This window comes from Aquila chrysaetos, chromosome 24, assembly GCF_900496995.4.
Source record: "Aquila chrysaetos chrysaetos chromosome 24, bAquChr1.4, whole genome shotgun sequence".
NCBI lineage: Eukaryota > Metazoa > Chordata > Aves > Accipitriformes > Accipitridae > Aquila > Aquila chrysaetos.
This window is the reverse complement of record NC_044027.1, coordinates 7778996-7848234: the sequence shown is the minus strand read 5'-3', so window position 1 is coordinate 7848234 and position 69239 is coordinate 7778996. Positions and strand designations below refer to the sequence as shown.

Below are 69239 nucleotides of genomic sequence, written 5' to 3'. Positions count from 1 at the left end.
AAGACCACCAGAGGACTCCTGAAGACCACCAGAGACCTTCAATATGCCTGCGTACAGGACATTTGCATATGCTAATAGTTTCCCGGAAAACTAATGAATATGTATAACATTTCTCCAATCTAGTGAATATGTGTGTAGAACATGTACTTAACCTGCACAATTAGGCCTGACTGTGTGCACAATAGGTGGAGCGATCCCCCATGCACCCAGTGCTGCAATAAAGAATGCCTGCTTTCTAAAACTCCAAAATTGAGTCTTAGAGAGTTTCTTTGGCTTTTTCGGTATCAATACCCCAAATGGCATATGGCCCTGAAGGGAAATGGAAATGGAGAAAGTTGCATTGCAAACTGGGCAGGGCTGAACATGCTAATATGGCTGTAAGTAAACTCAGCAGTACCTATGATCTAGCTTGATCTGTTATGCCAAGTGCTGTATAAACATGCAAAAAAAGGCCAGGTTTTACCCCAAAGGGTCAGTACGTTGTCAGCTTATTCAAAATGTTGCAGACACTTTACAAGATGTCTGTGAATGTCATAGAAGTTTATATTTTATAAAGGAAGAGTTTTAGCTTATTAAAGACCAAAGGAGCTGTTACAGGAAGAAGATTTCAAGGATGTGGTCATGGGTGGGAAGCTGCAGAAGCAGCATTTTCACGTCTACTATTACCATCTGCAACCACACAGTGGCAACCACAGCATGGGAGATCGGTCTGCTTCAGGCTGTGTCCTGGTTTAAGGCCAACGGGCAACAAAGCACCACAAGGCTGCTCGCTCACCACTCCCAGTGGAATGGGTAGGAGAAAATACAAAAGAAAACATCGTGGAGACAAGGACAGGGAGTGATCACTCACCACTTATGGTCACGGGCAAAAAACAGGCTCAACTTGGGGAAGAAATAAAATCAATTTAATTGACTACCAATCAAATCAAAATAAGGATAATGAGAAGTAAAACCAAACCTTAGAACACCTTTCCCCCACCCCTCCCTCCTTCCCAGCTCAACTCCACTCCCTATTTCCCCATCTCCTCTCTCCAGTGGTGCAGAGGGATGGGGAATGGGGGTTGGGGTCAGTTCACCCCACCTTGTCTCTGCCGCTCCTTCCTCCTCAGGGGCAGGGCTCCTCACTCTTCCCCTGCTCCAGCGTTGGGGTCCCTCCCGCAGGAGACAGTTCTTCATGAACTGCTCCAGCGTGGGTCCCTTCTGGGGGCCGCAGTCCTTCAGTCACAGACTGCTCCAGCATGGGCTTTCCCATGGAGTCCCGGCCATCATGGGGGGCACCCACCTGCTCCGGTGTGGGCTCCTCCATGTGCTGCCAGGGCATCTCCTCCTCCTACCACCGTCACTGATTGGGTTGGCCTGGGCCAGAGGCAGGTCCGACTTGGAGCCAGGGGAGCTTCTAGCAGCTTCTCACAGGAGCCACCCCTGCAGCCCCTCCCCCGCCACCAAAAACCCTGCCACACAAATCCAAAATGGGGTCACAAGATAACAAAACCAGGTGGAAGTAAGATCTAGCCTGTCTTGGGGTGATGAAAGAACAGCACCAGGCTTGGAGGATGTGTGAGTTGCTCTGGCCAGGGCTTCTCTAGGGCTGATTTTGTACTCAGGTTCCCACCGGAGGAGGTACAGAGATCCTGCCTCCTTCTTGTCTGAAACTTGCGTGAGATTTATCCCTGATAGGCTGGTCACTTGATTGAAAAAATGTTTTTTAGTGCATTAGGACTTAAACAGTATTATGCTTTCTTTATGAATTTAATAGAATGAAAATATAAGGGGACTTCTGAGCAGTATTTCCATTATGTTATTTTTTAATTAATTTCCTGCACTCTCACGTTTGTGCTTTCAGTAAAGTGTCATTATAATTAAGACTTTGAAATCCCTGATTTTTGGGGGCCTCTTCTTTTTAAGACTGTTTTGGCTCGATGCTCCTGAGAAGGTTTATTTCTGCAAAGGATGAGGCTTAAGCAACTTTCTTCCCACCTCCCCAGAGAGGAGAAGGCTGTGACATAGGAAGCCCTTCAGCTTCATAAACCACTGGATGGTCTTCAGATGTGTTAGTTTAAAATATGAACTGATACAAAGAAAAATAAACACATTAGCAGGAAATTGTTTCCTTTTGCAGTGGAGAGGAAAGGCTGGAACTGGTCCTTGGAGCGGGTCCTATGTAGGCTCAGGGTGAAGGCTGTGCTGCATGCAGCAGGATTAAGATCTTATTTTTAGACTACTTCTTATTTAAATTCTGTCCCAAAGAGCTTTGCAGAGTTAGGGTACAAGTAGTGGCTGTGAGGTGTGAAATCCAGGGCTTCAAGGGAAGAAGAAAGGATTTGTACTCATTGCCAAGTTTTATGAAGAGGTTAGGGAAATCTATGAGGTGACATGGGCAAAGACATTCCTCCTGGGTGGAGGAAAAGGTTTTTCACCAAAGTCTTTTGTGTAAACCAATCCTAATAAAATAATACCTTTAAAAAGGCTCTTAATATCTTCAGAAATGAAAATACTTGCTGGTGGATGGGACAAAGAACCAAAGGTTTTCCAAGATCTGAAAAGACAAAGAAATAGTCTGGGTTTGTCCCTCCCCTGTCAATAATATTAAACTTATCCAAAGATACTAAACTGAGAAGGCAAGTCCCTCTCTGGTGGTACTTTCAGGGTGTCAGCCCTGGGCAGCTCCAGGACAAGCTCCTTCCAATCTCCCTTGGTCAGATCCTTGGCCTCAGTGGGATAAAAGAGCAGGGGGTGCTAGGAGTGACCTCTGGACCCAAACAGTTCAGTCCTGTAGTTCAAGACAGCTGTATTTGTATTTTGTCTATTAATTTAAAATTACATATATCCTCCTTCCATCTGCCCCAGGTTAACTGTTTCTAAGTTCCTGTTCTGTGAAAGTGGAGAGATCGGACACTTGTCCTGTCTGAACTGAGCAGCATGTCTTGCTCTAATAACCTGTGGCAGCTGCGCTACATTTCCATGGGTTGGTTTCTGTTGCCTGTGTCAGCTAAAGAACTGCTGGTGTAAAGGTCCCTTGGTCCTAGCTGGCAGGATGGAAATAGAACATTCAAACATATTGAAAATAGGAAGAGGGGTTAAGCATATAGTCAATTATAATCAGCCTTGCAAGTAGTATTGTGTAACTTCAGTTTCCCTCTTTGGAGGAAGTAAGATCTATGTATCTTTGTTTACAAAAATTCCCAGAGTGCCTTTGAGATCAAGCAATACCTATTACATGCTCAAAGGCGTCCCCAGCAGGCTTCACTGCTGCTCAGCTCGGGGGCTCTGCGGGGCAGCAATGGAGGTGTTGGGGCAGCAGTGGAGTTTGGCTCTGTGGGTGGAAAGTCAGCTCCCTGGTGAGCCATGGAGACCGAGGGCTGTCAGTGTTCACCCATGTAACTCCTGAGCGGTGGCCAAATGAGAGTGAAGCCTTCCTGACTCCTCTGCCTGCTGCGGTGGTTCTGGGCAGAGCAGCCTGGCTTCCCTTCCCCATGCTCCTCTGGCTGCTTACTGTGACAGCGTGGAACTGCATCAAGACTTGGAGCAGTCTTGCTGAGAGTAAGGATATGGTGCGTCCTCTCCCTTGCTTTCAGCTGGCAGCCTGGGAGCATGCCCTGGGACAAACAAATGCAGCTTTACTTTGGAAGAGGTCCCTGTGCTTCAGCCTGTGGAGCAAGTGGAGAAAACTACAGGAAAAGGTGGTCAGGGATTCAAAAAGGGGAGCACTGGACATTGGCCTGTCTACTACAGGGGCCAAAAAGGCAGCAGAGGTGGGAAGCTGGCCCTGTAATTGTAGCGAGGTCAAGGTTATCTGGCCACTCGGTCTTGTGTATGCCCAGGTCGGAGCTAGGAGAAGGGGGCACCCCCTCCCCGATGAGGTGTTTGTTGTGGTCCCTCCCAGGCATGGGTTTGTGCTGTTGGGTAAAGAGCAAAACCAGGGAGCTAAGCCAGCTCAAAAACAGTTTCTCTTTCCTCCTGTTGAATTAATTTTCAGAGGGATCCGCCTTCAGGTCTGGCTCATGAGACAGTTGGTGCAGAGGCTGGTGCCAGCAGAGGGCAGGGGCAGCTGAAGCAGGGAGAAGGTGGCAGCTGGATTTCTTCTGGATTGCAGAAATGGTGTAGCCCAGGAAAATGCTGTGGGTCAGGTCTCTTAGCTTGTAGAGGATGTGATGTGGGAGGCTGCGGTGCCTGGTTGGGAGAAGGCCTCCCTGCAGAGGCTGTGCTTACCCTAATCTTTTTTTGGCCTGGTGGTCATCAGAGGAAAGGTTTGACCTTGTCTTTTGCTGCTCCTATCCATGTAAAGCACTGGGTAGAGGTTCCCAGGGCAGTCCTAGCTTCTGCTTTGAGCCAGAGCTTGCAGAGCAGCACTGCAAGTACAAAGAAACCATGTCCCTGAGGAGCGCAGCAAGCTGGGAGTGGTCCGGTGCAGGGCTGAGCCTTGGGTGCAGGAGGCATCGTGCAGTTTGTACCAGCTGGGTGACCAAGTGCTAATGTCAATCCACGTGCAGGTTTGCCAAAGCAGAACATGTGTGCACTGTGGAAAGTGGTGTTACAGCACCAGCCTCCAGATAAAATTCTTTGGGAGGTCAGGTTTAGTGGCACCGTGACCTTCATGAGGCAGTTGGCCTGAGGAGTGATGTGTCTGTGCTGCTGCAGTGGTGCAAGCTGCTGTGGGAGAGCTGGGGGCTGGGCCTTGCCGAGCCTGGCCAGGCATGAGGCTGGCTCCATCGGCCACCTCTGCTTTCTGGACCAGCACCGTGCAGGGGTGGCAGGCCGTGGCTCTGGACACCACAGCCTCAGGAGATGCTGTGATCGGTGCTCTGGGGTGCACCAAATCTGTCAGTGGCACTTGGTGGCAGGCTGCTGCTGGGACCTGCAGCTCCACACTGCAGGCAGGAGAGGACATGAACTAGAGGGACCACCCAGCTGCTGTGCAGTGTGGGGAAGGTGTTGGTAAGAGTGTTGGTGAGGGGCTCTGCCCCAAGAAATTGCACTTTCACCATTGGCTTTTCTTAACTTGAGTAGTCCATGCACTTCTGGCAGGTGTTCATTGCTCCAAATTTACTCTGCAAGCGATGCCTCCAAATCCAGTTGGGAGTGGGGCATGGTTGAGCCCTGTGTGACAGATTCAGTGCCACTTGGCTGTTGTGTTTTGCAGGAGGGCACAGTCCATCCCTAAGTAAGGTTCAGGGATGCCAAAAGCTAAGAGTGATTTTTGTAAGCCAGAAAATGGGAACTTGCCTGTGGGCAGGAGTCAGTGGGCTGGTGGTGACTGAGGGGCTGTCCCTGCCATGAGCAGCTCATCATGCAGAGCAGTCAGTGAGCATCATGTTTTGCAGGCAGGAGAGGTGAGGCTGGGAGCCTAGTCGCACATGCCGTTCCTGCTGGAGTCCAGGCCTCTTCTGTTTCTGCACAGGGTGCAGCAGATCTCTTGGCTTGGGAGTGTGCCAAGGGACAACATATCTGCCCCTGCTCAGACTAGCAGGCAGGGATGTTATCAGTCCTCAAGGATGTTCAAGGACAAGGTCCTGGAGGCAGCTGCTAACAGGTGCACATGGCCAGCAAAGCTGTGAAGCAAGCTGGTGGGAGGGATAGGCATCGGTGTGGGATGGGGCTCAGCGGCAACCTCAGGCTTGTTTAAAGGACCAAAGTAAGCCACAGTGCCTGCGGGGTGACACATCAACCAGTTTCTTCCTCCTCTGAGGTATGAGGAGAGTTCATGCACAGAATTTCTCAAGCTATAAACTTCCCCCTTCTGGCAGGACCCAATTCTGTGTTACTACTATTCAGTGTTGACAACCTCCTGGTTTTCCCATGTTGGCAAGAGGAGCAGCAGCAGATACTTCAGCAGATGTGGGCAGTCCCTGTGCTGACTAGGGGCTCTCTTCAAGAGTTTCTTCCAGTTGGGTATGCTACTATGCTTTCTTGGTGTCTAAGAAGGTGCAAGCTCCCACCAGAGCCTCTCCTGCTGCTGGACCTTGAGGCAGTTGCTCTGGGGTGTGGGTTCTCAAATGTCTGCCAAAGGCTGCAGCACCTCCTGCACTGGGAGGACAAACAGGGTCTCACTTCCCCATGTGCTGCCTGTTTTCACAAAACCAAGCACCTCTGAGGTCTTGACCCTTCTGTCAAATGTGGCTGAAATGACAATTGAGCCCCAAAATTGACCAAGGCAGGACAAACAGGTGGAGGCAGTGTGATTGTACAAGTCTTTTCTAGAAGATACCTCCCAAGGAGCACAAAGGAAACAAATGTCTTGCACTGCATTGAATGACCTACAGAGTGACGTCAGGCTGTGCTTTGGAGGACATGGTGTTTCCATGAGTTTGGGTCTGAAAAAGGCAGGTGCTTAGACCCATCTCAAGTCTCTCTTTGTTACTCTCTTTGTTGCCCTGGTCTGCAGGCCCAGCCAGGGCTCCCAGAGGTCCCTTACCCAGGGACAAAGTGGGTCTCCCAAGATCAGGGCATTCACTGAAATGTACCTGGGCCGCCATCCCTCCTCAGCAGAGGGATTTTCCATATGCTGGACCTTTACTGCTAGGCTCTTTTGCACCTGCCAGAGGCTCCTCTTCAGGCTGATACTTTGGAATCAAATCCTGGCTGTGGCTGTCACACCTGTGGTTCTGCCAATGATCTTTCAACATCCACCTGCAGAGACCTCCAGCATTTGGGAAAGGCAGCCATCAACCCACAAGTTCCTGATGGAGCAGTATGACTGCTGGCTGGCTTGGAAATGCCCAGAACCACTTGGCATCCTGGGCTGGTCTTCAGATGAGAGGCTTAACTAGCTGCTCAGCTCCTCCAGGGACACACTTTGACCTTCGTTTAATTACTTTAGTGACAGCAAGCACATAGAAAAGAACATCCTTGACAACCTCCCAGGATCCTTGATAATCCTAAAGTGATTGAAAGCAGGGGTGGAGGAAGGTGTTGCAAGTGTCCATCAGAGCAGAGTTGCTGCCTGATCGTGCTGCCGCAGACATGCCCGAGCCCCTGCTCCTGCCAGCTGTGCCTGGAGGCCATGGACATGCTGGCCTGAGGGGGGGGGGACAGGACTGGGGGCACCAAGGAGGCTGGGAGAGATGGTGGCATCATTTAAGGTCTTCCCAGGGCAGAAAAGCACCTGGACAAGAGAAGGAAATTCTTGCAAGATGAAATGTAAGTGGCACTTAACCTGGGTCTTCTTATGGTTTTCTGCAGAGTAATGCAGGTGCTTCTCAGCCACCAGCACTGTGAAGTTTGTTGCTGGCACTGTGTCCGCTTGAAAGCGGTCTTCCTGGTGGGTTGCCTGTCTGGTGTTCATTCACCTTAATGATGTGAACACTGGGGCCACTGAGCCATTCAGCTGGTGTTGATGGGGCTGCTTGTGTGTTGTTCAGCTGGATTGGGCCTGAGCACAGGGATAGCATCTCTCCGCTTTGACACCTGCTGATGATCGCTCAATAGCTCACAGATTCCCTGCTAGCTGTAAGAGCAGACAGCTGCTGCTAGGGCTGCTCTGTGTGCTGCCTGTTGCAGGGAAAATGATCTGTGCTCACAGGTAGGCAGGACAACGTAGCAGGGTGCTCTGTTGGAGCACAGCTTGTCACAACCTTGGCCGGGTGCATCACACAGGTATGCAGCCTATGAAGGGGTGTCTGTGTACTGAGAAAAGCAAAAGGGGAGAAAGGAGCTGGGATTCTCCTCTTACCTTAGCACTGAATATGTTGCTCTTGATGGACATTGTAGAAGGAGCAGGCAGGAGGGAGGGCAGGGAAAGCAGGATAGCTGGCTGGGCCGCAAGCTGGGCCAGCCATACCTGAAGTGGAGACTGTACTGCAGCAAGGAGAGTTGTGCTGACCACCAAAGTAACTGGGGATGCATCTGCTTCCTAACGTGAGCTTTTGGTCAAGGGAGCTTCACCCTGCAAACAGACTTGCCTGGCCAACCCGTTGGATTTGCTGAGATTGCTGACACATCTGCTCTGGGAATGGAGTTGATTTTAGTCCCTGTTAATCCCTTTCCCAGTTTCCCCGAGAGGAAACAGAGCCACAGACCTGTGGGTACCTGACTGACAGCCCTGGGGTGCCAGTCTGCTGACGAACTCCTGATGCCACATGTGCAAATCTGCTTGTTCCCACTGCATTTGTGCTGTTGGTTGTAAGGAAGATGTGCCTGAAATGGTCATGAATTTGAGTTTGTAGCCCAAAGTTGTAGCCTGACTTGTGAGTACACCTGGGCAGGGCAGCTTTGCAGGTCACTGCTGCCCTGAATCTCAGTGCAGTAACTGCCCAGCCAGCTGCTCTCAGATCCTGTGCTGCAGTGGAAGGACACTTCTGAAGATGGTTTCTCATTGTACAGCTGCATCTTAGCAACCGTGTTTACAAGATAGCAGTAAATATTCTTAAAGTCAGGTATCTAGAAGCCATTAAGAGCCTTAACAGCTAGTTATGTCTAGGTGCTGTCTTTCTGTACAAGAAAGAGGTTTTGAAACTGCATCTTGTGTTGTGATCTGTGGAACCTACCTTTCACATGGTGAATTTAACCCCTGGACATCCCAGAGAGAAGTCACTTCTATTGCTTCTCATGTTGGTAGTTGTCATGTAGAAGTGTAAGAGGCTTCAAGACATCGTGTCTGGAGCCTTGGGGAGGTGTGGGCAAAACCTGTAGTCTGTAGCAGATAGATGTTGCTCTCCACATGTCAGTGCCCTGTGCCAGCTCTGATGGGGGACGTCTACGGTCCTTCAGGGGAAGAGGGTCTGTGACACCCTGAAAATGAAGTTTCCTGCTGTATCCAACCAGCTATCTTTGCTCCGCCTGATTTTGTTCCTGTTGGGGGAAACTACCCTGGCTAGTTAATCCCTCTGCAAAGGGATTCAAGGACCCTCACCCAGGAGAGCCTGTGTGGCTGCTCCAAGCGTATCCCCTGCAGCCTGCGTTACTGCCTGGGATAAAAGCTGCTCCTGGCTCTGTGTGCCTCCAGCTGCAGCAGTGTGGGGTGTCCCTGGGAAGCCAGCAGGGCCAGAGAGGAGGGCAGGGGGATAACTGCCCCTTCTTGCCTGCACCTCTCCCTGGCCCTTGCTGTTCAGTGAGGACAGGAGTGCTGTGGAGGGGACAGAGGGCCAAGCATGTGCCTCAGTCACACATTGCTGTCCTGGGAGATCTGTCTTGCTCTGGAGCACACCAGAGTCACTGGTGCAGCACAGATGTTTCCGGCTGTGGCTGCCCAGCCTCCCTTGTCACCAGCTGTGTTCCTCAAGTCCCAGCTGCCGCCAGCTCCTGCATGACCCAGATATTTGTTTGTCATGTCCTCATCAAATAACCTAAACAAGTCCTGGGTGTTCTCCTAGTGGGGTTGCTGTAACCTGCAGGGCACCCTCACCCTGTGTTGCAGCAGTGTTTGTATTGATGGAGAGACGTGCTGCCTGTCACACAAGTGAGGGGGTCGCCTTGCTCCTGCCCTGTGGGTCCATGGAGAGCTGGAGTGCATGGTGATGGGTACTGCGTGGCTGCCCTCTGTTAGCACCCTTATCCCGACGGTGAAGGGATGGGATAGCAGCTGGGAGAGGAGGCAGAGCTGGAGGAGAGGTGAGAAGACTCAGCCCACCATCAGAGACAGGAATAGAAAGTGCTTTCTTTCCTCAGGCTGGGGTTGCACAAGCTCCTCTGGCTTTGCGCAAGTACTGGGAAGTCTCGGCGCCAGGATCTGTTGCCATTTAATAGTCCGGGATCTGACAGTGGTGTTCTTCCATGTGCACGTGTGGCACATCTGGAATTTGAACTGCCTTTGCTCTGAGCGGCCCTCAGCCATCGTCCGGAGCCAACGTGCTCCCGGGTGCTGCGTGGGGCAGGGCGGAGGGATCTGACTGGGCCAGCCACGGTCCCACCGTGGGGTGGGGGAAATTCCTGACCTCGAGCGGGGCACGGGAGGGGCGACAGTTGGGGGTCGCCTTTGCTGTGCTTCACGGAGGAGGTTGGGCCTGGGGAGCACCGTGGGGCAGCTGATGCAGAGCCCCAGGCTGGACATGAGCGATGCCAATGCCGTGTGCTGGGCGGGGGCAGCTGCCCCGGGAGCCGCGGCCCTTTGTACCGGGGCGGGGCTGCGGCACTGGGGGAAGCCCTGCGGGGGTTTGGGAAAGGGGCGTCCTGGGGCGATGATGCCTGCCTTTGGAGGGGGGCCGGTGCACGGCACGGGGGGTGGCGCGTCGCTGCCGGGGCGGGCGGGGCCGAGCCGAGCCCAGCCGTGCGGGCTCACGCCGGGGGAGCGGCGCTTGTGCCGAGCCGAGCCGACGGCAAGGCGTCCTGCGGGACCCGGGCCCGGCGGGGCCGAGCCGGAGCAGGTGAGTCGGCGCTCGGGCCGGGCGGGGGGCCGCCGAGCCGGAGCCTGGGCTGCCCCGCGCCGTGTCCCGCCGCGTCCCCGCCGCGTCCCCGCCGCCTGGGCCGGCGCCCGCCGCCAGGAAGCTCTGGAGCGGGCGGGCCGCGCCCCGCTCCCCAAGCGCCCTCGGACTCCCCTTTCTCTCGCCGGGAGCGGAGCCCTGGGCGTGGGAAGCCGGCCTGGGGCAGCGGCGCCGGCCGCAGCCGCCACCCGCCCCGAGCCGCCGCCCGCGGTCTCTGCTGTCCCCGGGCAAGCTGCGGGGGAGCCCCGGCGTGGCGGATACCCCGGCACTGTGGCCCTGCCGCTCGTAGAGTACTTGAGCGAGCTGCAAGGCGACAGTGTTTTATTAATTAAGCCCTGCTGGCTGCCCCGTGTCCTCTTTGGAGGGACGGAGGGCGAGCCGATTGTATTCCCAAGAGTCCGCTTTGTCCTAAAGCCTCCTGACGGGAGGGGCTGAGCAGGCAGGGTGCGGGTGAGAGCTGTTCCTGAGAGTGACGGCGAGGAGCAGCAGCTTTGGGACGGAGCGGTTTGGCAGTTCTCCTGGCCTGGGCTGGTCCTGAGTGGAGCCAGAGGTGGTTTCCCAGCTGCTGCCCCCAGGACCTGCTTGGTGGCCCATGGACACCAATGTCTCTAGCACTGTCCCTAGCCTTAATTCAGAGAGGGGCTCTGGGCTTTTTGGAAGACTGCAAGAAAAAAGTAGATCCCAAGGGGGGACATGGAGTTGCTAGGCAGTTGCTCTGTGTCACCTTTCCCTATGTCCAAGCAAGTAGTTTGCCTCTGATGCTGCTCACACATGCGGTGCACATGCTGGCTCTGATTTGCTGAAGGAGAGATGTGTTTTCAGCCGTCTCTGCAGAAAAGGTTCCTCTTCTCCTGCCCTTTCTTGGTGCGCCTGGCTTGGAGACATGGATCTGCCCCAGAGCAGCCCTAGAAGCAGGGCCCTGCCGCAACAAGGAATGGCTCAGGGCAGCTCAGGCAGGATTCTCCCACATCTGTGGCCCAGTAGATCCAGGGTCTCTTTCTTCCATTTCCCTGCCAAGTTCAGCCATTCCAGTGCAGAAACAGTACCCAGGAGAGAGCATACTTGAGCTGCAGGGTCCTGCCTTCAGCCTCAATTGCAAATGTATCTTGTTGTTCTTTTTTAAAAAACAACAACACTCAGACAACAGGGAAGACTGAGTTGGAGGTATGTAAAACCTGCGTGCAAAGTGCAGGTAAAGCTGTGGGATAAACAATGGTAAAAAGCCAGCACTGACTAGTGAGAGGATTGCTGTTATCATGCAAGGTCAATCACAGCATGGCATGAACCTGCAAGGGGCCAAACAGATGCCAGCTGGAGCTGAAGTGTTCAAAGCAGAGCTACCTGTATGTGGATGGTTATAAATCACAAGGCAAGAGTTACAGTGCTCCTGTCCCTGAACAGAAAAAGAATATAAAACCAAGCTGGACCCGAGCAGTGAAGCTGAGGGATGCACCAGGCTGCAAAGGTGGGCTGTCAGCTCATCATGGGATGGGCCTGTCAGCGTGGGGAAGACTGGGCAGCACTGAGAGCCCTGCAGGGACCTCGCTGGAGGGTCCTTGCCTGGCCCACAGTCCTTCCACAGGCAGGAGTCTGTGCTGAGTCACTCAGGGTACCTGTCATGTATTTGCTTGTCCTTTTCCCATTGAGCCTTACTCTTCTGGGAAGGGGCACTGTTGCAGGAATGTTGCTACTTGCACCTGGCATGGAAGCTGTGTGGGGTGAGATGCAGCTGTGTTTCCAGCATCTCTGTTGTGCTGGTCCACCAGGCAAGGTCCTCCTCACACAGTAAATCCCTCCGCAGTCCCCGCTGCTGATGCTTGCTGTTGATACACTGTTGTTATTTTCCCTTTAAATTATTAGCCCGTGATCATCAGGTTTGGTGCTTTCTAGGGACGTTTCAGAGGATCCCAAAGCAGAGGATCCCAAAGCAATGTGTAAGCCTATGGACTGAAACTGGAGGTCCTCTCATAACCAAAGCACCTTTACACCAGTTGGCAAAGCTTTTGGGAGTATGTTTGGTATCTTCAGGCTGCACCCAAAAGTACCTGCACCTGGGGAGTGGCACAGGAGTTCTCTGGAGAGCATGGAGCATAAGTGGAGAAGCACACTTACGGCAGAAGTTGTGATTTTTCTGCCACTTCCCTGCTCCTTGCTGTATGGAGAAGCTGCTGCTTGTCTGCTTTGTGAGCAGAGAAGCTGGTTTTCTTCTGCTGGGGACTGGAAGCTTTGCGGCTTCCTGCAGTCAGAGTTTAAAACATTAGGGCCTTTAAAGAAAACACTTCAGGGTCATTCCTACTGTTCAAATTAAGTCTTGCATAATCTCCCCTAAGGGCAGATTTTGCAATGAAAACTGTGTAAAGCAGCAGACTGGCTTTATATAAAGTGAGGCCATGGGGTTTTGACTTGGAGCACAGTTTCTGAGGCAAATTTCAACTTTGAGCATTGATGGCAAATGCTTTGGCTCCTGCCCCATCTGATCTTCAACACTAGTGCTTAAGGCTAGAGGTGTACATCTCTTGCCACTGAACATGAAGTGTCGTGTTGCTGCTATTTAGCAAGTGGTTGGCCGGTGCTGTGCTCCTCCTGTGTCCTCAGTGACAGCTGTAATTAGATAAAGTGCATGTACTGTGGGTCCGCTCCATACTGCTGCAAGTTTGTTGAAGCTGCTGGAGTTACAGTGGGGTGGGAATGGGCCTTGATGTCCTGAGCGAGGTAAGCTGCATAAACTGTATCTTTACAAGCCTCCTGCTCCTCAACTGCTTGGTTGCTGCGGGGGTTCTTCTCTGCTGCCCTCCCTCCTCGGTGTGGAAGTGGGCAGCAAGCAAATTGCGGTGTACAAACCCATTGTGGGCATGAGCCTGCCAGCTGTGGAGTCTGCTCACCACACTGCTGTTCTGCCACAGCTGAGTTAAGGGCTCTGCAGCGACGTTAGGGGATATGAAGAGCCTGCTGCAGCGGGCAGTGCTGACAGAGGCTAGACTGGGCTGGCATTCAGTCTCTGGAGATCTGAGTCCTGCTCCCTGTGCCGCGGGCCATGCTACCAAGCTGCGCAACTTCTGGCCAAAGTATGTTCTGGGGCTAGAAATTTATGTAGTTTCAAAAGCTTTATTGGGGCAGATTCATAGAAGAAAAAACATGCATTGAGAGCTATTCAATGCAAATCACTGTATCCCTTCTGTGCTGAGCTGCAAGTGGGAGCCCGAAAGGCAAATGAAGAGAGCTGTGCTTTTCTTATGTTTTAGCTTAAGTTTTTCCATCTGTTAGCTATAGCCAAGTCTTCCTGCTTTGCATAGTGGACTGGTATGATTTAACATCTATACAGATCTGGGATTGCTTTAGGGGCTCAGTCTGCTTGCTACATTGATAAGAAAATGCTCATCTCAGGTGCAAATCTATTTCTCTTTCTTTGGCTCTTTGGGAGGTGCTCAGTGATACCTTGTTTCCTGGAGAGAGACTACTGTATTCAGTGTCCCTGGCACTAGCTGGCTGTGGTGTTGTGTGTGGAGCTCTTGGAAAGAGCTTGCTTGCCTTGAGAAGCTTCTTTTGACATGTGTTGTCATGCAAATACTGCTTGTTTATATGGCATTACACGGAGAAATGGATTTAATGGGGGTAAATGATTGATTGATTTCCCTAGCAGGGGTAACCTGACTTTCTGAGGCATGCAGGAGAGCTGGGCAGCTTGTCAACCAGCTAAAGTTCAACTTCCCACAAGTCATATGATTTTTAATAAGCCCGTGGTGGATTTGATACAGCAGGAGATAGCAAGAGGAAGGTTTGTAGTGGAGAGAGGGGAGAACAGTCCTGGATGCTTGAGGCAAACTCAGCTTGGGCTACTGCTCCCAAGGCAGAGAGACAAACCCTGCCTGACACAGCAGGATTTGACCTCACTCTCCTTCACTCCCCTGGGAAGGACTCATGTCTTGCAGGATGTATCCTGGAGGCTGTTGGAGCAGGGACCATCTCCCCTGCATCCGCACAGCCTGGCTGCGGGGGGCTGGGGCAAGGGTCAAGTGCAGGGCAGGGACATGGTGCCCAAAAGTGCTGCAGAGATGCTGAACTTCTGAGAAAGCACTTGCATGCCATGCTGAGATGGGTCTGGTTACCTCCATCTCAAAGCATGGGCTTTTAAATTTTTTCTTACCTACTTATCTCATGCAGCCTCTGGCAGGTAGATTACTGTGGTTTTAGTGCCTGTGTACAGATGGGATGGAGAGGCCCAGCACCCATGGGGTGCTACTTGGCTGGCGTCCCACCATCAGCAGCTGTTTGTTGAAGTAGCTTTTTTTTCAGAGCATTAATTAATCTGTTGCAGGGGGGGGGGGGGGAAGTGAATTAATATATCTGGTTTTGCAGTTCAAAAACCTCTGCCACAGCTGAGACTTGGAGCCTCAGTCACGTTTCTTATAACACAGAGTCTTGGAGCCATCTTGTTTTCCTTGCATGTCTGTTGGTGCACCAGGGGTAGCAGAGGTGCGCAGCTAGCCATCACACCATCATTGGCTGTCACACCAGCTCTTGGGAAGACTTGGGTGGCAGAGACTGAGAAGTGGGCTGGCTGAATCAAGCCCTCTTCAATACTGGTGAATCTAAGAGGATTCATCACCTCCTGACTTTGTATAGTGTGAGAGGGGGTGGTTTGTTTCTGTGCATGAGCTGCATAATGCAATGAAAGCAGGTCTGAAACTGTGTTTTTCCAGTGTTGAGAAAGCTTCAAAGCATGGCAGTCTCTGCCAAACCTGTTGAAACAATTTTGCTCTAGCATTTTGCAGGAAGAGTGCTAAGAAGCAGAAGAGGGGTTTTCTGCCCCTTATCTATGAAAGGTTGAGAAAAATTGCTCCAAATTATTTGTCTTTCATTAATTTGTTTTAAGCCACCTGGAAAGATCAATCCTTTAGCTGCTGAAGACCATAGCTCCAGCATTGGGGATAAGCCAGCTGGAGTCAATGGGGCTGTAGTGATTACTTTTCCACTGCTGGGAAAAATAATGTCTGAGATGTTCTAACTGGATTTCAGCTTTATCTGCTGGATATGTACTACAGTCCTGCTTTGGCTGGAGAGTGGAAACTGTGCAAAGGGAAACATGTGCTGGGGGCTTCTTAAGCTTACAAGGGGAAGAATTTCTCCCAGGACGACCCCTCTGAACCAGCAAGGTCCCACACGAGGTTTACCAGCCTGTTTGTGTACTCTGCTGGATTCAGGTCTGCTGCCGAGATGCGTCTTGGTTGGGGACCCACCATCACCTCATCCCCGTTGCCCTGCCCTGCCCTGCCCAACATGGGGTTGGCTTGGTCTGAGGTGGCACATCTGCAAAGGCGCTGGAGTGAATGTGGCGGTGTGAGGGCTTGAGCTCTTCTCCTTGTGCAGACTGGGAAATAAGGCACAGAGAGGTTATGGAGAATGCAGTATTAGGCTGTGAATTATCTGGATAGTGCCCTGGAGGCTCCTGTAAATGATGGAGGGAGAGAAGCGCATCCAGAGGTCAATCTGGGGCATGTAAATCCCCTCTTCTGAGTGACTGCCTCTTCAGTCCGGAGGCAGCAGAGCTGAAAGGGCTGGGGAATATGGATATTTTGGCATGCCTCAGCCCAGGGGAAGCTTTGCCCTTCCTTTCGTGGTGGATCAAGAGTTAATTAAAGTTACACTGGAGCCATCCCCTCAGGGAGGTACTTTCATCTTGCCTGGAGGCAGGATTAGGAAGCATGAGTCAAATTCACTGCTGAATTATGCAGGCTTTAAAATTCAGCCGGCTGGGGGGCTGCCTGCTTGCCCACTGCTGTGCTGCTCCCTGGCTTGCTGCCTCCTACAGACGAGGAGGCTGGGGACAGCTTTTCTTCATCCTCTCAGCAGCTCTTTGGCTTATCTTTTACCTTGAACCATGACCTGCAAATGTGGAGAGGGGAAAAGCGGTCTCTTTAGGAAGGGAGTAGGATGAATGATTTCTGCTTAAGAGAAGGATGATGCTTTGTTTTTGCCTTAGATCTTGCAGAGCTCGGAAAACGAAGCAGAGCCTAAGCATCGCTTAACAGGAAGGGCATTGGGGCAAGGGTGGGAAGCCATGATGGTGGAGCAAGGGAGGGAACACACAGCGAGGCTGTTCAATATACCTCTGTTGTGACCAGATCCAGTGGGTTGTTCACCAGTGTGAGCCTGAGTTAAAAAAACATTGCCACCACTCTCTGGCTTTCCCTGCATGCTGATGCTTCTTGCATATGGCTGGTGCATCTGCCGAGCCTGAGGGCAGGAACAGCCTCCCTCGGCTGGCCCAGGGATTGTCCTGTGCCAGAATGGGGGTGGCCCTTAAATTTAAGACTCTGTTTGCTTTGTTTTCTCAAGTTGTTTATCTCAGGTGTCTCTCTCAGCTGATGTTCCTCTCTGCCCAAATGGCTGCTGTCAGCAGAAGGACAAACTAAGGCTCAGAGCCTTGAGGGTATTTGGGGGTCAGGGTTGCCTTTTGTCAGGTTTAGTTCTCTGAAAGTGGGGTGCCTGGTCCAAGCGGGTGTCCCTGGTGTTTTTAATAGTTGCTGGAGAAAGACCAGCACTTCCCAAGGAAGACTGATCCCACCTCCTGGGGTATCCTTCTGCGGTGTCCTCAGCACTGCTGGCAGGGCATGGGGTGCATCCCAGCTTGCCCAGGTCCTTTTGGGTGCTGGGGACAGCTGGGCACCGTCCCCACAGCTGAGTGTCGGAGCACAGCCCACAGCTCTATTCCTCGGCCCTGAAGACCTGGCTGCACCCATGGCTGCGTTCCCACCGTCATGCTCCCACCATCACAGCCCCTTGTGAGCATCGCCTGAGCCCTGCAGGGCAAAGCAGCATCTCCCTTCTGCAATTAGTGTCATGATCAGACCTCTAAGGCTGGACACACGCAGCCCTCACTCTTCTGTTGGTAGATTCAAGCCCTCTGGCAGCCCCAAGGCACAGGATCCTGAATGGACCATGGCTTATTTCATGGCTTGTGCTTTGTTTCAAGACAGCTGCTGCAGTTGTTTCTTGTATGCTAGTTTCAACTGAACCCTCTGCTCTGTCTATGCACCTGCCGAAGAACGGCATGGAGCAGTTTGAAGAGCTTATTCTGGTTCCCATTTATGCCCCTTTTAAATGTGGAGCAGTGCCTCGTGCTGCTGCTTGGTGCCACGGTGTGAGAGGTGGGCCCATGGTGATAGTGGTGCTCTTTGGGCAGCCCTGGACATAAAATAAGAAACTTTGCTCACCTGAGAGTGGTGAATGGGACATGCAGGTGATGAATGAGTGCTTTTCATGCCTGATGAGCTAGGGGTTTACTTGCTCTCCCTTAAATTGATCAAGTCCCTGAGATGTCTGGAAAATGTACCACCTTCCATCCTGCATTGCCGCATCCCAGAGGTGGTGGGAAGTGATGATTTGTAAGTGGATGTGGGGCCAAAAGGCCTTTTGGGGTCAGAGAAGGGGCACAGCAGATGCTCCTTCCCTGGCTGGCTGCAACTGGTGCAAAAGCCTGTGCTCCATCCCCAAAGACACAGATGCCCTGCACCATGTCCGTGGCTTTCCACCTCCCATCTTGGCTGCAGGATTCTGCAGAGTGTGGCTTTCCTGTGGAAACAGAGCAGCAACATATCCCACAGGGCTGTCCCTTCCTTCCTCCCCAGCTTGATGCAAGTGTGGCTTTGGGTGAATGTCAGCAAAGAGACGTTTGTCAGGAGCTGGGGAGGGTGCAGTACCATGGCTCAGGGTGCTTTCACATTGATCAGGAGGAGATGAAGCTCTGGAAAGACCCAGCAGCCAGGCTGTGCTGGCTCTGCACTGATCCAGCCTCTGAGGGGCTCTGTTGGAGGCTGCTCTGCCCTGCCTGAGCATGAGCCAGGCCAGGAAACATGCCTGTCCTCAGCTTCAGAGCTGTGGCCTCCTTTGCTGCAGACTAACTCTGCAGTAGATGAGAATGCTTGCCCAGCAGAAGTCCAGGGTCTAAAGGTCCACCCTGCCTGCCCCCTCGCCTGTAAGCCAGCACTGGAGGTCCTGGTGCTGGCGGTGAGGCATGTCAGGGACTCAATCATCTGAGAACAAACCCTGAAAAAATGGTTTTCAGCTGAATTGATGCCTAGTTAAAGCAGTTGGACTCTATCAAAGCAGGCATGTGATGGTGGCTAGCACACCCCCCTGCGTGGCAGGGCAGAGGGGGCAGTTGAGCAGGATGCTTTTAGCTGAGGCAGTACTGTGGCCTTCATCCCCAGCCCAGGTACAGTGTCCTTGTGCTCAGGGGGTCCCAGGCCAGACTTTCCACTGTGCTTGGGGTCACGACGAGAGGGAGAAACAGCGGGAAATGGTTGTTTCTGGAGTAGCTGTTCCTCGTGAGCCTCTAGCTCTGGTAGCACTTGCCCCATTTTGCAGGCTCTGTGCGGGTTAAGAGACAATCCCTGTGCTGAAGGGCTGAGAAAAGCCAAGAAGAGGAAGGAGGAGGAAAGGTGATGCCAAGGAGATGCTGGCTGGGGCTGCAGCCCAGGTGCCCTGAGTCAGCTCCTTACTCACTGGGCTGTGCCAATTCTGCAGGATTTTTCTGTGCCATACATGAATAATCTCGTGGAGCAGCATGGTCACAGTGGTGACTCTGGTGTCTGCCCACCTGCAGATTTCAAAGACCTTAAAATGTTTAATTCAGTTTATCATGGTTAGTGTTTTCCTAGGAACAGCCTCAGAAGACCAGGGTTTCATGGTCCCTCCAGGCTGTCCCTGTACCTGATGGCAGCCAGCACCACAGTGTTGGAGGATGCCACAAGGACCCATTGGGCTTTTCTTTCTATGATTCACTGGGAATCTGTAGATACAGCAATCAACAGGAGGTGGGTCCCCATTAGCTGTCTTCTTCACCCAACTCATCCCCTTGTCTCTGAGGGATGGAGATATGGCTGGAGCATGGGCCTCAGGTTGGCTGAGTCCCAGGTCCACTGGGTCCTCTCTGAAATGATGCTGTGGCAGTTCTGTGACTTCGAGCCATTTCCTGATGGTTTTCCTTGTGTAAAATCAAGTTTCTCCTCACCTGGCTCCCAAAGTGCAAAGCCCAGTTAATGCCCTCTAAGCACCCCCAAAATGAAGCACTTTCAGGGGATTTGGTGCTGTTTCTATTCAGTGTTTTTTGTGGGTGTTATAAGAGCTGGTAGGAACTGTGTGATGTCCAGTGGTTTGAAAAGAGATAGACCAGGTTTAGGAGGAAAACTACTCACCAGGTGTGGTGAGAGCTTGTGTGGGAAGCTCAGCGGGGGAGCTTTTGCATTGCTCAGAAACAGCTGGCAAAGACCATTTACTGCTCCAGCAGCTTATTGAACATATAAAACACTCTTAGTGCCAGGTATTACTGCTGTGGTGAGCTGCCAAGTGTGCCCGCAGCACAGCGCATGGCTGTCTCCAGCCTGGAGCGTTCTTATGGGCAGGAGGTAGCAAACACTTTGGGAGACCAAGCAAGACATGCAAGAGAGGACCCAAGGGGGAGGAAACCATGTTCTCCCTGACGAGAAGCAATGTTCGTTGCAGATGGGGTTTTCCATGCTGAGATATCAGAATGTCTTGTGAAACCAGTGAAGTGCTGTTACTGACTTTTGGCATTTGAGGAGAGATGGACAGAGAGGCCTATTCACCATGGGGTGATCCACCAGCAGTGCATGGCAGACAGCCCGAGCCTTTATTCTATCTTAGGACTCTGGCCATGTGCACCAAGAACAATCCTTGAGCTAAAAATAATCTTTTGGCTTCTGGGAACAACACAGAGTGTTTGAGATTTGAGATTTATCTTTGGGGTTTTAGTTAGAAACCCCAAAGATAAAGGGCATGGCTTTCACCTGCTGTAGAGCACATTTAGGTTTGCAAGGAGCCCAGCCCTTCATGGGCTGCTTGATGGTATGGCTCCCCGGTCCCTCCCCAGTCCCTCCACAGCCTCCAGCCCATGTCTCTGGGCTGTAACAAGCAGCAAGTTACGGTAATTACTATCAGATGATGCCTCAAACATTTCAGGAGTAAGGTCATGGTATCTTCTCATCCTAATGCGTTTTTCTTGATGGAGAGGCTAGGCTGGGGATGTTCTATTCAGCTCAAATGTTTGACAGTTCCCACACGCTGAGCTTCCTTTTAAACACCCACATGCCCTGCTCTGGTTTTTCATTTGTATAGCGTCAATTAAATATCAGGGGAAAATGAGGTTTATATATGCTGGTGAAATAAGTACCATATGACATCAATTACGGGTCTTGTACCATGAGTCTTCAGAATTAAAATAAAAATCACAGAAAATGCGTGAAGAGTGTAGCAAAGGGAGCAGAGATAGACAGTAAATGTGTGGGATTACGCTTGTGACTGCCGAGTTCTTATGACTATTTTTTGTCCTACTCTTTTCTGCACCTTTCCACCTCAAAGGAATCCACGTGCCTTGTCGATCATCATCCATTTTGCAGGGCAAGCCAACTCAAAGCCTTCTCTGCTGACTGCCCTGGAGAGTGTGTTTTCACTTGTTCTTGTCTTCCTTCAAAACACCCACTAATTTCCCATCAGGCAGGCAGTGCTGTGGCACTTTCTGTGCATGGGGAGTGTTACTGGGGAGGACTCCACACAGAGACCTTCGCAGATAGTTGGGTTAAACTTGCCCAAGACAAGTTTAGTGCCAAACAGCCAAGTTCTTCTTGGAAGACAGGTGCCTGACTGTCCTTAACTCTGCTAGAGGCCAAACTGCATCTTAGCTGCCTAAATGTCTTTATGCATCCTTGCCTGATGAGTCTATCAGTTTTGTGAAAGCCGTTTCAAGTGGGACTCGGTTCACTGGGTGTGGGCACAAGTGAGCTGGAGATCAGGGCTCCTTGGATGAAGAGGGGACCGGCTATGTCTTCATTCCCCTGTAGACTTGTCTTGCTGGAGGAGCCAGTCCCTCTCCACTTATCTTCAAAAATGTTCACTGCTAAAGCTAAAGTTACAGACAATCTCTTCCTTGAAAGCCTTGGGGAAATACTGATTTTTAGGGCTAGAAGATCTTAAGAGCTTGTCTCCCCCTTGTAGGTAGCATCAGCCATAGATCTTCACCTGGAAACTTTATGCTTTTTGGTTAGGTTGCTTTCTGAATAACATTCATCTTGTTTATAAGTTAGGTGGGATCAAGACTGTGTCCTGATCAGCTTTTCCAATGCTTAGGTCCTCCCTCAGCATAACATGTGTGGAGTCTTTTAACTATTTCAGATTTCAAAGGAGATTTATGTTTCACAGTGGCCAGTTATAAGAGACCTATACTTACCTGTGCCAAGAACCTGCTGTCTTCTTGGATCATTTGAGTTCCCATTTACTGGATCTTATAATGCCCTTGTCCCTATTACTTGGCATTTTCCCCCCAACAAAAGGATACTTTAGCTATCAGTTCTCTCAGGACTTTCCTTTATGTTTAAATCTCCTGGGGAAGCAGATTTCCCAGATCTTTCCTAAGGCTTCTTTCTTACCTGGCAAGGGATAGGTTTGAAATCAGAGCAGCTAAATCAAAGCAGAGATTGAAATCCAGGATGTGATCCTGGCCCCGTGAGCATGATGCCAATCCCAGGAGGGCAGGATTTCATCCAGGTCTGTGTCTCACAGATGTCCTTGTTGACAGCAGCATAATAAGCACTTAAATTTGCAAAGTGAAAGTGATTTAGCCTGCCAGTAACTTACCCTGAGCTTTTTAAGTCTGACTTTCTGGGCTGTATTTATTTATTTCATTTTATGAAAAATGTGTTCATGCTCAAATGAAATGCAAGTATCCCTTTATCCTTGCTGTGTAATTTACTTTTATTTGCCTTCCTGTGGAGAGAGGAATTTGCTTTCCTGATTATGTTTTGTTTTATTTTTTTTCCAACAGAAAATTGTCTTTTTGACTAGAGAGATCAAATATATTGGGGTTAGCTTGAGGGAAACAGCCAAGCTTAGACTAGATGTTCTCATGTATGTGAGGATGTCTACAAAAAGCTAATTGCTAACTTATGTAACAATAGCATCCAGGGAAAGCCAGCTGGTCCCCATTGATGCTGGGAGCTATTGGCTGCACGGTTGTTCCTGACATCCTCATGCTGGTGAATGTCACTGTTTTATCTGTGGGAAACCATCCTCTCACTGGGCAGTGGGAGCCGTGGTCTGTCTTTAGCCTCCTCCCCAGGCTGGCAATACTTTTTCCTTTTTTTTGTGGGTCAAGAACTCAAAGATAGTGATGACATGTTTTTAGGGATCAGCAACATAGTGCTGGTCAGCAGATCTATTTTGGTTTTGCTTGAGCTACTACATTTACCTTATCCTACAAGAAGGTTTGCTGGTGTCTGTTATAAAAAGCCAGAATGGAAGAAAGTCCATTTCTGTTGACAGCATTAAATGCTGAGTAACTCTATTGAGGTGTTTTGTTCATCTGGTTAGACAGATGATCTCATGTAATGTCACCATTGTTATCTGGATTTGCTTTGCGTTTTCACCTGAGAGCTGAAGAGCACTCATCCCTCCATCTGTGTGAGCCAAGTGCAGGCAGGGCAGAATGGAGAGGGCTGTAGGGAGCATTGCCCATACAGCCCATGCATGTGCTGCAGGAGAAAAGCACTCAACTCTGTGGTTTAAACCATCTGGGGACTGAAATGATTTACTGATTTATTGGAGATGTAAACAAATTGTCAGTGAAGCATCAGGATCACTATCAGCAACACAACAGGTAAACCCCAGTGCTAGCCGCTTACAAAATGTCGATAAGCACCTACAGATTTCTAAACATCCTTCTGTACCTGATCCCCCTGTCCTGGTTTCAGCTCGGATAGAGTTAATTGTCTTCCTAGTAGCTGGTACCGTACTATGTTTTGAGTTCAGTATGCGAAGAATGTTGATAACGCTGATGTTTTCAGTTGTTGCTAAGTAGTGTTTAGTCTAAAGTCAAGGATTTTTCAGCTTCTCATGCCCAGCCAGCAAGAAAGCTGGAGGGGCACAAGAAGTTGGCACAGGACACAGCCAGGGCAGCTGACCCAAACTGGCCAACGGGGTATTCCATACCCTGTGATGTCCCATCTAGTGTATAAACTGGGGGGAGTGGGGGCGGGGGATCGCCACTCGGGGATTAGCTGGGTGTGTCGATCGGCGGGTGGTGAGCAATTGCACTGCGCATCATTTGTACATTCCAATCCTTTCATTATTGCTGTTGTCATTTTGTTAGTGTTATCATTATCATTATTAGTTTCTTCTTTTCTGTTCTATTAAACCATTCTTATCTCAACCCACGAGTTTTACTTCTTTTCCCGATTTTCTCCCCCATCCCACTGGGTGGGGGGGAGTGAGTGAGCAGCTGCGTGGTGCTTAGTTGCTGGCTGCAGTTAAACCACGACACCCCCCAAGGCCAAATCCTGCACACGTGTGCACACACGCACACATACATAGCACACACCCCCTTCACCACCAGGAGGGTTGGGTTCCCCAGTTTATGGACCCCAGTGCTGGTACCCTGCTGTCCTGGCAAAGATATTTTGTTTACAGAGTGATCCCACTCACAGAAGGTTTTTGCATGGCATGTTAGTAAGCACCAGGTAAGCTTTTACATGCTGCCCCCCAGGGTAAGGCTCCAGCCATCAGACACTGGTTTGCCTAGTCCAGGGAGGTCCCTGGGGCCAGTCCAGCCTCCCACTTACTGGCAAAGGAGGCTGGGGAGAAACTTTCTGCTTTCCTGATGATAGGAAGAAAAGTCCTGGAAACAATGTCAGGGGAGGCAAGTTGGCTCTCTGGCAGGTGAGGGGAGGAAGAGTTCTTCCCTTTTTTCAGGAAAATTTGCTGTCTAGAAGAGGGGTTTGAAGCCTGGCATTTGCATCCTTGCAGCAGAACCTGGGCCTGGGCAGATGCTCGGGGCAGTGTCCAGCTGTGCACGCATCTGGGAGAGCTGGTCTGCCGGGTGGGGTGGTGGCTTGCTTGGGAGCTGTGGGTGCTGCATAGCTGAACAGAGGGAATAAACCCCCCGACACCTGCCTGTTCCTGCAGGGCCCTTCCCCAGGCTGGAGCCAGGTGTGGCGGTGGGGCTGGAGCCACGCTTTTGACTGGGCAGTTGCTTTTGCAGGGTGCATGCACAGGGCTAGTTATGGCCTCTCTGCCAGCTGCTGGAACCTCATCAAGCCCGTGGCATGGCAGCAAGCACGGGCAGCCGCAGTGAGCCCTGCTGGGGAGCTGGACCCTTTCCTGTGGTGTGCGGGTGCCTCTGATGTCTGCAGATGAGGAAAGCCCAGAGGAAGATGGTGCCCCAGGTCTGCTTTTCAAAATGACTGCTAATTTCATGTTTTTAATCTGGCAAGGAGTGGGTTCCCTGCAATGACAGCTCACAGCATCCAAACCTTTCCCGGCTGCCTGTGAGCTGCTCCCTCGGTGCTTCTTGCTGCCCTGGGGAACTGGGAGGTGCATGTTGGCTGCTGTGTACAGAGAGAGCTCCTTGCTCACTGTGGGCACAGCTGAAAGCTTGGGGAGTTTTCTCAGAGGGCAGTGGAAGCCAGTGGCTCCTTCTCCCCTCTCCCTGCAGGTAGGGCAGCCTTGAAGGGGACGAGCCTCCTCCTGTGCCCCAGCCTGGTCTCCCTTTGAGCTGGGACCAGCAGGAATATGGGCAGCTGCCCCAGTGCCTTGCCTGCTCAGACAAAAGCATGGCTTTGGGTGCTCTAAACCTTGCTGGTGACTCGATGATGCCCCTGCCCTGCTGCCTGGGGCTGTCCCCCAAGACCACCCTTCCGGCTCCCTGTCCTTCTCCCACCCTCTCCCCCTCCCTCCCTGACTCCTAGGAAGCCTTCAAATAAATCTTGGCATTTTGAAAGGCCGTTTTCTCCCCCAGCCTATGTGTCAGCACTAATCTGGGGACAAGCAGCTGCATTTATAAGAAGAAAATAAAGACTCGTCTCCCACTCACCAGCATAATGCGAGGGGCCGTTCCCGGCGTGCTGGGGATGCTGCAGGGATTCTTTACTGGACAAAGAGGCAATTGATGAACTAGGTCATGGCGGGAGGAGATGGTATGTGGGAAAAGCACTGAACAGAGAGGCCTCTGAAAAGAAACCATTCCCTGTGGAAGAGGCAGCCTCAGGCAGCCTGCCTTGCCCAAGGGGACCTGTCATGCCTGTGCCCGGGTCACCCTGCAGGCAGAAGGGGCTCCAAGGTGGCTGGGTATCAGGGCTCCTCTTTCTTTTGTTATTGAAGTGTGCTAAATGGAGGGAGAGGCTTTCGGAGCCTGCTGGGTTAAGTGTGTGTCTGGTGGCTAGAGCAGCCGTCGGGGGGGTGCTCACCACAGCTCTGCCAGTGAGTGACTGGCACACCAGGGTGAGGCCGTAGCTTACTGTGTTACTGTTTTGCCATCCACACAACAGGAGAGGGCAAACCTGTGTCCCAGGATTGGGCACAGGAGTGGGTAAACCCTGAGAGTGCATTCTCAAAGATGGGTCCAATGCTCAGGGTGACCCTTTGCCATTCCTTTTCCATGTTCCATTGGCAGTTCAGGGTCAGCAGGATCTGTCAGACCCTGTCATCATCCCCTTACGTCCTGCCCAGTTGTGCAGGATGTGGAGGAGCTCCTCTGTGTCTCGCTAACTGAGTGTGAAGCACCACTTGCTTGGCCTGGAGCTGCAGCTCCTCCTGTGTCTGCCTTCCTGCTCCATGGCCCTGCATGCTGAGCATGGCCTTGGGCAACAAAAGCCCTTTGCTGCACCCTGCCACGAGTTTGTGCTGGTGCCTTGCCCTGCTGCACCCGTGCCCCAAGCCCTGCAAAAGCTGGGCAGTTTTGCACACCAGGGAGAGAGATCCTTGCAGAATCGTCCCTGCGGGAAGGTAATGCCTTCAGCGACACAGCCAGAGTGGGGTGGCTTTAGCAGTGCTGAGTGTGATTGATGCGAGTCCTGTCCCCTGCTTCTGCACGAGCCTCTTCCCTTGTGCCAGTGTGTGGTGCCTGGGTGCAGGCTGGATGGGAGGGGGCCAGGCGCGGCTGCGTTTCCGATGGTGCTGGCTGTCAGGAGCAGTGACCATCCCAAGGCAAAAACCTCCAGTCCCTGCAGCTGCATCCCATCATGGGATGTTCCTTGGTTGCCTGTCCTTGGGTCAGAGCAGGGGTAAAGCTGTGTCACCCTGTAACCTCTTTCACATGTCCTGCCTGATCCGAGTGCTCTCCACCAATCATGGCCACGGGTTCTGCTGTTCATGAGCAGTTTTGGGGCTTTGGTCCTGCAGGCGTTTGCCATGCAGTCGGGTAGGAGCCCATGTGTCATGTTGTTTTTGCTGGGGCTGGATTCCTGCAGTCTGTGTGGGACTGTCCTGTGGTGGGAACTTTGGGGTCTGGCTGCTTTCAGAAGTTTGTTTTGTTGTTCCCCTGTGTTGCAGCTCCTTGAGTCTCAGCCTGGAGCTTGCCTGCTGTTTGTGTCAGGGATCCCTGCCCTGCTCGGTACTGGCTGCCTGCCTGCCCCATGTCCCAGCCCTCAGCTCTCTCAGTCCCCTGCCCTGCTTAGCCCTGCCACCACATCTCTCTGTCCCCGTCTGGCAGCTCTCTCTTTGGATCTTTGCTGGACTGTGGGTGGATGAGGTAGCTGGTGCAAATACTTTATGCACATCTCGGTGCAGATTTTTGCCTCGCCCTGTAGAAGCAAAGTAGCCATGAAATAATGCACAGGATCAAGGGATGCTGATACAGCTTCTTGTTTGGTGCAAGACCTAGGACAGAAACTTAGGGAGGGCAGATCTTAGCTTTGCTTCAGTTGGAAGCATTGAAGAAATTACCCTTTGTTGACCGTTGTCTCATCTGGTGACAGTCTGGCAAAGCAGCTTGCCAGGCACCCAGGAATCTGAGCACATGCTGCAAGTGGAAGGTGCTCAGGCAGCTTTGTAGCTTACCAATGGTTGTTTACAATTATCCAGAAGTAGGTGCCTTATTTGCCTCACTTAAGGTGTCAGAAGCCAATTTTCCACTGGATTTGCCTCCTTTGCATTTTTGGATGTAACTAGAGGCAAATGATGTGGCAGAAGGGGAAGGATGGCATATAGCTTTAGAAGAGTGTGAGCCTGGTGCTATAAAAGACAGAAAGGGGAATCAGAGCAGTGGAATAGGAAGACAATTTAGCAGAGGCATTTGGGGCTTGCAGTCAAATTCGGGATACACAGACAGGAGGAGGGTTGCTGGGGCATTTCCTTATTCCGTGATTCCTTAGGGCTTATAATGAACTGTAGGCACCTGCTGAGTGAAGATCCTTTTAAGACTGTTTCCTGCTAGCACACTCAGGCCATGACCCTCTGCAATAGTAGCTAAGCCCTGTCTAGAGCTCTGGGGTAGTGGATGTGGCATTAGTATGTGGCACGTGACCTATGCTAAAAGCCAAATTTAGACACAGTGGCTTTTAACCCAGCATAAGCTGGCTGAGCAAGACTGAGTGCCCTGGACTTTTCCTGGGCTGCACTATCATGTGTTGAAGGTGATGCATCCTATCTATTGTAAACCTTTAGAAGTTATAAATGAATATATGCTAATTTGACATCTTTAAGTCCTAGTCTAAAGAAGTCCAAATACAACCTGCATAAGGCAGACCTAAGCCCAGGGTGACTTATCTAGGAGACAGTGCCCATGGGTGCTTCCCAGTGCAACATGTGCTGCAGGGTGTATCATCTCAGTGCCTCGTCTCCTCTCCCCCTGTTCCTGAGGCTTCATCCAGTCCTGGTCTCTAGTGCAGGTATTTGTTTGATGTCCAAATGCTGCTGTTGGCTCACTGTGAAATACACTGTGTTATAGCTGCTGCCCCCATGATGTGCGAGGCAGGGCTGATTGCATCGGAGCCCTCCAACCCCATGCAGTACTATGGTGAGTCGTCTGACACCTACTACCACGTGGACCGCTGGCAGAGGCTGCGCACGGCTGTCAGGAAGCTGGAGTTCTGGGAAAACTTCAACGCCGAGCTGATAGGCAGCGGCTTCTTCTCCAAGGTCTACAAGGTAAACTGACATGCAGGCAGCCCACAACCTGTGTGAGAGCAGCTGAATGGCTGCTGAGGTTGTGTAGATGGTGCCTCACCTGAAGAACCTGTTCCTGAGCTTATTTCCTCATCTTCATCCCTCCCAGCTCACTCTGGCCAGTTGGATGGGGTGAGGGAGGAAAGGACACCCCCCCCACTGCGCACCTAGTACATCACCTTTGATGCACATCTCCCCTTCCATAGTGAAAAAGGAGATGGGAGGACTTGATCAATGAATGTTCATTGATACTGTCATCTAGCCATACAACACGCTTGTCAGGGAGCTAAACTGGGTATTGGATGAGATTAGGGGATATTTATGCTCTGTGCAGGTTTTGTTGTCAGAACTGTAGCAAAATATATAGAGAAAAATAATGTAAAATTAAGCTGCGTGTGTGTCCTAGAATACATGCCACCCATACCCCATGGAGATGCCAGTGCTGTCACCCCTCTCTGGCTGCTGCCCTGCGTTACAGTGATGCTGTGGAAGAGCAGGGGATCTGGGGCAGGGTCAGGCTGCGACAGGCTTCTGGTCTGTCCACTTCTGCCTCTGCTGCCTTCATTTCAGGAGACTCGTGGCTCCCTGCAAGCCGGTGCAGGATGTGGATGGTATGTCACCAAAGCAAAACTGCTTTTCTCACTGGGGCTGTTGTGAGTCACTCCCTGCACCAGGCTCCACTGGTGTGGGAGTTTGTTTAACCCTCTCTGAGCAAGCACAGGATCCGGGGTGCTGCTAGCTTTGCTCCCCCTCCAATGCTGCTCCTCAGCCCAGGAGGGCCACTGCTTATCTGGGGGGAGTGGATGGGACTTGCCTTATCGCTCCTCCCAGCAGCCCTCCCGAATGTGGTTGCTGACACTGGTCTTGGTTGTTGGGACATGAGACAGATCCAGTGGAAAAAGTTGGGCCTGACTCTACCATTGCCTTCAGCTCCTTAGCTTGACCGGCCCCACAGTAAAAATCATGACTGCACATTTCTCCTGGGCCAGCATAAGATTCTTCTGCCAGAGAAGTGCTCCGACATATTCTGGGTGAGATCCCTAGCTGGTGTAAGCACATGTGGCCAGTTGAAACTAATGGAGCCAGACTGGCAGGATCTGGCCATGGAACTGCAGAAAATATGCAAGTCAGATAGATAAATCCATGTTGCTTTCTTAAGGCTCTGTCTCCTCCTCTGCTACATCTGGCCTTGGTGCTGTGATAAAGCCTTTGGGTGAACTTCAGGTCCAGGGACAATGCACTAAAGCTGTTCAAAGGGAATCTCCAGCCAAAGGTCTATGGCAGCTCTCTGCAGACTGGAGCAATACATGACAAATACCTCTCCCCACCACAGGCTCCCTCTAGTAATTGCTTTCCCCACCTATGCAGCTTGCTGTTGCCATTGCTTTCTCTTTCCTTTATCTAGCAGATTTTCATAGTAACAGTTGCTGTTTCCTCTGTGCGTGACATTTTCCTCCTGCCCTGGCAGTGAATGAAATTCCAGCAGTAGGCAGGCTGGAGACATGGATCTTGAATGAAAATGAAATAACTTCTTGAAGTAGCAGCAGAAAAAGAAATGTAAAAAAAATAAAGTTTGAATGAAATGCTATGGGTCAAATAGTCAGAAGACAGTGGAGGACTCAGGGGTAAGGACAGCCCTTTGTGGGGGGCTTGACATTTGTCTGGCGACTCAAGCACAACTGTAACTGAGTGCTCTGATGACTCATGGTCCTCTTGGGTCAGCCAGTCCCCTGTGGACTTGTAGCCCTGAACAGCAGCACTCCTGCTGTGAAGCATCAGTGGCGATGGTCCTTTGAAGCTCTTTGCCAACAGATGCTGTCTTCCAAAGTGCTCCTGCAGCAAGGACATAGGCTCCCCAAAGTGCTGGCACTGCCTGTGCTGGCTGCTTGTTGCTTTTGCCATCCTTTGTCCTTTGGTTAAGCCCGTTCTCAGGAGTTGTTATATGTGGGTTGGCTGAGGAAGGAGGATTCACTTGGTTCTACTTGGTGACTCAGACTCAAGAGGTCTGGGCACAGTCTTCTGCTCTGTGGGTTATGTATTGCATGACCTGGACACAAGGTACTTTCCCTCTTTCTGTGCCTGTTTTCTGATGTGCAATAAGGCGCTATTCAAGTATGAGTTTCTCTTGGGGAAAGCATAAAGCTTCTTTCATTGGCAGCTCTCATACATAGAGGTCTGAGGTGCTCAAAAGCGGGAGAGAAATGCAGCGTGACTTCTTTTTTCTGAGGCTGGTTTAAGACATTGCCCAAAGGGAACCTCTGAGCAACCTCTTTCTCTGTTGGCCGTCAAAAGGTTTCATACACGTTAGGAAGCACAGTCCCACTCCCTGTTTTTCTACAACTTTCCAGTACCAGATTTTCACCTTTATTTTTCCATTCAAGGCTGACACCAGATCTTTACCCTTCATCACTCATTAGCATGAAATGAGAATACCTTGGAGGCCCCTCTGCACTTCCCTGATTCACACTGATCCAGGACAAAACTGGACACTTTGCATAATTCAGAGCAGACCAAGGGCTGCTCCAGGTTGGCCAGAGCAAAGTCTTAGGGGCTGTGGTCTCGGAAGAGGCCTTCTGAGCCCATTACTTTTGCCCGTTTCTCCCACTACTTTTTTTGGGATGCGGGTCTACCCTTGCTTTTCGGTCATTTCTTCTCCAGACCAGGCTGGACTTTGCATTGCCCTGTGGACAGGAACCCCTTCAGCGCTCACGAACTCCACCAGCCCAGGCAGTGTTTGTGAACTCTGCAGGTGTCCAGCTGGGACATGCAATCTCACCTGGAAGCTCAGTGTAGCTCAGTGTCTCCATCAGAGTTTGTGCAGAGCTAAAAGGTCTCACTGAAACTCAGTATTAGCTCTTCTGAAAGTTTTTCAGATCTTCCAGATTTCAGCTGCTCCCTGTACTCTGTCCTGGGCATAAGGGCACTCAGTCTTTGGGCAAAGATGATTGATAGCATCTCTTATATTTACATCTGTGCTATTATAGTTAATAATCAGTTACATCTGATTAGTGACCCACAGTCTGTGGTTGTGAAGTCCCATCAGGTGAGGGTGTTGGAGCCCTGCCTTCCTCATGACCTGCTTGAGTAGAGAGGCAAGAGTTATTCCAACAATAACAACTATCAGGTTGAATTCCTTCAGAAAGGAAGCAGCAGTTCACGTTGCTCCCAAGACAGTTTGTTTTGTGACCCTGATTATAATGAACTTTCTCTCCTTCCAGCCCAGCTAGGTCTTACATGCAGCTCTTTGTTGTCTTCACCCGGGCTAGTAACCCTATCTGTACAAAAACCATGACAGAGAGCAATGGGTGACACTTTGGGACTCTGAGTGCTGCTCTTAAGCCAGCTTATGCTTTGTCTAAACTATTTTTCCCTTAAAACAAACAAACAAACTCCCATAAACCTCAAAATGAAGGAAAATTAAACACACAGCTGGAGTCTCTGCTAGCCCTGGGGGAGCTGTCAGGACATCAGTGTGGATCACACCTGATACATGGTTCTCCTTAAAACAGATGTTAATTGAGGATGGAAATGTTAAAGTACCACCAATGCTCTGTGATGTGGTCTGGTAACTGCTACTTGGATCGTCAACCTAGATAACATGAGCTGCAGTGCAGGGGCCCTGGATGGTTCTGTCAGGGCTGAGAGCCAGGGGACCCCTGCATATCCTGTAGCCTGCGTGAAACCCCTGCATTCAGTACTGCCCAACCCTGGTGCCTCCACAGGGGACAGCAAATTTCCTCCTAAAAATGCCTGTTCAGTCTGTTCAGTGTTGTAAGGTCGGGGAAAAGCATTTTCTTTTCTGTTCTTTAGCTTCCAGTGTCCCTGCCTGGGGGAAGCCCTAGGAATGAAATGTCTGGTGGTAATCCATAGCAGAGGTTCAGTTTAGCATGTGGCTGGGAAGCAGACACGGGACCTCCGCCCTGGGATGTGGGGGAGAGATGAGCTGGCTCTGCACTTTGTTGTGTCCATCTGGCAGAAACTGGGTGGAGGGTGGCTGGCTGTGGCCAGGGGTACAGAAAGAACTGGGGATGAGGAGTGTGGCCAGCAGCCTTGCGCAGTGATCAGACCCAGGTAGGAAAGAGGGATGGAGATATGGGGCAGGCTGGGAAGGGACATTGAATGCAAGGCATTGGAGGGAAGAAGGCCAGCTCTATGATAACCCAGTGTGGGCTGAGAAACTGCTCCAGCCCAGGGAACACACAAATTTTGGCAGAGAAATAGTGTTGTGATGTGTTGGGACAGGAGGGACCTAGCTGTCCCCAGCCACCCAGGCAGGCATCACTGGAGTGGAGCTTATGTGGAAGGGACAGCAGCTTGCACTTGTGCAAATGACTGTGCAAAGCTCTGGGCAGCAGGGAAATGAGATTCAAGCCCTTGGTTGGGAAGGGATGCTGTTGTCCAGAGGGGCTGGCAGACCTCTGGAAGCTAAGAGATGTCCTGCTCCGACCTTGCCTCCAGGTGACTCAGGCTGCTGCTTGTAAGGTGATGGTGGTGAAGATCTACAAGAACGACGTGGACCAAGAGGTGATTGTGCGTGAGATCAGCCTGCTGCAGAAGCTGTCCCACCCCAACATCGTTAGGTCGGTACATCCTACAGCCATGAGCAGAGGGCACTGGCAGGGGCTGGAGTTGGCTTGGTGTCTCTAACGCAGTTCTGTGATGAGGGATTGAGCTGAACCTTGATGGCTTCTTTTCTTTTTTATTTTTTGTGTCTGTGTTCTTCTGCTTAGATACCTTGGGATATGTGTGAAGGATGACAAACTGTACCCCATTCTGGAGGTAAAGGTTCCTTGTTTGTAAGTGTGCTGTGGGCAGGCAAGGACCCTGAGGTTCTTTGGCAGGGAGGATGGCAGATATCCTGTAACGCATATCTATGCCTCTGACTCCTGTGCCTGTGAGTGGGTCTGGACTAGCAAGGTTGCCTCAGAGGGGCTTCTGGTCCTTTCTGCCCCACAGCTGTTCACAGCTGGAGTGTGGGGCACAGTGACTGCAGGGCCATGAGATTCAGGCAGGACAGCCAAAAAGTGTTTCAGGTTGGCTCGGTACCACCAAAGGGCCAGAATGGGCCAGCTGGCGGGGAAAAGAGGAGCCAGGGATGGAGGGCAGGAGTAGAAAGTAAAGCAGACAGAGAGTGGCAGGATCTCCAGGGTGGCTCTGGGGTGGTGGTGTGGTCTAATGGAAAAGTCTGGGCTGGTACTGGGGAGGTCTTACCTTGTTCCTGTGCGGTCAGTGACTGAGCCGCTGCCAGGCTTTTTGCCTCTAGTTCGCTGCCTGTGACTGAAGACCGTGGCTGGCTTATACAGCTGTCCCTGCAGCGGAGCAGAGCCCAGAGACCGGCAGTGACTTGCTGTGCCAGGATGGGTAGTTGCACTGTACCACACACAGGGGCCCCTATGTCCTACATGCGGTGGCATTCCCAACCTCCATCCTGAAGGAGGGGCTCCTGAGTTGGCAAGGGAGGGTTCAGCACCTGGGAAGCTCCAGGGGAGCCTGTGCCCAGCCGCACAGCCACCTGCTTTTTGTCTCTGTTCACAGTACGTGAATGGAGGTTGCCTGGAGGAGCTCCTGGCCAGCAAAGACATTGGTTTGACATGGAAGGAAAAAGTGGACTTAGCTTCTGACATCACCAGAGGAATGATCTACCTGCACTCCAAGAACATCTACCACCGAGATCTCAACTCCAAGGTACACAGCTGGAAAGGGGACATCGCCCCTGAACTGCTGAAGGCAACTGTGTTAGGGGGCCGTACAGGGACCCCTTAGGGCTGTAACCAGGAGGCCTCAGGCCTCATGCTGGTCCTCTGCTCTATGCTAATCCCTCTGCAGGCAAGCTTTCTTGATAAAACCTGTCATTACATTGCATTCATCGCTTGCCAAGCAGGAGACCCAGAGAGAGATAAAAATATATTGCTCCTAGTGTTGTTGCTGTCAGAAAAGAAAACAGATGGAAATGTGTGAAGGATTGCACATGGTTTTCTTTGCCTACAGTTGCAGGAGAAGCTCTGCCAGATTTAGAGATTTTCTTTCCTGCTCACAGCAAGGAGGAAGCTGTTGCTAACAGGAGCTGGTCACGGACTCTGGGAGCAAGTGACGTGTGAGATGGTCCCTGTCTGTGCGCAGAGCACCAGCAGAGCTCAGGAGATGTGTGTGTTCTTCCCTGCAAGTGCAGGGAAGTTGTTTTTCCTTGATCCAGAGGGTCCAGGTCACCAATTTTAGGATGGTCACCTCCACGGGTTTCACATGCTGGCAGCATGCCAGCTGTGAAGACTGGCATCTGGAGACAGGCTTTGGGTGTAATGCAAAGGCACATCATGTTCCTGGTGTATTGGCCATCTGGCTGGGAGGCTGCTTCCCTCAGCGTGGGTTCATGCTCCTTGATGGGGACAGGAACAGCGCTGGGGCTTTGCCATTCTCACATTAGTCCATGGGGCTTTGATGTGGCTCTTCCTCTGCCACTGGTATGGCAATAGGAACATGGTGGGGCAGTCCCTTGTTGATCTCTCTTGGGCAAAACTTTCCAAACCAAACCTCAGGTGGATCTGCAGCGTGTCCATGATATCACAGGGAACGTGAGCTGAGGGGTTGGCCACCAGCCTGGACCATATCTGTGTCAGCTAACGCCAGAGGCTGGCTTGGTGATTCATGGAAATGGAGCCCACAAGTCCTTGCAGTTGATACTGAATAAGTAGTGGTGTATCTGTTACAAGCCATTTTTGTTGGTGCTCTGTGAGCTTTTTAAGAGAAACTTGAAATATTGATGAAGGTTGGCAGTGGGGAAGCCAGTCAAGCGTTACAGTCTTGAGAGACATCAGCACAGGAATGAAACTCACCTTTGTAATCTCAGGCTGTTTACTTGGCTCAGTTACTACCCATGAAATCGCAAACACCAGGCAAGGACAAGGCAAGAGCCTGGTTCACTCTGACCACAGGTTTCTTGGCTGGTGTTCTCTGAAGTCAGGTGAGATGTAATTTGCTATTTGGTGCTGACTGATGAGCTCAGGAGCTTCCCAGATCTGCTTGTGGAAAGTGCTGGAGGTCCCTGCCTGTCCCTTCTGTCTCTCTGTGGTGGCTCAACCCTGAAAGAAATTCATCCTTCCCCAGGAAAACCTAGGAAACCTGCAGTGATGATGGCTGAAGATACAGGAGAGAAGTGTGTATGTGCTCACTTGAAATCTAGTTGTTAGTAAGCCATCTGGAGAAGATGCCTGTCATTTCTGCTAGTTCCCTGGGAGCAGATGCTGAGGAGGAAATCCTGGGGAACTGAACAGGCTGAAACTGCTGAGGTTTTGAGAAACCTTAAGATAGCTTTATAGGAATTCCTCTAGAAAGCTGTGTTAGGGGAGCGTAGCCATGGGCAGTGAGAAGGGCTCTGGCTGTAGTCCTGCCCACCTTCAGCTGCATGGTGAATAAGGTCAACGTGCACATTTCAAGGTCTCTTTCAGATAAAAGGTAGTGGATCATGTTTGTTGAACAAACAACAGTCTTTGTCCTTCTACAAAGGACTTTTCCTGGTTTCAGATGTGATCAGTCCACCCCTAATCTGCCCTGCGCACTCCATGTGTGCTGCCAGGATGCATGTCTCTGGTGAGGGGAGAGCCTGTAATGGCAAGGTGGGGCTGAGGGCTGATGAGGTGCTGCTCAGTGAAGTGTTCAAGCCTTTCCTCACTGGGAGTCTCATGCCATGCCCCGTGGGCTCCTTTCAGAACTGCCTCATTCGACTGATGCCACGGGGTCGCGAGGCGCTGGTGACTGACTTTGGGCTGGCCAGGGAGGTGGTGGAGCTGCCTGTGAAGGATGTGGAGAGGAAGCTGTCTCTGGTGGGTTCTGCTTTCTGGATGGCTCCTGAGATGCTGCGGGGAGAGCCCTATGACCGGAAGGTATGGCACTGCTTCCCCACTCCTTGTTCATCCTCGGAGCTCCCGAACAACCATGGGAGATGTCTCCTCTGCTTGCTGGTGACATGTCCCACCAGCAGAAAAGCCCATCCCTCCTTCCCTGGGAAACATTGCCCTGCTACCCGGACTTTTGCTCAGTAATGCTCTGCTTAGCAGCTTGGAAGTTTGTTATGTGGCCTTGTTAAGTTAATCTTCTAGGGAAATGGATTGCTGCCATGGACAAAAACAGTGAAGCCTCTCTGAGGAAGATGCTGCATGAGTTACAGCCCGATGAGCCTGTTGCAGGGTCTATGGAGGGTGCCAGAGCTGTGGTAGAAGCACCAGACACATTGAACAAAAGCACGGGGCCAGGCTTCCCGAAGATGAGGCTGGACTCCAAGTGGGGCTGTGGTGTTTCTGGGTGGGTTCAGAAGCCCAGAAGAAGTTTAGGGGTTTGGTGCCTCCATCTCCGATGGGCTTTTTTGATGGGCTTTTGCATAACTCAGGGAAGGACCTTGTCGTTGGTACTCTCCTTTCTCATGCTTTGCTTCTGTGCATGCTCTGTCCCACCTCCTGCTCTCCCACCCCTTCTGCAGGTGGATGTGTTTTCCTTTGGCATTGTCCTCTGTGAAATCCTGGGCAGGATCCCAGCTGACCCTGAAGTGCTTCCCAGGACTCAGGTAATGATTCCTACAGTCAAATCTAATGGCGTTTTCTCCATGGTATCAGATTGTGGCTTCTCTCTGGACCAGACAGACCTGTACACACGTGTATGTGTTCACACTCAGGTTTCTCTCTAGAGGTTTTTCCATGAGAAAATCTGATCTCAAAATATTCACTGCACAAGAGTTCAGTGCATCTATAGTTTCAAAACTTTTGTTAGATCAACAATTTGAGATGAAGTACTTCTGTTTAAAGAGCTTAATTCCAAATACTTCATTTCGCTTTGACATTTCCGCTTCCCCATTGAAGTGGCAGGTTAAACACAACTTTCATCACAAATGTTTATTTTCAAATACATTGCAGTTAATACACAGTTCATGTGGAGACAGTGGGCTTTCCTAAAAACACGGGCTTTTTTGTTTCAACATTTGCAACATTTCCCTTCCACAAAGTGGGAAGGGAAAGTTTATCCTGAACAGGGATGAAAAATCCAGCAGGAAAACAACAAATTGCTTCTTTCCAAGGAGCAATGCAAAGAACCTGCAGTGACCAGAGATTGTTCCATGTTTCTCTGAGACTGAACAGGAAGTAACACTCCATCTGTGTTCACAAGATGAAAGAGAATTACATATTGGAGAGTCTGAAGTCTGGAGGGACAAAGCTGTAGTTATGGAAGCAGCTGGCTGGATCCCTTTGACTCTCAGTTCCTGTCCTCAGCAGCCACTACTCAGCACCTGGTGCTGCTTCCTCTGCTGGTTTCCACTTTTGTGGCTCTTGTTGCCTTAGTCTGAGCTTTTCCAGGAGGACACATACTGCTCCTCAGGGATAGCACAGAGCAAGCTGAAGAATGCTGCAGTCTCCCAGCACTGCTAATGATTTACCATCTGTGCCCTGCCAGAGCTGATGTTGCCCTGGTACCTTTGCATTGCCATCAGTAAAATAGCTGTGATGGAGACCCCAAAAGCTTTAAACCATGACCATTTTGTGCTTTAACACCTTCAGAAGGATGAAGAGCTTTTAAAGGACTTTATAACTGAAGTCTTTTCTACATACTCTTCCCCCTTCCTCACAGGATTATGGCTTGGATGTTGCTGCCTTCCAAGGGATGATCAGTGAATGCCCCAAGCGGGTGATTGACCTTGCTGCTAGCTGTTGTTGGGTGAGATTCTTCCTAGGGTTTTTTTTTCTTTGATTTTGTTGGATATGTATCACACTTGTATGACAGAGACTAAAATTGTTGTGAACCCTGGAGAGCTTGAACCTGCTGCTTTTAATGCTAGCACACAGGGCTCTGCCACTTGAGCTGTGAAGTGATGAGATCTTCCTGGGCTCAGTAGTATGCTTTCATCCACTGTGCAGTTCTGCCCCTAGGAGAAGTGTTTACTTTGTGTATTACAGCCCGAAACAACCCAAGGTCCTGCCTGTTCCCTTGCATGTCGACCCCAGAGTGGGAAGCAGGTTGGTGATGATGTTCAGTCCCTCCTTAAGCCAGGCTGCAGGCAGAGGCACCTGGCTGATCCTCTGTGGAGGGCACTGCCTTGCTGTTACCAGCCCTGGCGTTACAGATACCAGAGCATAGTCCTCCAACCTTTCTTGCTTTAGCATAAAAGCTAATTGTGAAAGCCAAGGGGTCTCCCCATGCTGCCCAAAGCCTCGGGAAGCAAAGCAGAGAGAAAGCAAGGATTCAGGTTAATCTCTGAAAGGAAGAGAAAAACAAAGGCAGTAATCAGGCAGAGTGGAGAAGCTGGGTGATCATAATGCACCTAATTGCTAGCAGCTCAAGGCAGCAAATGGAAGTAAATCCTTGCATGGGTCCCAAGGATGTGTGAATAACTTGCCCTGAATCAGAGGAGCGATTCATGTCAGCAACTGGCTTAGTGTTGATGTCTTGTATCTCTGACGGGCAGCTTCCTAATGCAAGTTGATATAATAACGGACTTCTGCCAGTAATGGCCCTTGGGGCTGTTCTTCGCCCTTGTGTGATGTGCAGGTTTGGGAAGTTTCTGATGCAGCTCCCCAGGCTGGCTTGATGGGGTCAGGCACAAAGGGCACAGCCCCAGGATGGCACAGTGGGTGCGCGGGATGGGGGTGCCCCGGGCCACATCTCTCAGTTTGGGTACACCCCGATGGCACTGGGAGCGCTGGGGGATCACAGCTCACTGAGGATGAGCTGCATCAGGGAGACAAGACAGTTAGATCCTGACTGTCATGAAAAAGCTCAGGGAATGATACATCTCCCTCCTGATACCTACCTGCAGCCTTTCCCTGCACAATGCCTGCCCCTGCACCATTTGGGTGGGCTTTGGGATGAGCAGTTCCCACGTCCTATCCAGGTCGGCGTATGTCAGGCTGGTTTTTAGCATCTTGCTGCCTTTGCTTGAGCTGTACTGCACCATGGGACCTGTCCTGCGGCTGCTTTTCTGCAGCTGCCCAGGCCTGGATCACCAAGTGGTGATACCAGAAGGCTCCACTGACCAGTGTGTGACCCAGACCAGTGGTAATGATGGATGGATGCCATTGCCCAGCCTTGGGGGAACCAGCAGAGCTGCTGCAGAGCACCAACCTCCTGTCTGGGGTGTCCTCTTCAGCTTTCCCTTCTCGTTCTAGGTGGAAGCATTTAAGAGGCCGTCTTTCTCCGAAATCCTGGATGAGTTGGAGGATGTCACAGAGAGCCTGGAGCCTAGGAGGGACAATCAGCTTTTGGGCTGAGCTGCTGGCCTTCTGTGAGGCTTGGCACAGAATCACCCAAACTGTAAATTTACTATCTGGGGGGTCAGGAGTGAAGAAGGAAGGTGGGGAAGGGAAGAGCTAAGTGATGCACTGGTGTTTATTGAATCATAGTCTCGGTCTCTAATTTCTTGGATGGAAAACATGGTTAAAAATGGAGAAGGGACTTACCAAGGGTATGTTTTTCCTAGCTAAAGTTTTTAACAGATGTAATTAGGACACCGAGCAGCCTTTGTCTGTTTGCTTGTTAAAAGCAAATGATCCTGGAGGAACCTGAATTCCCTTGAGGATGCTTTCCAAAACCCCAGTAGAAACATTGTCCTCTCCTGCTTCCCTGTGCCCCTGGGTCCCAGGGCATTCCCATTCTCCATCCCCATGGCCTTGAGGAATTGCCTCGCAGGGGGCTGGGGTCTGTGGAGTGTGAAGGAGAGGGGCTTTGGGGTGCTTGGTGAGCCTCAGAGTCGCCTTATATTTCAAAGCCTTAAAGCACCCATCCAGCAGCCTTGCAGGAGCAGGTATGCTCTGCAAGGTCTCTGTCTGGGTCTCCTGGCATTGCACTAGGGGCGCACCCAGACATGGAGTCATCCAGCAAGGTTTTGGAGAGTCAGCCGGGGCCACCCATAGGATGCTGACCTGCGCTGGCTGAGGTGATGGGGAGGGTGTGCCTTATTGAGATATGAACTAACTGACTAATATCTCCTCTCAGAAAAGCTTTGTCAGACACATGTCCCAGCATCATGGTAGTCTGGATTTCTCCCTGCCGCCTCTACTCAAAGATGGAGGGGTCTGCCTCCCCACTTCTCGTCCTGCTGCAAACATGGTGATAATGAGCACAGTGCCAACAGTTTGTGAGGCCGAAACGGGGGAGAGCTGCATCCAGCATCATCCAGCATCTTACCCATTTCTCTGCCTGGCCCAGCACCCATCACTTCCTCGGCTATGTGGGACACCCTTGCAGGCCCCAGCGCTCAGGCAGCCAGGAAAGGACTTGGTTTTGATATCATGTTTTCTTCTGTAGGCCACAGGAGGGTGCTGGGGCTGCAGATCCAAACCAGAGGTGGAAAGAATAATGGCTAGAAATGGTCTGGCATTGCAAATTGAGAGAAAGAGGTGAGCAGTCAAGTCCCTGCCCCTAGATGAGCCAATTGCTTGGCCATTGGTCTGAAAGACGTGTTCTGCTGGGACCAAAATGTTTGTGAGTGTAAATATGTGTAATGTCTGTATAGTGGTGGAGCTGTGGCACTGTTCTTGTAGACTGTAAGCTCATGGAGCAAGGATCATTCATCTGTCCACCAAAAAGTATTTGTACAGTGTTTAGCCCAATGGGCCTTCAACATACAGCTTTAAGGCTGTTCTCCCACATAGTGGTAGACCTACCTGGGGGCCTCATCTCAAGTTCTTGGAGCAACATTTGGTGTCATATATAGCCCAACATCTCTGTGTCGTGGTGCGTGCACAAGGGAGTGTCAGCGGTGTGCTGGGACGGAGACATAGTGGAGGAGCATGGTGCATTTTCACTAGGGATCATAAGGAACTGGGAGCTGGCTTGAAATGCACTGAATGGTACCAGGGTCACTAGTTCAGCCACATCTCCAGGGTGCATTTGCATCTCCTCATTCCCCAGAGGTGCTCTTGTGCTTTTGTGGGATACTGACTTATTTGCACAAGAAACCTCCTGCTCAACAGTAAACTGCCCAGCAAATACCTTCATCCCATTTGGATACTGCCAGTGGGGGGGAAGCAAAGCCTCGAGAAGTAGAAGACTGAAAATAAGGGAAGCTTTTCAACCTGGAGGAGGGAGAGTGGCCACTTTTTGACTTGCACCAGTTTGGGCACTTTAGACCAGTGGAGTGAAATGGACTGCAACAGCAGTGCAAACAGCACTGATGTATGTGTGTGTCTTCAATGAGAGCCAGCCACCACCAGCATCGCAGCAACGTGTTGAATGAAAATCACAGGTTGTAGATTTGGCTACCAGGAGATGGATCTGAGGAGCTAACTGCAACCTCCCAGGGCTTCCCAGTCTTCCCTGGGCTCTTCTTCCATAGAGAAATAGGCTTGAGAGTAAGGAATCCAACAGTATGTCCTAACACCCAAAGCATTAAGGATGCAAAGCCTTTTCCAAATGCCACTATGGATGAAGGATAGGCGTTCACCTCAGCTCGGTCTCTGGCTAGATGCATTGCTTTCACAAAGCCTTTCCCCAGCCTTCCCCATGCTGCTTCGTCTGCCAAGCTGGAGTCTGTTCTTCCTCTGCCCCACCTGCACAAGAGTAGACTAAAGGAAGATCCCTCAACATATTGATCCCTCAAATGGCCTGTTACAGGGTGAAGGTGTCTTGTTCCACAGGCACTTCCCTGCAGGGCTGCTCCCCTGCTGGCCACCCCCTTCCCAGGACCAGCAAGGCTTGGTGCTAGTGGTGCCCTACTGCAGACTGGGCTGATCCTTCTTCCAGCTGTCCATCTGACTCTGATCCTGCAGAGCAACAACTGTGGGGCTGGGACACAGTAGAAAAGGCATGTGGAGTTGTGTATACTTTGGTGATGCTGTGGTATGAAGGGAGATATTTTGGTTTTATTTATCTGCTTGGAGGTAAGAAGCCTGCTCAAGGATTAAACAGATCTGGGGGTGGGGGTTGGGATATTTTCTGCACAGAGCACAGAGGATAGCATTAGCCAGCACGGTGTGAGCTGTGATGGAGCAGAACTGCATTTCTTCTGGGCTTGCCATGTGCCCCATACACTCTCATGGTGAGGCCACATGCTGGATCTCAGGTGACTGAAGGATATCAGGTCCTTGCTATAAGGACCTTTGGTGCCTGCTGCAGGGGCAGGTGGGACCGAGACTGTCTGCAGACACCATGTGGACTAGAAAAGCCAATGTTGGGAGTCTGCAGAGAACAGAGGTTGTCTGGGAATTTGTCTGGTGCATCTCATGGACCAAGAGTTTCTCTTCACTGGTGAGAGCTGGAGGGAGAAGCAAGTATGGGAAATCTGCCGAGATGCCCTCCAGGTATGAGCCCCTGTGCTGGGAGTGCAGGGCCTGGCTTTCCCATGCCAGTCTGATGCAAAGTCCAGGTCAGTGGTTGAATTTCATGTCTCGGAGTCCTGGCACTGAATTGACGCAACTGCGATGGTGGGTAGGGGGTCTGGGTGGTGCAGCAGGCTCGCCTTTGCTGAACCTGACCAGGAGCTGCCTCATCTGCCTCTCTTCCCTCTGTTGGCCGCTTGCTCTGCAGCTGCCGATGGCACAGACCTGGCCATGCTGCGCCCCATGGGCCATGCGTTCCTGCATCTCCATTGTGTCTTCATTTGTTTGTTTTTATAAATGCCATTTGGAAATAAAGTCTAGTGGTTCTTTTCCACATCAGCCCTGGCTGCTGTTCATCCTGGGTCTGCTGAATGATGCTGCAGAAATGCCATGTTTCCAAGCATAGGCACCAAACACAACTAAACAAACAGCTTCATGCTCTATCAGCATAGCTGGCATAATAAACCTTTAGTTAGAAGTAATTTACAGAAGAGTATTACCTATAAGAGAGTGGTATTTTGAGTCTATTGCTCACTTGTGCCCTCGGTTTGTGGCGGGGTCAGCTGGTGTCTTAAGTCATCCCTTCACTTTCGTTGGGTGGGCATAAGGTAACAGCAGCAGCATAAGCATAGCGCAAAGGGTGTTGGATTCATCTTTCCCACCCCAGCAGCCCATAAGCCAAAAGGACCAAATGACAGTGAAATGAGTTTCCTTCCCCAGCTGCACGTTGTTTTATGCTGACTCATACATGGCATTAGTTACTCTTCAGATGCAACCCTCTCACAAGGACACCTTGGAAAATCAGAGGAAGCTGTTCACTATGCCAGGACCACTGGGTCTGCTGCATCCAAACGCAAATCATACAGCAGTGCTGAAGCTTAGTTGTCTGAGCTCCTCATGTGATAGTCATTGGTGTTAGGTAGGAAAAAGACCTTTCCTTCCGAAGTCCAGTTTCTTGAAGTCAGTCAGCTTTCAGATTTACAGCTGTGAAATCTCTGGGCACTTGCATGTGGCCAAAGTGCTGTGTTCCTCCCTGGAAAGAGCCTCTATGCAGGCCTTGGAGGCTGGCAGTTATCCCATGGGTGGTTTGGACTGCTGGGTCTTCCCATGTCCCAGACAATGCAGGAGCGTATTGCTGAAGGCAGCCTTGATCTGGCCAGGAGGCTGGCCTTGGGTGGGACCAGAGAGGACTAGTTTGGCCCCACTTTTGCTTTCAGATGGCTATGCATCAGCAAGCCATCAGGGATGCTTCCAGCCTCCCATCATGTGTCTGGCTCCCTGATATGGCAGAAGCCAGGTCCTCACCGAACACCGCATAGCCTGACCCACCCTGCTCCTCTGGTGACTCCCCCAGCCTCACTTGTCATTATTTGCAGCAAGGGAAATGTCTGGAGAAGCTCCAGGGACATTGTAATTTCTAGGCTTCAGGGCTGGCCCTTTCCAGATCTGCTAATTAGCAGAAGAGGGTTTTCAAACACAAAATGCAAACCTGATCCATGAGCTTTCCAGGACACAGAGAAAAAAAGCCCTGAGATGAGCAGTGGGCAGGATCAGTCACAGATTGACTGGGGCTGTTCTGCTTTTCTTCTGGGGACCCTTGGCAAGAGGATGGAAAGCAAGAGGGACTGGATGGTATCCTGACAGTTTGGGGAGCATATTCCTTTAGGACATCCTGAGTCTGTTCCCTGCCTCTTCCCCCACTGGTCAGGTGTGAGAGCTGATGGAGGAGTGGGAACCCTCTGTTGAGAAGAGGTGGGAGCTCTGGGCTGCTACTATGTGTATGTATCCAGGAACTGGATCCTGATGTTAGTGGTTCAATTCTTCCCGGCTGGAGTCAGTGCAAGCCCTCTCTGTGACTGCTGCAGGCATGGTGCCTGGGGTGGACCATCGAGCCCAAGGACCCTCCCCCATGTGCCTGTATCAGCACAGGGAGCATTTTCCTGCCTTGAAGTGGTTGGGGCTTGTGCTGGAGGGGATGCAGTGCCAGCCCATGGCTTACTGTGCTAGCTTAGAGGATGCAGGAGAATTTCACTCTGCAGCCAGGTCCAAACCACATCACCTACTACTGGTGATGGCTTGTCATACCTGAATATTTCCTCTATGGAGTGAGGTGGCAGCCTGGGAATATCGACTAGATGGGCTTAGGTAAACTGTTCTTGGTGTTCTTTTAATCCCTCTAACATTGATGTCCTTCACAGATGAAATTTAAATGTTGAAGGTTTCTGTACAGTAAGAGGAGAAGACAGAGGGGAGCAGAAAAAGGGGATTCAGCACTTTTAGCCAGGTTAAAGCTGAGGATGTCAGCACTAGCTCTGCAAAGTTGACTGTGCTTCTGCAGAGCTGTCTGTGGCAGCAGTTTAGGCCTCTCAGAAGCTACCTGTGGACAACAGCATCAGCAGCTGATTGGGTGAGACACAGCTGGATGCTGTGGGACCTTGCTCATGCTCCTGCTGGGGGCACATCAATCTGGGAGTAAGAAAAGAACAAAACAAAGCTCCTGGAGAAGGAGAAGTGACTATGGGACTTCCAGTGTGTGCCTCTCTGCTCAGACACGCACTTTCTCATGTACCTGAAAAGAAGAAGTGAGCAGGGACAGGACCTAGTGAATAGGGAGGTGGAACACCTCAGGTTTATTTCCTAGCACATTGTTGATCTGCTGTGGTGTACTGGGTGAGTGGTCCCTTTGCTTTTCTCACCTACAAGGTTTGGATTGAGTGTTGTAGGGCCGGAGCTGCCCTTGCCACACATCTGTACAATAAGTAATGTGATAAACCTGGGACTGTTAGGAATATAACACAAATAAATACTCTGCTTCCACTGATCCTGCAGTTAGCACTAGGCTCTCCTGCCCTTCATCAGCTGTGGGGAGGAGTCCAGGAAGTAGAGACCCTTTAACCAGTTATGCTAATAGTCAAATACAACTTCATATGAACTTGATGAACTACTTCCATACGTCAGCAGATAGCCCATCTTCAAATGCTACTGGAAACAAGGTGAAATGGAAGGTACTGGCACCTGCTGGTAATTCACATAATGTCCACTTGTGCAAGGCTTGACTTGGGACTACTGTAGTGTCTTGGTACCACACATGTTGCTGGACAGACTATTTTGTATCCAGCTCTTGGTCCATAGCGGCTAAAGAATGAGATCTAGAAACATGCTCTGGAAGAGTGGCTGAAGCTGGCTCTGGGCATATCTGCAGCTGTATCATGGTGGGAAGTGCTGGGCAATGCTACTGTGGTTCCAGGACCTGAGGTCCTGGAGCATGTGTTATGTGAGGCAGTGGGGAGGGAAGGACCGAGGTGGCAGTGCTGACAGCCTTGTGCTGGAAGCTCAGTCCTTTCCATGCTGGTCTACATTGTGGCTCCAGCACAGCCTGTGGGGAGAGCGGGGTGGGGGGGGGTGGGGTGGGAATTCAATGCCTTTCAGATGGCTTTTGGGTCCAAAAGAAAAGGAGGCTGCAAGAACATTGGAGGCTTCATATACATGGATTAGACTGAAAATTACTAGTAATTGCCAGTTAGGGTAATAATATCTGAGAGCTTTACTGAGATGCAGTAGCCTCACCATCATGACCGAGATAATGCACTTTTCAGAAAAAAGATGCTTGGGTTCAGTCAGCATCTGTGGAGCTGCTTGAGATAGTCCAGGGTGAGAATCTGGTGCTTACAGGGACTCAAACCAGCACTGATCTCTTCTGGTCTCTACTCTAGGCTGAAGGCACAACCTGTAATATCCTTCCTGGTCCAATTTTGCTCTCAAACAACATTTTGTGTCTTCTCTTGGCTGTAGAGTGGCACCTGTTGGTGCATCCTCTTGCCATGTTAAACTGGCCTGAATTTCATTTCCGTTCGCTTATGGGAGTAATGATATTCTTTGCCCGTCTTCCAGTTTATGCCATCAGCGTAGCTCCCGTGAACGCCCAACCAGTACATCCCATTCAGGTTGGAGTAATGGCAGTCGTTGTACCACCACGCTCCCTTGTATTCTGTGGCACAGTTAAAGGAGCTCATGTCGTTGTCCTGGTCTGTTGTTGAAAATGGCATGTCCTTGTGGTATGATAAGGAGTCTCCTGCAGAGAGTACACGTTCACAGTTACTGCAATAGAGAGCACAAAAGGGAACCTAATGTGTCTGTGCACCACTGCAGGGCATCATTGGGCCTTGCTGGATGCAAGGCAGATTTTATAAATCCTGCAGTTCTCTTGGTTGCCCAGGTTTCCTCCTTGGTCCTGGAGAAAAGGAGTATCCTGAGTTCTGCCAGGACTGCTAAAACACACGGAGAACTTATCTATGCCTGTGAATCAGATGGTTCTCCTCGCAGTTACATGGGTGTCACTTCTCTTGCACCACTCAGAATCTCTGCAGACATACTGGGGTCTGGACTATCAGACAGAGTTGCAGTGTACAAAGCCACATAAACCCAGAGCACTGCTATCTCAGGTGTTGGTTTTACTCATTCTGCATGAGAGGTATTGAATTTTGCAGAGGACTTCTTTGCTTTTAAAAAAAAGAAACATCAGGCATTAAGAGGATGCAGTGCTGATGTTGCAAGTATTGAACAGCACCCCAGCCCTGGAAATGCCAAATGTAATGGGCAAATACTTCCTTCCAATGTAACTGAAAGCAGAACTTGGCCCGACTGCTGCAGAGGTGTTGGGAAGGTTATGTTGGATGAGGTGCTGCTCAGGACCAGGCTCCACATTTGCTGCTAAACCATGTGGCTGGGCTTGTAGGTAATACTCTGGGTCACACTTCTGTGGGTGATGGGTGTCCCTGTCCTTCCCTGCATCCAGAGGTCAGTCGGCACCGGGATACCATGGCCAGTTTTAAAAAAATTGACCCAAAATGTAGATGGTACAAGGAGTTTGCATGATACAGCTCAGCACTATAAATGCTGAACACTTGTGACATGCTCTAGAAAACAGACTTTACCAGTGAGCTGCTGCTTACTTACCGGCATTTCCACCAAGGAAGTCTCCTAGAACGAGTTTGTATTTCTCAGACTCTCCTAAGACTCTGAATGACGCATACTTGGCAAAATAGTAGTTGTTTTCAAAGTCTCTCAGGTCAATGCGGAGTTCACAGGGTCCTAGAAGAGAAGGTGGACAGCAGTGGTGTGGGGCTGATGGTGACTACGCATCTGGATTTCAGGGTGGAGGGTTTAAGGAGCCCTGAGCTAACTTGAGAGCAGCTTCTACTACTTGAGAGATTATGATTTATGTGAAATTTCTGTAGAACCTCCTGTACCTTTGGTGGCTTTTTTTGTGAAGAACCTTTTCTGATCTGATGTTGGGTGGTCACGGGCAGCGAGAGCTACACTCCCAGGAGTCGTGCACACAAATGTGACTCCACGGCTGTGTGTGAGCAAGATGACTGCCATCACAGCCTCTCATAGCAGGAAGATGTGTTGGCCTATCTCCGGGACAGGTAATGCAGCCAGCTCATTCTCTTCCCCGGCTTCTAGTTTTCTACTTTTTAGAGTGCAGTTTCCTGTGTGCAATGGGCTGCAAGAGCCTGCATGCTGTTCAGGATTAACTGTTGAGGCCTCAGATGGATGCCAGAAGTTTGGAGTCCTTTAATGACCAAGTGTGGTACAGGGGTTGGACTCTCAGGGCCTCAGCCTGGGACAGAGGCAGACCTTACCCAGCGAGGTGAGGAAGTGGATGTTGTCATTCCCCAGCCAGAACTCTGTCAGCTGGTTGCCAAAGCCTCGTTTGTATGAATCCCAATCTCGCAAGAAGTTCACTGACCCATCCCAGCTCCTCTGGAAAACCTGCAGGAAATGAGACCCTCAGCCCCACCAGGCCACCCCTGTCCCGAAAGCATCCACAGCATTGGTGTGGCACAGCCCCCCCCCCCCCCGCCCAGTGAACACATCAGGACTCTGCTGCGGGTCTCTGGGGAATGAACCCCAGGGGAATCCCTTGCTCACAGAACTCCATCTGCCCTTGGAAATGATTTGCTGATTTAAGCAGGGAGTGAGTCTGTGGTGCTCAGCCTGCTCCCAGAGACATGTCCCAGGAGAATCCCCTGCATCCACAGGGATTCACCCAGGCTTGCTGATATGAACTTCAGCTGTCCCCTCAGTGTCTGTTTTCCTCCTTTTTTGTTTCTATTTTGGTGCGATCCTTTGCAGCCTTAGTAAAAATCACTGTAGGGACATAGAAACCTCCCTCTCCTCACCCTACTCACAATCCATCCTCCACCATCTGTGTCCATGTCACAGAAGACGGTGGTAGTGTTGCAGCCTTGGGGGTAGATGGTGTACCAGCCGCTCAGGATCTTCCCTTTACTCAACAGCTCTTGGCAGTTCCTGGCTTCTGTGCAAATCAGGGAAAGAGGTCAAGTGGAAACAGTTATAACATGCTCACTACATCTAGGGAGCACAGCAGCCTCATGCCCTAAGCTGGAGGCTTTGAGCCCTTCAGCCTCCCAGCCGACTCTTTGCACTGCAGGACTCTGGTGCACACCTAGTGGGAGCCAAACCTCGCTGCAGTTTCTGAGTCCACAGGTCACAGGAGAGATGAGCACCTTCTAAGAGATGGTCTAAGGTGCTCAGACTCCTCCCAACTGCAATGACGCTTTGGGGGTTCTGGGTGATGGAGCTGCTCTGAGCAGGATGACAAACTCATGATTCAGGAATTTGTCCAGGCTCAGGAATGTAGAGGGAGCACAGAGAGTGTGTGGGTAGTTGGCAGCAAAGGAGTTGTGGCACAGAAAAACACCTACCTGTAATAGAGAAAACAGTGTTCAGCTCATCCTCTGTGGATTGGACAGACAGCACTTTTGAATATGTACATATATAAATCTATTTTTCCTCCCAAACCCACACCTGACAGAAACTCAGATTCACAGATGCCAAAGGATTGACTGGAATTGTCCCTATCAGACATCCCAGCTTACAGCTGTGTCTGTGGCTTTCACAGGGGAAAGCCTTGGGAGATGACCTGAAACAGTGGTGCTGGTGGTGCAGATGTCTGAGTGTGCTGTAGTTGATGAATGGATGCACAGCTGTACCAGGCTGTCTTGTGGGCAAGGGTGTCCTTCCTAACGGAGAGGTGGTCCTGGACTTGTCCTGTTCCTTATTAGTCAAATGTTTTTACATGCCCAGGAAACATAAAAGGGCAGAGGACTGCCTGGGGCAGCAAAGGGCCAGTTCAGTGGCATCCCAGTCTTTCTCTTCCAGGTGTTAGAGCAGCTGTGATCTGCCCAAGCCTCTGCATGTGACTGTGGCCCTATGGCATCCAAGTGTAGTCAGAGCAGGTTGTAGCTCTGCTTTGTTTTTAGCTTATGAAGACAGATGGGTCAACTGAAGCTTGTTTGTTTTCTTTCTTTTGTGGTTTTTTTTTTTTTAATGATTAAGTTAAACTGTGCACTATCAATCACACACGTGAACTTGCATCTACTGAACCTGCCACTGCAAGCGCGGTGGTATAACTACCTTTGAAGTAGCAGCATGTCTATAGAAGTGTTTCTAGTGGTTTCATCTTGGAAACAAGGACACTGAGGATCTCAAAAACTAAGACAGAGCTCCTCCAGGACACACAGAGGGCAGGTGACTTGAGTAGTGCTCAGAGGACATGGCTTTCCTGGCGTGACTGGATTACAGAGTAGACATACAGAAGCTGCATGTGGCTGTGAGAAACAAATGGGTTAACAGTGATATTTCCTTACTCTGAATTTGTTTCTTATTGCTTCCCTGTCCTGATTTCTGGTGCAGGGAGTCCACTGCCATCTGCTCTGCAAAGCCAGTGGTGGCATCAAAAACCTAGGATGAAACTCACCCCATGTTTCTGGAAATACAGGCTCTCCTTTCATTCCTGTTGGACAAACAACACCATCAATCGCTCTTCACCTTCCACAGCCTGCCCTCCTCTCCTCCAGCATGTGGCATCATCTGCTTTTCAAGACAAATCCTGCTGCACTGGTAGAGGGCTGTGATGTTAGGGGAAGTGTTTAGCTCATCTGCACACAGAGCAGAGGCACAGAGAAACCAGGCAGGAGTAACTCCATACATCTTCTGCCCTGGTCACTCCCGGGCCCACCAGAGGAGACCCACCTGCCCAGTACAGAGGGACAATGATGGGTGGGAACTGAAGTCAGAGACTCCTGTAATTACAGTGGTGACACCCAGCACCATCAGGCACTGGGAACAGCTCTCCATGTTGCCTAGGAGGTTACAAGGAGGCTGCCAGGGAGGTGGAACACATTATAGATGTACAAGGAGCAGCAGCCTTGCCTCTCTTAGGCTGGTGGACCCGGCAGGATATCTTTTCTCCTGACATTTGATTTGGGGATGGGAGGTCCAAACGGCAAGACTGACACAAGATGTGTCTCTGTTGGACCTGGCTGCTCTGCCTGTTGCTGGCCAGCCCATGGAGTTGGGTACCAACATTTGTGCTAGTGACTCCCATTGGGCTGGGATACATGGGACAGGAGCAGGTGGGTGTGGGAAGGAGGAGGAAATGCACCTGCAGGAAGGCATGGAGGGCCTGAAGGGGGGATGGTTGCTGCTGGCAGAGGGCTTTAGTTAATAGTTTGTGAACAGCTGAAGCAAATGTGCTGAACTAGCCACCAGATCAGCAGTGCTTGCCCCCAGCTATTACAAGCCAAGCTCCAGTGAGTGAAGCCGCTGTGCAGGCAGTGCTCAGCGAGAGGTGCCAGTGGTGCTTGCATGCAGGATTATGGCATCAGGAAAAAAAAACCTTGTTTTCCCTCTACCCTATTGCTAGTGCTGGTAGAGACATGTTCCTTTGGCGCTAGCAGCAACTAGCATCTGAGCCTCTGCCTTTTGCCTTAGCATACGAAGGTCAGAGGTCTGCCCAAATCTGGCTGGTCCTTCAGGCTGGGGCATGTGAAGCCCTGCAGTTTCTGTAGCTGATGCTGCTGGGCAGCAGCATCAGGTGCCTGAGAAAGGGACAGCCCCTGTTGCTGAACAGCTGGTTTGGGAGAGGGGCTGCTCACACCACCTGGCCCAGGGCTAAGCCTAGAATGGGGCACAACTGTCACCAAACAGCTCCACCCAGTACATGATGGGTTACTTTTATTTCTCTATAGTTGCTCCCACCTGGTGTGTTGTTCCTGAAAAGCACAGAATGGAAGTTTAACTAAACAAGCTCACATGATAAATTCAGCATGACATGATTTACCTTTTGGTCCTGGGAAGCCAGGCTCTCTAGCTGCTCCTGCAAAATACAAGAGGAAAATGCTCATCACAGATGACTCAATGCGAGTGAATTACTGTGGCTCCCGAAGTGGCTGCTCCAGCCCTCCCATAAGTCCCAAATGTAGAGGAGAGGCTGCTGAGTGTCCCAGCTGGTGCTGCCACCCTGGCCTGGCTGCTGTCTTGATCAGGAGCATCTCTCAGCAACGGCAGGAAGAACAGGACACAGGGGAGGGAGAACTGCTGCCTCCATCTGCTGGAGCATATGGGGATTCACAGCTCCGTTTCAGTGACTTTTTGTGAGTCCTTTCTGTTTTCAGCCAGGCACCTGTGAGATTTTGGGCAATAGCTGCTTTTCCAGTGGGCTCATCCATTTCCTGCTAGGTTTTCAGCTGAAAGCTTCAGTGCTTTTGGCCAGGAAATAGCTATATATTCAGCAGGCAAAGGGGCTGTTTTCAGTGCACCAGTGCTCAGTTACTGGGTGCCACCTTGTGCTAGAAACTGGTTTCTTCAGAAGAGACACTTTTTGAATGTCTGCAGCACACAGATCCTGCTGAAGACCTTAAGCACAGCCTGGATGAAGTGAAAGCCAATTTATCAGCAGATATCTTCCTCTTTTCAGAGGCTCATCCCATTGCAAAGAAACCCCTATTCCATCCTTGCTTCACCCTGTGCCAGCTGTTTCCCAGTGGTTTGATCCCATCCTTCTGGTCAAGTGAGCTACAATGGCATTTCATGCTGAGTCCAGGCCTGGAGACTGCTGGAAGCACTCAGCATCATGTCTGTGCACCAAGCCTCCTGGCCAAAGCAGCCCAAAGCTCCTCAGAGAGGGGGGGCATTTGGGCAGGCTTGTTGGGGTGGAGGCAGGTTAGGATAGCAGTGGGAAATGGGGGGAGGTCTGATTTTAGGGGGCTGGTAAGGGTCAGTGGGGAACTTTGAGAAGAAGAGTAGTATCTTCCTCTGTGATGTACTCCCAGTCAAGGACACTGTTTCTAGTACTCACCCCATGCAAGATCCATACCCCCAAATCCTGCTTTTCCTATGCTACTTCAGGGCTGTTTCTTGGACTAAGACCAGCTCTACGGTTTATCTCTGTAGGCCCAGACTCCCCATGCATGTCCTGAACTTAGGTAGATTTATGGAGTAGAGCTGAATATGTTATGCATTACCTTTTGCACCAGGTGGTCCTGCTTTCCCAGGGAGTCCCTGGGCTCCCATTTCTCCTGCAAGGAAAGACTCAGTTTGTATGTGCACATTGCAACCTTACCAGAGGGGAGGTGATACAAAAGGCCAGGAAGGTGGGCCTTGGCTTTTGCAGAAACAAAGCAGCTGGGTTTTGTTAATTAGGTTCAATCTTGCAATGTATCTTATTCCTTTTCTTCCATGGATGCTACATTACACTGGTACCGCCAGTGTAATTCCTAATTTGCAGTACACATATGATTTGCTATGAGCTTTGTACATCTTCAAGACAGCTCATGGATTTTGCTGCGGTGGATCTGCTCCCTCTGCTAATGTGATTCACGTTCTCTATAAGTTGGCTATGAAAATCCTGAAGGGCCCCCATCTCCCTTGCTTCCTGGGGTAGGGGTTGCCGGTACCGTTCCCAGACTGTTTCCCGGTAAATATGCAGGAGCATTGCAGCCTTCCTCCCACCCAAGCTGTTCAGTAAAGGCTCAGAAAATAAATGGATGTTTTTACTGTAGAAGAAACAAATGCGTTCTGACACTTCATACACCACAACCATTTCAGACTTGTGACAGGACTCGGAAAAAAAAAGACGACTCCGCATGTACCAGCACATCTCTAGATGGGGTGTTTTCCACTCCTATTTGACACTCCAGATGCTCACAGAAGCCAATGCCAGGCCAGCCACTGCTCCAGCCTCAGCTTGCTTCCCCTACTCAGCAACAAAGCCATCTAATATCACAGTGTTCATCACTGGCTTTTGGGGCCTCACCTTTTGTTCCTGGGAGGCCTGGTTCTCCTTTTGGGCCGGAAGCACCTGGGATCCCTGGGCATCCTTGGAGAATGGCGAGCCGGTCAGCATCACCCAGTCCCACTATTCTCACCTCTGAGGAAATGAAGACAGTCTTCATGGAGATTATTAGGGCTCTGAAATGTCTTGGAGAGGAAACCAAACCTTCTGGAGTTGAGGAACAGTGCAAGCAAAAGCAATGAGTGTGGGAGTCTGGAGGTGTTGTGTGGATTAACAGATGGCATGGAGGATCTCACATATTAGAGGAGCTAGACACTGAATCTCTCTGGCTTCACGGGAGTTCAGTGGGAGAGGAAGCAGTTATATATGACACTACATGCATGACACATATACTGTAGCTCAATAAAACAAAAGGTGAGAGGTGCCCTGAGGGGTATTGACAGCAGAGTAAGTGACATTGATGGATCTGTGGACAGTAAAGGTTCTACTAAATTTCCTGAGAGCATGTCAGTTTGAAATTGCCCCATCACCTTCCCAAGGAATATAGACAGAAAGCTGCGGTGTGCAGTGTCCCCAAGCTGCCAGGGTGCCTGGCACCAAGCAAGCACTTGACCGATCCTTAGTATTGCTCTGCATCCTTTCGTAACTGGGCCAAGGCACCAGGAAAAAAAAAAAAAAACAAAACCATAACGAGAATGGAAAACCACGACTGGGACAGCCTGTTTCTGGAGATCCCACTAGGGAGTGGGGGAGGATGCTACATCTTTGGTTGGAGCCAGGATTTTTGTTAAGTGGCTGCTGAGACCTCAGCCTCCTCTTACCCTCCTCCCACTTGCAGCTGAGTTAAAACAAACATAGAAGGAAAAAACATATCCCCCCAGCTCGTTGTGTTATGGGGGAGATGAAACAGGCTGTCTCAGCAGGATGGCAGTAGGATTTGTGCCCCACTCACCTGGGCAGGTGTCCTGGGCATCACAAATAGTCGCTGCTAGGCTGATCAGAGCCAAGAGGGTTGGGGCTGCCCTTCCCATGGCCGGCACTGCTCTCCACTCTCTGCAGAGCTCCCCTCATCCACGTCCCAGGCGCTGTGGTTAGCATCGACTCATCTAAGCCTTTTATATCTAACAAAAACCCCCGTGTAAGCTCCACCTCTGCGCTTGCCCACTGCCTGCTCTCAGGTCTGGGACTCTGGCTGGGTCTCTAGCTGTATCCCAGATAAGCCACTTTCCTCAAGTCTGATGGGAAAGTTCTTGCCTGGCTGCCCCAGCCTGCTTTGCCTCTGTCCTCAGCAAATTTTGGATGCCTTTCCCCTCCCATTTTGTATTTCTAGAGGAAATGAACATGCATAAACATAGGTTTAGCTAAGAGCAGACACCTCCTCTAACCCTGCCTGCCAGTGGCCCTTTACAAAGTGCAGAGCTTACTGTGTAGACGGGGAAACTGAGGTACTGGGAGACGAAAAGCCCAAGGTCAGCTGAGGCCACTGGCACAGCCTGGCTCATGCTCCGATGTGCTGCCTGCCAGGCAGCCCAGCATCATTTTGCAACCGTTCAAACAGAAGTTTCAATTTATACATGATCCATGAATGAAACAGAGTTAAAACTCTATGTATCCAGGCAAGGTTAGGTGGGCAGAGCATGTCTGATTTCTTTTTCCTCACCTATTTTTTTCTCCAGTCCCTGTTCATTGTAATAGTAAGCAGGATTTCCGTTTTGCTTTGCTGTTGCTATGCCCTGTGCTCTGCTCATTTGTGGCAGAGTACTACAGGTCCAAACTGCCTTATCGAGTTTGTTAACTTAAGACACAGAGCCTGTAAAGTTTATGAATTTTAGCAGAGGGCAGAGTTTAAGTTTTTTTCTCTTTACCATTGCATGCCAGTTTGGAGAATACTCTGATTCCTTGGAGCCTTTCCCAGCTATCAGGATGTCAGAGGCAGAACATAGCTACCCCTCAAGCATTTGCTTCTATCATGAGGTACCTCTAACATCCCAAATTCCAATAATATATGACAGCTTTCTTTAACGTGAAGCAAATGGGAGAAAGCAGGGGGAGATAAGTATTTGGCTGTCACTTAAATTCTCTGTCCCCCCAAATAGCATATACATACACACACTCATATACAAATTCTTATATGCATGCATATAAAATAATAATCCAGTAGATGTTGTGATTATTGTCATTCCCGAGAACCAATTCTGGCAGGGAAATGCACACCTTACTTTCCTGCCCCCATCTGAAAAAAAGTGCAGGGAAATCAGAGGGATTGTGATCAGACTGGTTGCATTCAAGTTTGGGATTTGCTTTGCATGGGAAAAAGTAGCTCATAATCTGTGGCAAGCACTGTGCATGCAATTCTTGGGGTGAAATGAGAGCAGCTTCTTTCTTCAGCCTTTCAGAAGGAAAGAGAAGAAGGATGAGCAGGTGCCTCTGAGCTGCTGGGGAGGGAGAGGTCTATGCAGGGCAGCTACAGGGTGACTGGGGCCTTGCGCACCCCTCTTCTGTCACCTGTACAGCCTGTGCTGCCTATCTGGGACAGAACTGTGTCTGTCCCATGGGCAGGTGGAGATGAAGAAGAGCCAGCCCCTAGCACTGAGAAGCCTTTTCCTGCCCAGTGCCTTATATCCTGTGCTCTGTGCCTGGAAATGGCTGCAATACCTTGTTCCAAATATCTGGAGGCAAAAGCTGCTGCCCTCAGCTGTTTCCCTTAGTAAATCACTCCAAAAAGCAATGGCAAAATTTGCCTTGCAGATTACCCCATCATTACAGTCTCTTAAGGGATCCAGGCTAGATCTGTCCTGCCAAAAAAAAATGGATTTCTCCAGCTTTTCCCAGTTGCTCCATTAGCAGGGTGGCCAGCTCTGGGTTGGGTTGAGAACGCATGTTGTGGAGGTAGCTGTGATGCATCTGCCCAGCAGTGATGCTTTCCCTTAGGTATTACCAGCTGCAGGCTCCATCCAACCTGGGGACACCTGGAGATGTCAGCCCGCTTCCATCCAAGGAGAGCAGCAGTGTCCTTGTGGATGCAACTACTTTGGGGAGCTGGGGGGAACTGCCAATGAACAAGTTTAGGCGAAAGTAGGTCAGGCCCCCAAGGGTAGATTTTGAAATTGGCCCAGTGATCAATATGTCCTTAATTGCTTTTCCTCATGCCAGGAGCCAGTGAAGATTGCAGAGGGCTGATCATTTACACCATCAGCAATTCTTTTTTCTATGTAGATTCTTCCTTGAGCCCTGGGAAATGTCCCCCGTAAATCTCAAAAGTCCAGGATCACCTTGAGATGACAAAACAAGAATTTTAAGCACACTGGGTGAATGGGGGCACCTCTGAACACTGTGACCCATCACTTCACCTCTAGAGACGTACATGCCAAGAGTGAAGTCCCCAGAATTGAACTGATCTGCAAATCTCCAAGAAATTAAGCTTAGAAAATCAGAAGGCACAACCAGATGACAGAGGAGCTTCAAAAAGTCATGTGGGAACATGATAACTGTGTGCAACAGGGGATTTAGCACTGATTAATGCAAAATTGTAGGTGAAATCCTGGCTCCTGCTGTGGTCTTGGGGCTTTGCTGCCACCAGGATGCTAGAGCTTTTGCAGTGGCGATGGGAAAAGCTGTACGTAGCCAAAACAACATGCAGCAAGCTCCAGACATTGCTTTCCTCTGCTCTGTGCTAAACTAAGGACATTACTATGTAACTCCTAAAGCTGCAAGAAGGGCAGACAGTCGGCACTGGGGAGCTGGGAGGTAAGCTCTGACACATCTGACTTCAAGCAATGTGAAATAAGAGCTTGCTTGAGTTGGCACCATTGCGGGTGCTCAAGGAGAGCTTCCATGCGCTTTGGAGACTTGCCTTCCTGGGAAAGGAGTGATGTTAACCTGCAAGGGTAGGTTATCATCCAAAGCAACAAGGAAATGTGTTCTTCTGGCTTAGCCTTTTGTGAACTATGCTATTTAAAGCTGTTCACTATGTGCAAATAAAAAATTTCCATGGTTATTTTGAGGAACACTTATATTTCCAAGGGAGAATTTCTTCAGCCCATAACCAGTCTTAATACCTGTGGTAGAGATATTTGCCCAAGGTCAAACAGCAGTTTTTTCAAAAGATATCGCTTGGTTTTCCCTTTCTGCTTCTGGGTTTTGTGACCATATGGCATCTTTAAGTGTCCAAGCCCCTCAGTGCTAAGATCCCTGCTGCACATTTCCCTTGTCCTTACTACAAAACCAGTTCCAAGGAGTTCCTGATGCTCCCGAAAGGCACAGGTAACTGGTAGAGTTTCTAAAGACAGTTGTCCTCAACAGGGAAGGGAAATGTGGGGAAGCAAAGGGAGAAGACTTCTCCCTGCTTACCCCTTGGGTTTCACATGCTGTGTGGCTGAACAAGGTTTCACTCCCTGCTTTCCCAGGGAAGCTTCAATGGAAGTTCCTGGCTGTGAGGAGCTCAGGCTGCTGGTTTCACAGGTCTTGACTGATGCCCACAGACAAGTCTGCTTTGCTGGGCAGAGCAAAGCCAACCTTTTCCATAGCTGGTGCTGACTGTAGCATATCTTTGTACTGGATAGCCAGGCAGTGCAGTGATTTATGAACACAGGACACTGACTTTGAATGTGCATTTATGGGCTCCTTCCCCACATTTCCATACACTGATTTTGGGGCACAGTGGTTTCCTAATTTCAAGAGCCAATTAGGACAGGTCTGTATCAGTTATTGCACATCAGCTGCATGCCCTTGCAGAACATTTGGTTTGGCATTTGCTTGGTTTCCTCTGGGAGCTGGTACTGGGGACCCTTTGCTTAACTCTCCTTATGATAATATATTGAGAGAACCTACCCAAAAAGGATTTCATTTCAGTGGTTTCTTTCCTACCAGCCTCTCTATCAGCCTCTGCTTTGACAAGATATTTCCTGCTGTATTCCATTTTCAAATTATTTTATAATTTCTGGTAACACCTCTTCTGATCTGTGAAACGCTGGCAGCTGTTCATCACTGAGAGCGGGGAAGACAGGCAGACATGTGATTTATAAGATAGGCAGAAGCTGCTCTGCACCCTCCCTCCTCAGATGAATCCTGAAGAGTGGAAAGGAAAAAGGCACAAGCCATTTTCCTTTGCTGATATTAATTTCCCCATGTACAGAGCAGTGGAGACACAGGAGGGATTGGTCACTCTGGCACAAATGGTTGGATGAGGAGTGTGCTCAGGAAAGGGGCAAAGGAGGCTCTTGCTGCGAGGGCATCTGATGAGGCTATGCACACCAAATGGGCAAGGACAGCAAGAGCTAAACAGCAGAATAATTTTCCCAAAAAATTTGCCTGTTGTTGGATCAGATAAATGTCACACAACTGGAAGTTATACCTGCATCAGGGGAATTATTTGGTTCTTGGTGAAGGTTTTGCATATACTTCTCTTGTTATCCCCATTCAGGCCTCAAATATCCCATTTTTTTTTTAGTGACCACTGCATTACAATATTTGCTTCCTTCCTCTCCAGTAGTGGATTTTCATGATCTCCTGACGTGAGTCCAGTGAATTTGCAGAGTTAAGCAGCTGAGGAGCTTAAAATAGGAAACTATTTCCCCTAACAGGCACCGCTATCTGCAGTGCTGTATGTCAAGCATAACTGAGCTCGGTCCAGGTTTTCTGGCTCCCTCCAGACATTATGCAATACAAGCCATAAAAACATGCTGGACTTTTTTATATGGAGAAGAAGGACTGGATTTTTCAGGAAAGCTGAGGGATAGACTTCCCTGGTTTGCTGCAGGGCTGAACTCTGTTGTACTTTCTCTATTGTAAATCTTTTCAGGCTGTTTAATAGTATCTTCTCGAGTGACAGTATTCAGCTGAGCCTGGAGAGGAAAGCTGCAGATTCAGTGTTAATGGTTTGGCTAATGGGCCGCTCAGTCCAGTATTTTGTTTGATAACCATTGTGGCTTTGGTAGGACTACTGACTGACTTTGTTACTCAGAAGAGTATAAAGTTTTAAACAAACATTTCTTTATTTTATTTTTGTTTGTTTCAGCAAAAATGAATCTTGTAGAAAGTAACTTTTTCTTTTCCTTTAGCCTGAGCTGGGACTAAAGACCAAGGACTGAATGTTGCTGGAGCTAGACTGTTGCCCAACATGGAGCTAAAATCCAGCTGAAATCCAGCTCTGGTGGCAACAACCTGTGTCACTGAAAAATTTTCTGAAAGCCACAGACAAACCACAGCCTTCCTGCTAGGCTACATTGGCCTGAATTTCATCTCCAACAGCTGGTAAGAGTATTTGTATCCTTTGCCTGTCTGCCTGTTGACGCCATCTGCAAAACTGTCATGAGCTCCATGGTGGTAAAAGACATTGAGGTTGGCGCTGTGGCACTAATGGTACCACTAAGCACCTTTGTAGGTTATGGCACAGTTATTAGAGTACACATTGTTATCACGGTCTTTGGATGAAAACAGCATGTTTTTTTGACCAATGAATCCATTGTGGAGAAAACAAACAAGTGTTGTTAAAACTCCAGCATCCATGTGTCACTAGAGCCCTGTCCCCACCGCCATCACTGGTCCATCCTGCACGTACATCCTCTCTGGCCTTCCAGGAACACACAGTCCTCTGCAGCAGGGCAAAGTCCCTGCCCTCACACCTCCCCTTCCTCCAGCCAAGGGTGGCGAGGACCTGTTGAGCAAGAGTGGAGGAGGCACTTTGGACTAGCAGCAATGTCTCAGGGATCAAAATTATTTAGGTCTGTCTTGTGTCTCTCTTGCTGCTGTTACCTGCTTGTGATGGTGTCCTGTCTGAAGTGCTAGAAAACCCAGATATGAAAACAGCTATCTGTTGCTATTTTAAGTGTCCAGTAAATTCCATATCTAGGTCCTTCTTCAGCAAAGTGTGGCTGCATCAAAGAGTCCCTTTGCAAATAGAAAGCTTAGTCGGTACAACTAATTCTGGACACGCTATGGAGTGAGAGCTTTGTCTGCACAGATCACCAGGGATTATTATTAAATTATGCTATGCCTTTTTATCCTTTAGGATTAGTGACCTTGGTCTGAAGAGAACTTGTAACCCCAGCAGCATCAGTGATGTTCTGGGGTGGTATTTAACAGGGCTCTCTGATTATGCTGGATGCTCTATTACTTGTGATCTGAGCATCCCTAGTGGTGCCAGACCATGAAAGGTCCTGCATGGTCCCTTATGGGACAGACGAGACAAGATCATTTGCATGATGCAGAAAGCATTTCATGTCTTGCCACGATAAAATACAACTTTTCACCTGCAGATCCTCCCTGCCTTGCTAGAAGCTTTAGTTTATCCCTTGGAGCCTCTTCACCTGCATTGCCACTGCTGAAGTTTCCGAGGATCAGTTTGTAATTTTCAGTCTCCCCTAAAATTGTGAATGACGTATTATGCAAAATGATGGTTGTTGTCAAAGTCTCTCAGGTTAATGCAAAGGTTGTTTTTACCTAATCACAACAATTTACAGATGCACTGATAGACACATTATGCCAGTGCTTTGGTGAATTTTTTTTTTTTATTCTGTATTTCTATTTCCGTGGTCTTTAGGAATTCTGATTTATTGCTGAGGAGATTCCTAATCCCTGTTTAGCTCACAGCCACGTCTCAGCTCATTAAATATTCACAGCACAACTGAAATCTGTGCTCCTGGATATTAGCTGAGTCTTCTGCCTCACCTCTACGCTTCAAGGAAAACCTGATTACTTTTTTGGGGGGAAAAAACAGATTTTGTTAAATTTTTTCCTTTATTTGGTAATAATTTATTTGGGTGTTCTATCTTTATTATTATATTTTCCATCTGAAATTAGTGTCTTCCTCCATTATCTTTCTCCCTCTTTTCTTGCAGTAAAGCAGTGGTTTGGGATGTGCTCTTGGACATGCGGAGGGAAAATGCTGGCAGCTGCCAGGGTCCTTCACAGCTCACTAAATGTGTATAGCTGCGGCTCCTGCCCTCCATCCTCACCGAGTCAGCCAAAATAGCAGCCACATCCATTTTTCTCCCCGAAAGGCTCTGCTTGAAGGCAAGGGGCTGGGGACACGGCTGTTTCCATATCTCCCTGGCCAGGCTCTGCTGAGGAGCCCTCGCGTTTGGACCAATTTACTGTTCCTGCTGCCGGGTGAGAACAGTGTTAGGAAACCATGTTAGCAGTTTCTTTACTCTCTAATGTCAGCATGTGAATACTGTCATCCCTGAGCCAGAATTCAGTCAGCTGGCTCCCAAAACTTTTTTTATATGAATTTCAGAGATAGAAAAAGTCCACGGAGCCATCCACTCGTCTCTGGAAAACTGGCTGGCACAGGGGCAGGAAGCTGCACACCCGCAGGGGCTGGGGGAGCCTCACACCTCTGCTCCAGTCGCCCCGTCCATCTCCATCTCACGGAGGACAGCCACAGTGCAGCAGTCCTAGAGGTAGATGGGGTACCAGCCGCTCAGGATGAACCTGCTGGCTAACAGCTCCCGGCAGCTCTGCGCTCCTAGGTACATATTAAACCGAGAATTAACTACTGATGGGTGAACTGGAAAAGGAAACTAGCATTGCTGGCAAGGTTGTAACTGTTTTAGGGGCTTTAAAATTTATAAATATGGGGAAAGGGAAGTGCTGACAATACTTGGGTATATCTCGGCTGGGCATGAGTCTTATTCTCAGATTGTTCATTTTTTTAGGCAGAGGTGTGCACAAGAATTTATTCAGAGACACATGTATCTGTTTAAAGAGACTGACCGAACCACATGTTTCTCAAATCCCATCATTTAAATTCAACTCTAAGCAGCTTTTCTCTTTGGCTTTTTTTTAAGTAAAGGATCCTTGTAGACTTGTGTAGTTAGCAAAAATAAAATTTTATGACAGATGTGATATAAAAGACCAGACATGATGCAGCAAAAAAGGAGACAAGAAGATGGCCTTTTTTAGGAAACACCCACCTTTTCTACACACTAGGTCCGGCACATCTGTCAGAAAAATACAAAGCGCCTAAGTAAGTAGAGACCAGAAAACCTGTGTAACCTCTTTATTTCTCTTGTGCAGTAAAACAATAAAATTAACTGCCCTGTTTTGCAGCTATTACTAAACAGATCTTGATTTTTCTTTCTGAAAAGACCAGACTTTATTGGACACCTAAATCCATGAGTTTTTAAGAAGAACTAGAATGAGGAGACAAGCTGTCCTGGGTTCAGCTGGGATAGAGTTAATTTTTACAGGAACCTGGGAGGTGGGGGGGCATAGCCGGGGCAGCTGACCTGAACTAGCCGAGGAGCTATTCCATACCATGTGACATCATGCCCAGTATATACATGGGGAGTGGGCCGGGGGGAGGGCGCTCTCTCTCTCTCGACTTTCGGTGGGGTGGGGGAAGCGACGAGCGTCGGGTCCCGGGTGGTGAGCAGTTACACTGTGCATCACTCTTTTCTGTATACTCTTTCATTAGTACCCGTCGTTGTTGTTGTAACTTTTTTTGCGTTGTCCCAGTAAACTGCCCTTATCCCAACCCTCGAGGTTCCAGTTTTTTTTCTTTTCTCTCCTCCGTCTCCCCCCTATCCCACCGGAGGGGGCGGGAGGAGTGAGCGAGCGGCTGCGTGGTTACCGGCTGGGCTGAAACCACGACAGTCCTTTTTGGCGCCCAACGTGGGGCACGAAGGGTTGAGATAACGACAGATCTGGCCAGAGCGTGTTGAAACAAATTTGTCATACGCATTCCTTATATTAGATAAATAGATGTTAGTCACAATGTTGATTAATTTGTTTACATGGTGGCGTTTTGTAGGTCCTTATATGCTCTATGTATTGCCTGTAGTTACGTTTCTCACCTCTGGGAGAGTGATTGGGATTATCATTTTGCTGTACTGGGCAATGTCGACTTGTGAAATGATTACATCACTGGTCATGAGGTTAAGCTGGTATCTGTATGAGGCAGTGATATCATTTCCATACTTTGGGCACCTTCTATCGGATTTTATTGGTAATTACAGCCAATCCATGGGGGAGTTAGGGGGGGGGTACTTCCCCCCGTCCGTTCGCCTCCCTTTTCTCCTTCCGACTAATTACAACAGCTTTTGAGAACTTTGAATATCCTTGGGATGCACAAGCCACTGTGCTGTTAGTGCTATGCCTCCTGAATATGTTTCAGGTCTTGTTTAGGGCTACAAAAAGGCTCTTTAAGAGTACCACCCAGAGATCTGCCCCAAAGCTGGATATTCATGGGTGGCACGGCATGTGGGAGGATATGGGCAGGTATCTAGAGAACTTCTCACCCCCAGTGGCTTGGAAGTTCACTCCTGAACAACTACAGAACCCTCATGAAGTGGTAGAATATTTGAAAGAAAAATGCTGTGGCTATTCCAAAGACGTACAACTCGCTGCACTGTGCTGGGCCCTGGCCAGTATCTACCAAACACTGCTTGATATTAGGCAGCACCCTCAGGGAGAAAAGGGGGAAAAGATGGAAAACAGGGCAGCAGGCACCGTGGCTACCCCTACCCCGGCAACAGGCACCGTGGCTACCCCTACCCCGGCAACAGGCAGCGCGGCTACCCCAACCGCAGTGACAGATACTGCAGCTAAACCAGAGAACCAACCTGTGCCGGTATCAGTTGCCCCTGTACAGAAAAAGAAACACACAAAGAAATCAGTTCGCTCAGTGAGAGATGAAGATGAACCAGGGTCATCACGAGAACAGGAGGAAGAGGCAGAACCTGAAATAATCACCCGATCTCTATCCCTGAGTGAGTTGCGTGACATGCGAAAAGATTTTAGCCGCCACCCAGGTGAGCACATTGTTACCTGGCTGCTCCGATGCTGGGATAATGGGGCTAGTAGTGTGGAATTAGAGGGTAAGGAAGCCAAGCAGTTGGGATCTCTGTCTAGGGAAGGGGGCATCGACAAGGCGATTGGGAGAAAAACACAAGTCCTCAGCCTCTGGAGGCGACTTCTGTTAGGTGTAAAGGAAAGATACCCCTTCAAGGATGAAGTTACATGTCACCAAGGCAAGTGGACCACCATGGAGAGAGGTATCCAGTACCTGAGGGAATTAGCCGTGCTGGAGGAGATTTATAATGATCCAGAAAATGCGCAGTCACCCATAGACCCAGATGATGTCCAATGCACACAACCCATGTGGCGGAAGTTTCTACGAAGTGCACCACCAACCTATGCCAACTCATTGGCAGTAATGTCCTGGAAAGAAGGCCATGGACAAACGGTGGATGAATTGGCTGTCCAACTCCGGCAATACGAAGGAAGTCTCTCTTCCTCCCTATGGGCCTGTGTCTCGGCTGTAGAGGAATTGTCCTGAGAGTTCCAGCAATTCAAAGTGGATATGTCTTCCTCCCCACCTGTACAGGCCCGCATCGCAGCTATTGGGAGTAAGCATTCCTCTGCCCAAGAGAGAGGAGAGAGAAAGTACACACGACGGGCTAACCTGTGGTTTTACCTGCGTGACCATGGAGAGGACATGAGGAAGTGGGATGGAAAACCTACCTCAGTCCTGGATGCACGGGTACGGGAGTTGCGAGAAAAAGCAACCAGGAAAGAGGATTCTTCTTGGAAAACTGCTGCTCCAGTTTCCTGTGAGGAGTCCCCCAGATGCAGTAGATGGGCTGATCACATTTCTGATCCTCTTGAAGGGACTTCTGATTCATGTGTGCGAAAAGTGAGTAACGAATATTCTAACCAGGATTAGAGGGGCCCTGCCTCCAGCCAGGTGGAGGAGAGGGACAACCGAGTCTACTGGACAGTGTGGATTCGATGGCCTGGCACATCAGACCCACAGGAATACAAGGCTCTAGTAGACACTGGTGCACAATGCACCCTAATGCCATCAAGTTATAAAGGGGCAGAACCCATCTGTATCTCTGGTGTGACAGGGGGATCCCAAGAGCTAACCGTATTAGAAGCTGAAATGAGTCTAACCGGGAATGACTGGCATAAACACACCATTGCAACTGGCCCAGAGGCCCCATGCATCCTTGGTATAGATTATCTCAGGAGGGGATATTTCAAGGACCCAAAAGGGTACCGTTGGGCTTTTGGTATAGCTGCATTGGAGACGGAGGAGATTGAACAGCTGTCTACCCTGCCTGGTCTCTCTCAAGACCCTTCGGTTGTGGGGTTGCTGAAGGTTGAAGAACAACAGGTGCCAATTGCTACCACGACGGTGCACCGGCGGCAATATCGTACCAACCGAGATTCCCTGATCCCCATCCATAAGCTGATTTGCCAATTGGAGAGTCAAGGAGTGATCAGCAAGACTCACTCACCCTTTAATAGTCCCATATGGCCCGTGCGGAAATCTAATGGGGAATGGAGACTAACAGTAGACTATCGTGGGCTGAATGAAGTCATGCCACCGCTGAGCGCTGCTGTGCCAGATATGTTAGAGCTTCAATATGAACTGGAATCAAAGGCAGCTAAGTGGTATGCCACAATTGACATTGCTAATGCATTTTTTTCCATCCCTTTGGCAGCGGAGTGCAGGCCACAGTTTGCCTTTACTTGGAGGGGTGTCCAGTACACCTGGAATCGACTGCCCCAGGGGTGGAAACACAGCCCCACTATTTGCCATGGACTGATCCAGGCTGCACTGGAAAAAGGTGAAGCTCCAGAGCACCTGCAATACATTGATGACATCATCGTATGGGGCAACATGACAGAAGAAGTTTTTGAGAAAGGGAAGAAAATAATCCAAATCCTTTTGAAGGCTGGTTTTGCCATAAAAGAAAGTAAGGTCAAGGGACCTGCACAGGAGATCCAGTTCTTAGGAGTAAAATGGCAAGACGGGCGTCGTCAGATCCCTATGGATGTGATCAACAAAATAGCAGCTATGTCCCCACCAACTAATAAAAAGGAAACACAAGCTTTCTTAGGTGTTGTGGGCTTTTGGAGAATGCATATTCCAAATTACAGTCAAATTGTAAGTCCTCTCTACCAAGTTACCCGGAAGAAGAATGATTTTAAATGGGGGCCTGAGCAACGACAAGCTTTTGAACAAATTAAGCGGGAGATTGTTCATGCAGTAGCTCTTGGGCCAGTCCGGACAGGACAAGATGTTATAAATGTGCTCTACACTGCAGCTGGGGAGAATGGCCCTACCTGGAGCCTCTGGCAGAAAGCACCTGGGGAGACCCGAGGTCGACCCCTGGGGTTTTGGAGTCGGGGATACAGAGATCCGAGGCTCGCTATACTCCAACTGAAAAAGAGATATTGGCAGCATATGAAGGAGTTCGAGCCGCCTCAGAAGTGGTTGGTACTGAAACACAGCTCCTCTTAGCACCCCTACTGCCAGTGCTGGGCTGGATGTTCAAAGGGAAGGTCTCCTCTACACATCATGCAACTGATGCCACGTGGAGTAAGTGGGCCGCACTGATCACACAACGGGCTCGCATAGGAAACCCCGGTCGCCCAGGAATTGTGGAAGTGATCATGGACTGGCCAGAAGGCAAAAATTTTGGAATGTCGCCAGAGGAGGAGGTGACACGGGCTGAAGAGGCCCCGCTGTATAATAAACTGCCAGAAAATGAGAGGCAATATGCTCTGTTCACTGATGGGTCCTGTCGCATTGTGGGAAAACATCGGAGGTGGAAGGCTGCTGTATGGAGTCCTACACGACTAGTCGCAGAAACTGCTGAAGGAGAAGGTGAATCGAGTCAGTTTGCAGAGGTGAAAGCCATCCAGCTAGCGTTAGACATTGCTGAAAGAGAAAAGTGGCCAGTGCTCTATCTCTATACCGACTCATGGATGGTGGCAAATGCCCTATGGGGGTGGCTACAGCAATGGAAGAAGAGCAATTGGCAGCGCAGAGGTAAACTCATCTGGGCTGCCGCACTGTGGCAAGATATTGCTGTTCGGATAGAGAAGCTAGTGGTAAAAGTACGCCACGTAGATGCTCATGTACCCAAGAGTCGGGCCACTGAAGAACATCAAACAACCAGCAGGCAGATCAGGCCGCCAAGATTGAAGTGTCTCAGGTGGACCTGGACTGGCAACGTAGGGGTGAGCTATTTATGGCTCAGTGGGCCCATGATACCTCGGGCCATCAGGGAAGAGATGCAACATATAGATGGGCTTGCGATCGAGGGGTGGACTTAACCATGGACACTATCGCACAGGTTATCCATGAATGTGAAACATGTGCTGCAATTAAGCAAGCCAAGCGACTGAAACCCCTGTCGTATGGAGGGCGATGGCTGAAATATAAACAGTGGGAGGCCTGGCAGATTGACTATATCACACTCCCACGAACCCGCCAAGGCAAGTGCCATGTGCTTACAATGGTGGAAGCAACCACTGGATGGCTGGAAACATATCCTGTGTCCCACGCCACTGCCCAGAACACTATCCTGGGCCTTGAAGAGAAAGTCTTATGGCAACACGGTACCCCAGAAAGAATCGAGTCAGACAACGGGACTCACTCCCGAAACAACCTCATAGACACCTGGGCCAAAGAACATGGCATTGAGTGGGTATATCACATCCCTTATCACGCACCAGCCTCCGGAAAAATCGAACGATACAATGGACTGCTGAAAACTACATTGAGAGCAATGGGGGGGTGGAACTTTCAAACATTGGGATACACATTTAACAAAAGCCACCTGGTTAGTTAATACTAGAGGATCCACCAATCGGGCGGGCCCCGCCCAACCAACACTTCCACATACTGTAGAAGGGGATAAAGTTCCTGTAGTGCACATGAGGAGTATGTTAGGAAAGACAGTCTGGGTTAGTCCTCCCTCACGCAGAGACAAACCCATCCAAGGGGTGGTTTTTGCTCAGGGACCTGGGTACACCTGGTGGGTGATGCAGAAGGATGGGGAAGTTCGATGTGTACCTCAGGGAGATTTGATTTTGGGAGAGAATAGCCAGTGAACTAGGCTGTATAATATTTAACTGCTAAATAACCTGCCAATGTATGTCATTGTATCTATAGTGTCTATATGCCATATCAAGGGTATTACTGTAAGAATTACCCAAATGACTGAAGAATGGACTTTGAAACTGAGCCAAGAACAACAGTGATAGAACTTGAACTGGCGCCCAGCAATTTCCTCAAGATCAACATCTTCGACCTGCAGACCAAGGGTGTGGGTTGCATCAAATGTACCAGCCAGAAGTTCCAGAGACAGCATACAACAACCCAACACCTCACACCATCTCTCTTATCCTGAAGAAGTGTTACAACAGATGGAGCCTCAAAGTCATGGACTAAATAAAATTGATGGACACATTGGAGGGATAACCCATTGACTAAGGGAATACTATTTGTATGTGTGTGTGTGTGTGGGGGGGGGTGTCCATATACATATATATCTATATATAAGACAAGGAAAGTGGTAGCGGTTGATTGGAAAGTGTAAGATCTGGGCATGATGTAAATGGTATAGAATAAGGGGTGGATAATGTCCTGGGTTCAGCTGGGATAGAGTTAATTTTTACAGGAACCTGGGAGGTGGGGGGGGCATAGCCGGGGCAGCTGACCTGAACTAGCCAAGGAGCTATTCCATACCATGTGACATCATGCTCAGTATATACATGGGGAGTGGGCTGGGG

General features: G+C 50.0%; 2 protein-coding genes and 1 long non-coding RNA gene across 9 annotated transcripts; 2 read left to right on the top strand and 1 right to left on the bottom strand.

Moving 5' to 3' along the window:
- Positions 1 to 10181: 10181 nt before the first annotated feature.
- On the top strand, positions 10182 to 42935 carry LOC115334750 (dual specificity testis-specific protein kinase 2-like). Of its 2 annotated transcripts, none has more exons than XM_029999337.2 (9): positions 10182 to 10298; positions 28090 to 28289; positions 32766 to 32887; positions 33038 to 33086; positions 33843 to 33992; positions 36011 to 36184; positions 36778 to 36861; positions 37917 to 38003; positions 39452 to 42935. In XM_029999337.2, the coding sequence occupies exons 2-9, from the start codon at positions 28101 to 28103 to the stop codon at positions 39551 to 39553; spliced, it is 957 nt and encodes a 318-aa protein (XP_029855197.1). In that variant the 5' UTR covers positions 10182 to 10298; positions 28090 to 28100; the 3' UTR covers positions 39554 to 42935. The 2 variants fall into 2 exon arrangements, with proteins under 2 accessions (XP_029855197.1, XP_029855198.1); XM_029999338.2 differs by lacking the exon at positions 10182 to 10298 and adding an exon at positions 12987 to 13067.
- Positions 42936 to 44917: 1982 nt separating this feature from the next.
- Positions 44918 to 54785, bottom strand: LOC115334749 (ficolin-2-like). Of its 6 annotated transcripts, none has more exons than XM_029999332.1 (10): positions 54658 to 54785; positions 53727 to 53840; positions 52936 to 52989; positions 51753 to 51788; positions 50388 to 50423; positions 48787 to 48923; positions 48247 to 48376; positions 47558 to 47692; positions 46411 to 46673; positions 44918 to 46223 (listed from the first exon to the last, which is right to left on the bottom strand). In XM_029999332.1, exons 1-9 carry the CDS (start codon positions 54734 to 54736, stop codon positions 46426 to 46428), a joined length of 969 nt encoding a protein of 322 aa, XP_029855192.1. In that variant the 5' UTR covers positions 54737 to 54785; the 3' UTR covers positions 44918 to 46223; positions 46411 to 46425. The 6 variants fall into 6 exon arrangements, with proteins under 6 accessions (XP_029855192.1, XP_029855194.1, XP_029855191.1 ...); XM_029999334.1 differs by having other exon boundaries at positions 44918 to 45977; positions 46482 to 46673; XM_029999331.1 differs by having other exon boundaries at positions 44918 to 46673.
- A 4983-nt stretch (positions 54786 to 59768) lies between these two features.
- Positions 59769 to 62767, top strand: LOC121232574. The gene is made up of 2 exons (XR_005931270.1): positions 59769 to 59957; positions 61544 to 62767. It is a non-coding gene; the product is annotated as an uncharacterized LOC121232574 (long non-coding RNA).
- The last annotated feature ends 6472 nt before the right edge of the window (positions 62768 to 69239 follow it).

Bases quoted from the DNA above. Each gene is read 5' to 3' on its own strand.
- LOC115334750 (XM_029999337.2), top strand. From the start codon at position 28,101: ATGATGTGCGAGGCAGGGCTGATTGCATCGGAGCCCTCCAACCCCATG. The intron at 28,290-32,765 runs GTAAACTGACAT...CCTTGCCTCCAG, and splicing joins TCTTCTCCAAGGTCTACAAG to GTGACTCAGGCTGCTGCTTG. The intron at 33,087-33,842 runs GTAAAGGTTCCT...CTCTGTTCACAG, and splicing joins AACTGTACCCCATTCTGGAG to TACGTGAATGGAGGTTGCCT.
- LOC115334749 (XM_029999331.1), bottom strand. From the start codon at position 54,736: ATGGGAAGGGCAGCCCCAACCCTCTTGGCTCTGATCAGCCTAGCAGCG. The intron at 53,841-54,657 runs GTGAGTGGGGCA...TCATTTCCTCAG, and splicing joins TGCCCAGGACACCTGCCCAG to AGGTGAGAATAGTGGGACTG. The intron at 48,377-48,786 runs GTGAGGAGAGGG...CATTTCCTGCAG, and splicing joins GAGGATGGATTGTGAGTAGG to GTTTTCCAGAGGAGCTGGGA.